This window comes from Fulmarus glacialis, unplaced genomic scaffold, assembly GCF_000690835.1.
Source record: "Fulmarus glacialis isolate BGI_N327 unplaced genomic scaffold, ASM69083v1 scaffold3359, whole genome shotgun sequence".
Classification (NCBI taxonomy): Eukaryota; Metazoa; Chordata; class Aves; order Procellariiformes; family Procellariidae; genus Fulmarus; species Fulmarus glacialis.
Genome location: NW_009232449.1, coordinates 1 through 55,619, shown reverse-complemented (window position 1 = coordinate 55,619; position 55,619 = coordinate 1). Strand labels below are relative to the sequence as shown.

At 41.3% G+C, this 55,619-nt stretch overlaps 1 protein-coding gene across 1 annotated transcript; it reads right to left on the bottom strand.

Annotated features, from left to right (window-relative positions):
* Positions 1-24,590: 24,590 nt before the first annotated feature.
* LOC104081958 (protein kinase C-binding protein NELL1-like) lies at positions 24,591-34,455 on the bottom strand (the record flags this gene model as incomplete). The annotated part of the gene is made up of 4 exons (XM_009584892.1): positions 24,591-25,146; positions 26,408-26,632; positions 28,369-28,545; positions 34,262-34,455. Coding segments are annotated over 4 exons (647 nt in total), but the record flags the coding sequence as incomplete, so codon positions are not given.
* Between the last annotated feature and the right edge of the window lie 21,164 nt (positions 34,456-55,619).

The window sequence follows — 55,619 nt, the reverse complement described above, 5'->3', positions numbered from 1 at the left end:
CTCGGGAACCGGCTCCGCTGGCCCTCCGCTGTGCTCCACGTTTGGGGAATCCTTCCCTTCCCGCTCCTTCCCTTCATCCGCAGCTGGCGGTGGGGGGTGGGCCGCTGCCTGGTTCCCGAGCGCCCCAATTCTGCCTCTTTGCTTTCTCCCTACGGCGTCTTCTCAGGCAGCCGCGGCCCAAAGCCTGCGCCCGCACCCCGCTCTTGCCACCCCTCGGGCAGCCCCAGCCCCGGTGCTTCCTCTCGCCAGCGAGTGCCTCCACTCCTCTTGCATTTCAGAGGGTCACTGGGCCTTTCGTCCAGCTTTCGTTTTCACCAGTTCACGTTACCATCCTCTTTTTGCCTTGGGTTCCCATCCATTATTTGGCTGACTACTTAAAAATGCAGCGCTATTGGTGTCGTGCCCAGGGAAAACGGAACAAACCAACCCCGCTTGGACATGGACTGGTGGCCTGTAGAGAAGCCCGAGAGGAACCCATTTACACAAGAGCAGGCAGATTAACGAAACCCCGGCAAAAGGACAGTGAAGACCTCTTTGCAGCCACAGTGATCGCAGATGACGCTAAATAAAAAGACCTAATTATTATTTCTCCTTCCACGGCCACGTCATCTTCAGAAAGGCCAGGTACTAAACTCTAGCTTAATTTATAAAAACAAGAGTCTCTGCTGAGTGTTCTACAAAGACGTCAAGCAGACTCAGTGCTGGGGACAGTGTCAAACTCATGATTACAAAAATCACAAATTTTACTTTATTCCAGTGTTATTTATTTCAAAAATCACAGACGTTCGCTATCTCTCCAGCTGCTCCCATCAATCACTTTTATTAGGCCTTCCCTTCCACTCATCCAACACTATTTTAAGGCTGCGTGTGTATTTTCAACTGCGTTGAGAGGTGAAAGCAAATGCCTGATATTTTCTTAAAATACTGAGAGCGAGGGCAGGAAAAGTAGATAGGAATTCATTAGTACTAATAATCGTAGGAAGGATGATTTTTCCCAACCATCTCACTCCTTAACCATGCTCTGTTTAACTAACTACGGCTTTCTCGACTTCATCGTCTACTGTGCAAATAAAAATGCAAATACGCATACAGGTGTCGTAGATGGTTTTATTCTAAACAGGGGAAATTATGGCAGATATTTGCAATCTAGGTAACATTACACACACACAGGTCCTGAAAATTTCAACTTAAAATGCACTTACTTTCAGCAGTGTGGGAACCTACGCAAAGCCAACAGAAAATCAAGGCTGTTACAGACTACTGCTAATTTCCTCTGAGTACAAACTTCCCCGTATGTAACCGAGCTCGTATGAAACTGCAATAGCAGCTGCCATCACAGCTCACAGACACACATTTTGTTGCTAGATCTTCTCTGTAGCACAGAATTCAAAACACATTTTTCGAACCGTAAAAAGAAAACCAAACCCTGCTGTGTTGAGATCGCCTTGTCTTTAGCAGATACATTGGAGATGACTCGATTCCAGCGAAACCGTGTGTCACTGCAGGGATGCAGAGCAAACAGAAGTTCTCTTTGACTGCCTCGGGGCAGTAATGGCTGCAGCGATGAGAGTAACGGTCTGTCTGGAAGGATAAAATTGTTCGATCAGTTCAGCAACATTTTTCAGGAGCCTAAAACTCAGAAGCCAGGGAGCAAAAATACTTTTTTTTTTTTTTTCCCCCCCAATCAACCAAAATGTGCTGAGCCTGGCTTGGGTTTTTAAAGAAAGGAGTGAGTTGTCAATACTGAGTCAGCTCAGTACTGCAACCAAGACACTAGGTATGATTCTTCCCACTTCAATTAGCCACAGCATGTTTGGTAATGTCAGCTGAGACACAGCTGGGCCTTCAGCCTACAAAGTGTAAATCCCATGAGGAACCGTTGTTTAAGTTAGTTTAGTGCTGAACTAATTCATTGTAGGCGTAAATAACTAACCAAGTAACGCAATGATTTATATCACATTTAAAACCACAGCAATCCTAACACCTACGGTCATATTGGTCAGCTCAGAGCACCAATTCAGCGATTCTGGATTTGGTACTGTGTTGGCATCCACAGTCACTGGGATAACTTGACTATTGAGATGACGATACTCGCCCACCCACATCCCTTTATGTGGAACCCTACTGCGCAAAGGCAAAGCCTGACATCCCAACAGCTCACAGAAATGGGGTCTTATTGCTCATCCAACAAATAAATCCTACCTTCCGCTTGCCCCCTATTTCATGCGGAGCTTTCTCCTTTCTGCACTGTTCTCCAGCTTCTCTGCTAGCTCCTCCACCTCCCCTTCCACTCTGGGCCAGCTCACGTCCTGCGCTGGGAGCAGGACCAGGTACCGAGACCGCGCCCGAGCACACGGGCTCTGCAGCCCCCTAGACGTGAAGAAAACAGACCCCCAAAGGAGGCAGCCAGCCGCTGGTGCTGTGCTAACGAAGGGCTGTGGCCGATATCATTGTAATGCTTAAATAAAAGCAGAAAAGGTACGCAACCGTGCGCCTGAGGGAAGAGAGTTGCTTTATAGACATAAAGGGAGGGAGGAGATGAATAGGTGAGACAGTCTCTCATTACCAGACATGACTTCACCTAGAGGCCTTCCTCTTGCCTCACAGCAATGACCCTGGCTTGCTTTCACAGCAATTCATGTATTTCAAAGGGCCAACAGCATAAAAGGAATCTAAAATAGGTTAAAGCCCGAAACCAAAGAGCAGCTGTTTCATTAGCAACAAGAGAAGCAGAAGGGGAAAGAATTGTAGGACAGAGCTCCCTAAGTGTGCCAAACGACTTGTATTTTATGTATTTTATGCTATCTTACAGAAGTTCTTCTAATATCTGGACACATTTCAGATGTGCAGTAACCGATATAGCCAGGACCTGCCGCGTGTGTGCTCTTCTCTCCTTATGCTGAGGAAGGTTAGTGGGAATCGGGGTCCTGGGACACGGACACATACAGCAGTTCATATTAGCAGACATCCTTGCAGGTTCATCTTGCACTGGAAGCTTGCAGAAGCTCAGGTGGTGGCAGGAGGTCACCTGTCGGGGAAAGATCCCGGCGGAAGAGAGACAGATCCTGCTGCGAGCTGCACCATTGCTGCGCTCTGACACAACGGCTGGACACGCACTCGGAACTCAGGTTTATAAAGTATCAGTTGCGCAAGGTGGATTCTCTGCGTCCTACACAACCCTGGACATCTGCACTTCTCCTGTAGAGAAGAAATCCTTTCCATGCAGATCAACGTTCACCCTTTATCCAAAGACTCTGCAATTCATCAAAACGCTGATCCCAACCTTGAAAGAGCCTGTACAGACCAAGTTCTTCAGCTATCTTGGAATGACGGCCTGAAAACAGAACGCAAGTGGTGAGCAGAACAAAGCGGGATTCAGTGCGCTCAGTCCAGCCAGGATTCACTGTGTTAGCTGGGAAGAGAGCAAGTGGAAACCCATTCTGCGTGTGTGTGAGTACGCAGATATTCCAGTTTAGAGCAGCTATTGGATTCAATAAGACTGAGTTTAGGGACGACAGCTCTCAGAGCTCATGATTACACCATCATTGGACAGCTGGTATGGACATGCAGGCCAGGAACGAGATTGAAAAAAAATATCGAGCAGAGTTTTAGGCCACTGACAACTATATGGTGTGAGAAGGGATGAAACAAGTTGAAGCTAAACCCTTCAGATTACAGAGCAAGGGAAGGAAGAGATGCACCAACATTCAGGCTACAAGCAAGGCTTGGAAATGAGAAGTTCAATCCTAGTTCTATTAGGCACTCGAATTTATCCAGAATGCCTCATTCCTCAGTCTCCATATAACCCACCTCTAAGGCCAGCTCGCCCTGAGACCGTCATAACGGAGACCACCGCTGGGAGAGCCCGCACTCTTCGGCCAGCTGATCGTTCCGGTGATTTGTGAGGCAGGGTATGGGCAGCCAGCAGCCACCCATGGTTCACGGCCTGCGGTATCATCAAGGAGCTTGGGCAGTTCCCCACGTAGCCAGAGGCTCAGCGAGGTGCTATGTATGAATTCTGCCCACATGGTCCCAAGTCAGATTCAGAAAAACGATGGAGGATGCCCTTACTTGTATCAGTAAGCAGAGAGCACACGCTACGTGTAAGATGATGAAGATGATGATGGTGTGTAAGACGTATCAGTCTTTCATCACCTTTGTACTTTATTCCTATGGATATGCTCTGCTGCCTACGCCTGATCCCAGGCTGGTTCCTGCACATGGACTACCACGGGGGAACTCCTGCTGTTTTCATCGGCTTAGAAACTCTCGGCATGACCCGGCCTTCCCTCCTGCTGCCTCCTCCAGCCCACAGGCAAGCTCTGCGTCCGCTGCAGGAGGCGGAAGGGTGCGTGGGACACGTGGGGGTGTGTTGTTGCAGGTCTTGCAGTGGCTGCACTGTTGAAGTGCAGCTGATATTCTCGCCTCTATACCAGGGAGCCTCTTTGCTTAGTTTCAGCAAAAGGTAAGGAAGATCCCTCGGTAGAGTTTGTTGCATCAGGAGGGGTCAAGACAGAGAGTCATAAGGAAAAGGAGGGCAGGGACAGGGCAAGAGAGCGGGAGGAATTTGTCAACAGAAAAGCAGACGTTTGAGAGGGAAGGCAACTAAAAATCCTTTTCGTTTTCCAACTGGATGGAGGTTGTACAGATGGAGACTGCCTTGCTCCTAGACTAGGACCAACGATACTTTTGACAGTACAAAATGACCGCGGCCAACTCAAGCGTTTGGCTCCCAAAGTCACACCTGAAGAGATGCTGCTGTCTGGGAAAAGCAAAGCAAAAGACAGCTTTCTGCACGGCCTCTCTCTCACTGTTTGCCTCAGCTTTAGCCTTGGAAGATACCCGGTGCTTTAAATACCTTGGCAGGCAGGGGTAGAACTGATCCGAATAAATCAATTAAGAGGTCCACATCTGAGCTACTTGGATTAGACTCTCTTCAAAGTTAATGGACATCACATAATTCATCACGCACTAAAATAGAGAGCTAAAATAGGACAGGTGAGTCATGCCTAAAAATACCTAACCACCTCCATTAACTAATAAGGGAAGCCTGGAGCACCCAGTTCAGCTGCAGATGTATATACACCGCAGGTTTCTGAGGGGGTGAGAAGTGAATCCCACCCCAGGTTCCTGTCAGTCGCTCTCAGCAGCAGGAACGACCCCTTCTTTTCCAACACTGCCTGCAGATCAGCCGGGAGAAATACTCGTGCTGTGCTTTGCTGCCTTCCTCTGGCTGCCTTCCCCCCCAGATACGTGAGTGCAAAGCCCAGGCACATGCCAGTCAAGAGATCCACAGCACAGCTCCTTTCTCTTTTAAGATACGGTTGAGGTATATGCCACTCCTGGAGATCAGAAGTACTGAAAACTGAGGCTTTCAGCCCTGGCTCCGTGTCCATAACACCGCAGAAGAGCTAAGCGCCACGTGTCGGATGAGTGGGATAAATCCTTCCCCGGCCAGCCCCCTCCCGCTGCAGCCGGCGGCCGCCCTGCCGTTAATCAAGGCTCAGCCCCGCAGCCAGCTCCTGGGGCTAACGCTTTAACGGGATCCGGCGAGGCAGGGGAGAGGAGCGGTAGCGAGAGAGATGGTAGCCTTGTAATTGTCTTCAAGGTAGGTGGGGAAGAAGAAGAAAGAGGGTCCCGGTGTGTCAGGCCAGGAGGGTTTAAAAACAAAACTGCCTGGCCGTGGCCTGCAGGGATCGTTATTGGCAGGAAAGTCAGCTTTGGGGCTGAGAATCACATAGCGCTCTTGGAAAGAAAAGCTCTTATAACTGAGAAGAAAAGGCTTTCCCTCGCAGGGCCTGACGGTATCAGTGGGAAGACTTGCATGTATTTGAAAGCTTCAGTTATCCACGTTGTTAGCATCACCTCCCAGAGAAGCTGCGGTGGGGGACAGAATTCGTTACGTGTGGCAGAGCTGCCAGGAAAGGATGGCAAAATGGTTTGGGCAGCACAGCCCAACCCAGAAACCAGCCCTGACTTCTGTGGCAATTCCAAAAGTAACAGTTGGGTTTGGTTTTTTTTTTTTTTCCCCATCAAACCTCCTCCCCGCATCCCCCTAATATCACAGCATATTTCTCACGACCAGCGCTCCTCCATGACTACACTGGTACCCAAGACCTGCTTTCACTACGGCAGACCATGACCTCCAGATCAGGATACACCGAGTGCTATTGGATGAGCCGTCAGTTCACGCTCTGGGTTGCCCAGCCCAAATCCTTTTCCTCAGGCACGAGATGCATGATATTCTTGCTGTGTGCTAAGATTTTATCTTGGGTTACTGTGAGCCGTTAGCTTTCCTTCTCAGCACTCCTAGACAACTGGCTGTCAGGGAACGTGTACGGCTATCGACTGCCTGCCTTCCTGCCCACGGTTCCCTGCTCCCAGCCTGCGGACCATTCCTACCGCCCGACATAACCCTTCGCAGAGCATGTCCCAGCACAGCGCCGAACTCACCGCAATAAACCCCGACGCTGGCCAGCAGTCCTCTGCTAGCACCCAGGAACGAAGGAACAACGCTCGCTGTGTATGCTTCCAAGGAAACTGCGGGCACGATCGCAGATATTTCCACTCTTAAGTACCCGTTTGTACATACAATATAAAGAATTTAGACAAAGCTACTTTGGAGTTATCAATAACTTACCGTCGCAAAACCGGATGCCTTTTGGGTGACTATCCCAATAAGGGCTGTGCAGATTCTCGGTAATTAGCCCTACAAATACCATCATTAAACTTTCAACTAATATAAAGAAAATGTGCAACCGAGCACGCTAATAATAGCACCACCAGTTTCTTATACTGACTGTCTCCATAAAGATATTCTTTATAACACCTTTGGCACAACTGGGACCTTGCATAATTAAATTTGATTTCACTTTCTTACAACTCTAAGCATAACTGGAGATTTCTAATTAGTTACAATTCTTCTTTTCAGAAATGTGTTCTGTTTAGTATAATCTTGTTTTTATCTACCCAAATGCCATATGTATTTATTATTATTATTATCTCCTACTGATACCTTTTTGACCAAGATATGCCTCCCAACCACAACTCTTTGTGTGGCATCTGCTTTGGGTGGTAAAATAATTTACTAAGTGAAAAATTGCAGTTTATGAAGATAAGACAATTTTCCATTCTACTATTTTAAGTAGAGATAAAAATGCAGGCTGATTATCTTCTAAATCTAACATTTCCACACTCCACCCCACCAAAAGCTGCTAATAAAGTGGCCTCAAGAGAACTTCTGTTCTCATTAATGAAACTTCCTCACCTAACTGTGTTTCCCTTCCGCTAGAAGACAGCAGACAAGTAGGCTACAGTTTTCTCTCCGTGGCTACAACGCCTGGCTGGCTGGCAAGCCCCCGAGCACTCCTCATGCCACTCAGTGGGACATGCAAGTATTGCAAGGCCGGTAACATCCACGCCCGAGAAGCCCACCCTGGTATCAGCAGAAGAGATGTATTGGCCTGTGTGGGTGCAACGCTCGGCGAGGTGCTCCCAGACACAACCCACACCCGCGTGCTACCTGTGCTCCTGAAGCCATGTGGTGCCAATTACAAGAGCAACTAGGCAAAAAATACCTCTACTTCCTGCACAATTATGCCTCGAGCTGAAAAAGCCCAGATGCGGTCTCTCACAGAGTTCACTCAAGCAAGAGGCAGAGGTTGAATTACCAGCTAAACTGGAAATAGACAAAAAGCGATGAATTTGAGAACAAAACACCAGAACTTATTTACTTCCCAAGAAATTAACGAACCTCATGAGCTCATAGGTTGCAAAGCAACTTAAATGAACATCTTTCCCTTATAAAATCTGGGGAATTACAGACAGTGGAATTGACTTCATGCTTGTCTTCCCTCTAGTTCACTACAGGTACCAACCTGGTGAAATATAGAAGGGAAATGGCAAGAGAAACCTGTATCAAAATGAAAACAACATTAAACGAAGGAGTTGGAGCAGGTCAGAAGCAGTGCGTAACTTTATATATCATGTAAGTTATTTTGTCATAGAGATGCCTACCATTTCTTTAGTGTTCTATATTCACAGATGTAATTCACAGAATGCCTTTGGAGGTGGATTCTATCACACACGAGGCTTTGCAAAGATCCACCAGCAAGCTAAAAGTAATTTAATGTAGAAAAGTATTTGTACTTACCAAATACACGGCAGAGTCTCAACGCTTTCTAGGTCAACGCTGTATCTGACTTAGTTTGCAGTTTTCTCAACGCCAAGCATTCAGAAATCCTAAATATAACACCAACGTCATGTTACTTAAATATATAATGAGATCATTTTAGGCATACAGGTTGTTCATTCTCCATGCTTTCCACGTTTTTTTTCTGGACGGGAGCATTAGAAATTTACTTGGGGGGTAGGGGCGAAAGAAGCTAAAGTTTTAGGTTACTGTGTTTCAGCTGGGACATCAAGAAGCATACCAAGCCCTTCCCCCAGCATTTTTAGGTTAATGATACAATCACAGCAATTAACGATAATTTGAAAATTACCAATTCAATTGGGTTTTGTAGGCTTAGTCTCAGACTCGGTCTCTTCTGTCAAGAAATATACTTGACAAAATTGGTTTAAACAGTTCAAAAAGTTAATATATCGAAATTTAGTGTCTACCATGATACTTCTGGATGCACACACTTAAAAGACAACCCCGACTGTATGAAAATTATTTTGGTACCAAAAATTACTGGTTTATGGAATATAGTAGAATCCAGCCCACAATTTTTAATATGCTAACTCAAATATGATAGATTAAACAAGAGGTTTCATGTTCGGCATACAAAGCTCTCTATTCTAGGTCACTGGCAGTAACCCTCCATCATAAAGCGGTAATGAGCTTTATAGTTTTATTAAAATATTACTTCTCCTTTTGTGTATTACGGATTACTTCTTATCCTGTTCTCTTTATCTGTTTGTATTTGGCACAGCTATTTCATTATTGATGTAAAGAAGCAATTCAAAATTTAATGATTAATTTTCATGTAAATCTTTCTTGTCTAAATAATTGATGGGAAAGATGAGCATAGGCATTTGGAGTCAGCGGTTGTTATTCCTTCTGCCTTTTCTTATCTCTGTAGTAGTACTCTCTGTTAAGCCCCCTAGAGAACACACCTTTTGGCGGAGATGGCTTGAATTCCCCAGCCTTGTATCATTCCAGATGGGGAATTATCTGAATACAAATCTAGGCTGTATTCTCCAAAATCTGTACATTCATCCTGCCTCCCATATGGTTAAGTACCTGATTTTGCATAAAGTCCTCAATCTTCTGCATCATGAGGAGCCTGGAAAGCCACAGACAGCTGATCCTGCAGCTGGCCCGTTTGTCCAAATGCCTATCTAAAAATGCTCAAATTTAGTAAACTAGGCAGAAGGCCAGGCAGCAAAATGCTATTGCCCCACAGCATAATCCGTGCTTGACAGTCAGGATGGAGTCGTGCTCTGCTCCTCTGCAAGGATCTTCCTCTGCTGGGTTCATGGATGTTATTTCTGGGGATCCCAAACTACTACCATGGCACTGAAAACTACTCCATCTTCATCCAAACTCTTCCAACCTTGCTTGTCATTATTCAGTAATTCATATTTAAATATGTGGCCTAAGCCTGTAAATAAGTCTCTGACGGTCCCTTAAACCCCAAGGGAGAAACTATCCGGATCTACCAGGGCATCTCCCGGGAGAGAAACAGAGTCTCTTCCATGGTTTGAATACATCTTCCATTGTATGATTTTCACAGCAATTAATATATTTAAATAAACTCATAGAATGACCTCCTTTTGTAACGTTTAAGTTTAAAATTTCCTTACAATCTGAAGAAAACACTCTGGACTAGAAAACAGGCTATTCTGAGGAATATAAGTTAGCGGCTTCCTCCTACTCTGCCCTGCTAACATTTTAATATATAAGTATTTTCTTTAAAAGTTAAATAGAATTGTAAGCTGTAACAGGGAATAAATGTTATAAAGATAGAAATCTCTACTGCCATTTATGTGATAAGTTAAAAAAAGTAACCATCTTTTCATGCTTGGGGGTATTTTTCCCTCAGAAGTCACTTTCTAATCTGATTTAAATCCAATTAAGTCTGAACATCTAAAATGAAGAACAAGTCTTTGAATTTACGTATAACTGATTTAACTAATCACTGTCTCACTGCAGAGCTACTAAGCAAACAAACTATGAAAAATAAATGTGAAATTAGATCCAAATCACAGCCAGCCTTGATTTTGTTTTTAAAATAAATAAATAATCATTCTGCACAAAGCACGGGCCCCTGATTGCTACCAGCAAGTCAAAGCTGCAGTTATTAGATTTAAAAACTAATGGTGAAAAATGGTTTTATAGTTCAAAAAAGACACCGCGTTTTTTTACCTTCGCATTTAGGACAGAAAGCACTTGTGTTCCTTGACAAACCCTCCTCCAGACAGACTGGGGACACCGCAGCAACTGGGGAAGCCCCCGCTGCTTCAGCAGCTCTACCCCGATTTCGGCCGGCCACGCATTTAAGCATCTGGCTTCTGCAATTTCTTACACCGTCTTTAACCAACCGTGCTGGGACCTTGCCGGCCGGTTGCTCCCAGCCTGGGAGGTGTCCCGCCATCCCTCATACTCTCCTTATCTGATGGGCATCCACATGCCCCGCAGCCTCCCCGACCCCCGCACCAATATCACCCGACACCCGAGCAATACGTCTCGTCGCCGAGCCGTCTCCTGAACAGGCTGCAAGCGCTGCAGAGGCGTTCGGTGGGGAGGAGAGCTGAAGGACAGGAGGGAAACACCACCCCTTCATCTTTCTGATGCTCTCTTACTTTCTGTTCTCCCTCATTTGCCAGCACTGACACTGAATGCGAATCAGATCGGGCTTTAGCCAGCCTCAGGCTGCCACGTCCAGGTATCCCTTTACTTTACTCTGACCTCCTCGTATACCAAGCAACTTTGGTAACCCGTGGATATTTCAGAAGCATATCTGAGACCTGGAAATCTCAGTTCCTGCCACGTCTTATCTATAAGTTGAAGAAAGAGTGTGTTACTGTCATCACTGTAGCACGCTGCATGTTACAGAATATCGTAACTGTACAACTTACGGGATAATGGAATAACTTGTAAAGCTCCCTGTCATAAAATATCTTCCGTTAAAGTCGCTGCCTGCTTCATATGTGGAAACCGCTATCTCATCAGCGAGATGACACTGGAATACCGCCAGACAGCGTGTGGCTCAACGCCTGATAAAGCAGCTTCCTCACTGTGCCTCACGAGCTCCGTAGCTGCAGGCCGAGCTCCTCCCGAACTGGTCAGGACCAATTACCTCGTGCATCCAGCTTCCTCCAAGCAATCTCGCTGACATTTTTCCTTCCCCTCTCCCAGGTGTGCTCCCATACATTGGAACTGGGCTCCTGGAGATTGCAGCTGGAAAAGCACTATGCTCATTCCTGAAATACCCATCGGCTGCCTATCACACTTCATATCCAGCTGCAAATGCCGCTTGCAACAGCTCAGAAACCCTGCAGCTATTCAGCCTGGGCAGTAAAAGCGAAGATGGCAAGGCCAAAACGACAGCTCTTAACTCATTGCCTCATTCTTTTCCATGAAATAAAGTTTTTTCCACTCCTCTTTTGAACTACGTAACAGACTACAAAGCTTTCAAGGGGCAAAAAGTGGGAAATCTCACATACGTGTCTTGGAGATGTGTCTTAGGTGTGCATACAGGGCAAGAAACTGCGATTATTTCTTAAAACCCCGGCACAATTCTGTGCATCCAGCTTGGTGCTGTGGCAACAGGCAGCAGTCAGCTTGTGCTGTGATTTGCCACGTGATTTTTCTCAAGGTTTAAGGGAAAGGATTACTCAGCTAGAGGTCATCTCAATTTTTTTATGATACTTGTTTTGATAATCCAAAATTTACCACAGGTTAAAAAAACCAACTTCAATACTTTTTCAGCCACTTGAAAATTCTCCCATTCAGTCCGTAACATATAAATGTTCCAATTTCTCATCTTGTTTGCAATCCTTACCTAATAACCCTTGGCACTGAAGAAGATTAAGCAACAGGATGATTTTTACAAATCATATCATACTCGCCAGGCATTAACTGAATGTCATTGAAGGTTGAAGTTGGGGGGGGCGGGGGGAAAAGCATCTGAGTTGGAATTGCAAGTATTTCTCTTCCTCCGTAAACAGCACGGAGGAGCCCACAGGCAACAGCAGAAATGCAAGAGGCTGATATGCAAACAAACCCCAGGTTAGCTCCCAAAGTTTGTCAGAGCTGGTTTTCAGTCCTGGACCGCTCCATCACAGGAATCAGCCAGCCATATGAAATTGGATTCCTAAATTGCCATGGTGCACTGCAAGCTGCTCCAGTATTGCCGTTTTACCTGCTATCTTTAGGTATGTTACATTCCAGCTAGCCCAGGTGTCACGAGGGAACACATTTCTGTCCTTCTTTCCTTTAAGGTTGATATATTGGGACTTTTTTTCCTGGGGTAATTTTCTCCCCTAAATATTGACCGCCAGGAAATTGAAAGAAAAACATACCGTCGAGAGATTTGAACCATTTCCTCTCTGTTCTGGAAAAAGGTGAGTTCGTTAAAAGGTAATAAAAAGCGATGGAATTGTAGGAAAGCAAAATTAGCTATGATATATTTTAAAGCACTTCTGATATATTTATTAAAAGTCAAGATGTGCTTCAAAAGAAATCCCAGTGCACTTGCAAAAAATTGCATGGCTTAAAAAAGATGCACTTGAGAAATGAATCAACTTTTTTTTTTTTTAAATTGCATTGGGATTTATCAGTGTGGTACCCGTAGTAGGGAAGGTTTTGCTGCAGCATTCTAATTAGCACAACCAGATCTTCTATAAACTTGAGCACTCCAGATTTACAACAATAGGGAGAGATGGGTTTATGCACAAACCATTTTTACAGTATTTATTATGGAATAGTTTTCCCCTCGCCTGCCTATACTGCAGTCACTGTAGGAAATGCAAAGAAAGGAAAATAGGATGGACATTGCTGATGGCAACGCACCTTACTGATGAGGCGGCAGTCATTCCCTTCTCCTGCATAATTGGATTTAGGTATGTCACCATTTTAAATATAGCATAAGCAGTCAATTAAGTTCTATTTCCCACTTATAAGCCCATAAACGGAATAAAGGAAGCCAATGGCGGGGGGAGGAGGGGCAGGGGAGCGAGGCAGGGAGGGAGGAAGGCACAACTGAGGAATCGCTTGAGCCTGCATTTGATTAAGAAAAACAAGGTATGGCAATTCATACACACGCAAACATGCTTCTATTATTCAAGGCTCAGCAAATCTCCCAGAGGACAGTTTAATAGCCACTATCTACCTTGACCAGATGAAGTCCCTTTTCTTAATCCCCAGTCCTCTCGAACTTCAATCCACTGCTATTTAAATTTGTCATAAAATCTTTTATTTGCTCTTGCCATGTTATTACCCAATCGGTAAGGATATTATGTCCTAATAACTTGTACGTGTTCACTTTGGTACGTGAGTAGAGGATAGGTTACTGTGCCTTCCTTAGCTAGCTGTGAATAAAAACACCATATTTAAAAACAGAGAAGAAATCGTACAGCAAGCTCGAAAGACGCTGGTCCTCATCCTAGATTAGTACCGTGAAAAGACAGATACTCCCTTCTTTTGCAAAAACAATTTTTTTTCTCTTCTCCCCATTATTTACTCAGTGCCACATTAACCCTTTCTGTACCAGGCAGAACAAGCCACGCACCTCTCGGACCCAGGAGCCACATCTGGGGATGCTTCAGGGGCTCCGCAGGCTGGGGTGGTGGGGAGAGCCGGGCAGAGGAACTGACGGACCCCGTTCTCTGGCCACCGAACCACCACCAGCTACCAGACCACGCTGCTCCCCAGCCCGTACCGCAGCCCCCAGGAACGTGCTTTGGGGTAACGCCGTGCAACAAGTCAACAGGCTGGGATCAGCATTCAGCAAGTTTAAGAGACTAACCTGCAAAAGAGGCAATGATCAAAAACTGAATTAAATTGATAGCGAAAAACCTATTAGCGTTCCCACGTCTGCTGCAGTTTGGGTGCGTAACTCACGGCAGGTGTACGTCACTGACTTGCAAAAAGTCTGTTTTCTTAGAAGAACAACAACAGCTTGAGAGAAAACAACCTTGTCAAGAGAGAACGGTCTCCCTTCCCCCAGCCTGAACTAAGCAGCTATAAAAAGTTACCAGAATACAAGAGGCAAAATATTTACTGCATGTTTATTTAAACATGCTACACAGTCACCTTGAATTATAATATCACTCCTGCTTCTAGCCGCATTTTTAACCTTCTAGAATCTTCTTCTCTCCAAGCCAAGAGAATAAATTAGGCAGGGAAACAATACTGATCCTAACACTTCACTGTATGCTCAGCGGCTGCTAAAAATCCTGTGACCTCTTTAGTTCTGCTAAAATAGAACATATTTAGTATTTTGCTAAACAAACTGTATGTATTGAAAGCAAATGGTAAGACAACAGGGCTCTGACTATGTTTGGTATTAGGAGAACTGTGAACTTTTGATTTGGAGATTTTTTGACAGAGGAAGAAGTTATAAATATCAGCGAGTGTTCTGCAGTGCTTCACTGATGTTCCCCTGTGCAATTTGTTTACTGCTTCAAGATATTAGACAGCCATATATTTTACTTTCCCTGCTAGTAGCCAATTTGCAAGGAAGTAAGTAATATAAAAATGGCTATTTACTCTGTAACAAGCAGTACAGTACATTATCACTCGACATTGATGTTGTTAGAGGATAGCAAATCAATAATCAGTTCTTATTCAGTAACTTTGTAAACCATCTGCTTCTATCATTGCAAAGCATGCTCTGCTGCAGCAAAAGCCTTTACTGCCATACTAACCGTTTCCTTTACAAAGTCTAAGACAAAGTCGTATCAAAACCTTATTTGCCTTACCATTTAAATAAGTGAAATGGTTAGGTTACACAAAAATTCCCCAGAAAGAGATACATTGTACCTCCCTGTGAAAGCTCACCCTCATCAGAAAATATTTTGTTTACCTTTCAAACTCAGAGTTTGTGATGATATGATATATTACATTATTAGATCCTACATGGTAATTTTATTATTACCATTTATCATCTGATTGGAGCGGACCCAAGACGTGCAGCTGAGAGCACCGCGTGCCGACCTCGCTCCAACGAGTTCCCTCTCTGCCCAGAGGTGACTGCTCAGCTCACCCGCGTGCCTCAACTGGGGCAACCTTGTAGAGGCCCTGAAAGGTATCTACTGCTCTTCACTAACCATCTAGGACTCATTTTAAGGTACCGTTTCGTTAAATATCTAACATCTGAGAACAACTTGGGAAGAACTAGACAGTCACTGTAAAGTCTCAGGCATCCCATAGAATATTTAAGACGTTTTCTACCAGGGATGAATGTGGGGATGTGAGATGGGGAGGGCAGAACCGCAAGCAGAACTTAATTTGGAGGTTTACAAAGCTCAAAGCCTCCAGTAATCACTTTTAAGCTGCCAATAGAGTCATCATTTTCCTCAGCGAGTTGACTGCTCATTAGAAAGAAGTGAGCAATGTAGAGACTTGGAATCCCAGTCCTGCTCGATTTTACTCACAGCCCTTTGCTTCAACAATAAATCCTGCCTCTACAACTCCAGCCAGGCAGCTCGGAAATGCCACGCTGCCGGCCGTCTGCTCTGCCTTCCCGTCCCCCTGCCGCAGCACCAGCCCCACTCTCACCGCACTCATCCCAGGCAACTAAACCTCAGACTCCGTTCATCTTATAAAACCGACAGTTTTTTCCCTTCTGTAAGTAATTCTGCCCACACATCTACATTAAAAGCCAGCAACCCCTTGTTCCAGCCTCCTGCTCCCACCATGCACGGTGCAGCCGTGGAGGAGCAGAGGGCATCCACGGGCCGTGCCCACCCCCAGCGCACCCTGCCCACCGCGGGGAAGCCGCAGCCCCAAGACCCACGCTCCTGCTCTTGGATCTTCTCCCAGTGGCCAGGGTCAGCGGCCACTTGCCACAACCCAGCCACCAGGTGTTGTCAGGATTGATTTTTAAATCAAACCACAGCATAGAAGGCTGAAGCAGTTTCAAGCCTCGAGTGTCCGTGTCCTAAAGACAAAGAAAAAAAAAAAAATCTAATCATCTTTTAGTGTATTGACTCCTTTGGACTACTTTTTTTGGTTTCCTTGGCTTAGGAGTCTTTCCTATAAATCACTTCCACATTAGTGTCACCAGCTTCATGAATTCATTTGTCTTCGCTAAAAGCATCATTGCCTGTGTTTATATTACCTGGCTCTTCAACCCAAGAGTTTCTCTTGCACACTCCTCTTCTAATTTAAACTGCCCAATGACATCACATTTCCAGCATTAAGTAATATTAGTTTGATTTGCTTGATTTCAGCTCCACTTTCCTCTCACGCAGAAAGCCAAGAGAATGTTTGTCACTTAGAATATTCAGGGACGTCCCATTACATATTTGATAATGGCTTTCCAGTTTGTGAACTGTTACCTCTTCTTTGCGTCTGGTGCTAGCCTGAGCTTAATAAACCAGTTATTTTTGCTATAGGCAGTACTCTCATGTCATAAAAAAAATGCAGAAATCTCATTCTGGAGTTACTGCTCTCTTTGACATAATGCTTTATTTCCCTTTTGGTTCTCTCCCTTCCATTTGCAAGCTTTGACATAATGATTTCTTTTGCCTCAACTACTGAACATCACCCCATACATAGAGAAAATTCCATTAACCAGGCAGGATCTTTTTTACTACGCTACTCTGCAATTCTTTTGTCCACCTCTGAACTATCCTCATTCAATCTCCCAACCCTCTTCTTATTTTTAAGCTATCACAAATCATTTAGCTGGTTTAAATTAAGATGTAATAATCACACAAGCCAATCACACATGGTGGCTTTTTAAATTTAATGTTTTGCTGATCCATTTATTTCACTTTGATTACATGTGCTGAAAGATACTTTTTGGATAGGCTGTATTTTCTGAGTTGAAAATGTTTCTGCTTGCACTTTTATGATATGCCATGGTGCACAGTTAGACCACACCATGACTTACTGGCATGGTGCTACATGACTAGTTTTTCTGCATTAAAGCTAGCACTATGAATTTGGCACTGCTACTATACTGTGGCATTCCCATTATGAACTAAAATTGCTAAATGTATACACTTCTGTATTCGTCTGCTCAGTAAGAAAGATTTACTGTGTTTCTCCTTAGGTTCTCCCTCTTATTTACTGGGGGCTTGGGGGGAGGGTCTTCGCTCACAGGGTTTTTTTTTTCCTGCTTACACTTAGGCACAAGAGTTGGTCACCTTTTGGCGTAAATTCGGAGTAAAAACACTGAAAGGAAAGTAGGTCAAGCACAAGCACCGTGTTTCACTCTTTTCCAAACACAGACCCGTCTCCAGCATCAGCTGCCTCCCATAAAGGGAGTTAGATACCTCTAGCCCATTATTTTCCGTGAAGGCTCAGATGCACATTCAGTCTTGGCACATTGAGCTTGGCCTGTACCAGAAGCATCCATCTTTTAGACCAGTGACTGAAGCTGCCCGAAGGCTACGTTCCTCAGAGGGCAGCTGGGCTCGCGGGCCCCCGCCTCAGCCTGCCCCCGACGCCTGGGGCTCTCTGCGGCCTACGCTGCCGGCGCGCAGGGAAAGGCGCACGCCGCACGTCCGCTTGTTCTCCTGGCCTATCCCCTCGCTACGGAACTCTCAGCTACTCGGGCGTCGGCCTTTCTAGTGGCCTCTGTGGCCCAGGGCTGGCTGGAGTCTTACCAACGGTCATAATGCAAGTTCAGCACTGAAACCCCCAGATCACGCAAAAATGTCCATTTTCAAAACACGTACTTTTCTAAAGCTTCTCTCTTACTTTTAGCACAGCTGGGGTGAAATTTTTGAACATGTGGGACTGACATTTCTCATTGCTACCCTTGCAGTGGATCAACTCACCTCAAATAGATGGCATACATTTATTTTCACTTGAAATAGTATTACTTACACTAGACAAGCTTGCCCTGTAAGTAATATCTCAAACATGGACAAGTGACACAGAATGAGATGGCTACTCAGAGGTGAAAAGGTCATCAGGGATAATTTCTTTTTTTCCCCAATTGTAGAGGATATATATGTGCACACCATAATCCCATATAGCTTACAATAATGCTTTAATTCGGGAAGAGAAATAGCTTTGAACTTTCATGCTGAGCAACACTTGGACAATGAAAACCTTCAGCTTAATGCCTCTGAACTTTGCAGCATACAGAACCGCGGCCAACGTTCGTGATTTACACCGACCTGCATATCCCTAAAATACTTTCTAGTGATGCCTGAAGTCTTGTTAAGGGTTGATGTGAGACTGCTATCAATTACAGGCTCACCTATCCTCCCTTCTATGGGTCCATCGACTTGGCTTCAGATACAGCCGTGTTCTTGGTTTACCAAATGCATTTTCAGAGACTGCTGAGGTAGTTCTGAGAACTCCAGGCAGAAAGAACATGGAACAGACCACACTCAAGGGACAGTCTGGAGTCATTCTTTCAGATGGCAGAGATATAGTTCCCTTGTTCCCCGAGAGAGTAAATATTTAAGTGAGAGGTCTTAAAAAAAAAAAATAAAGGGCGCTACGCCTGCAAGTTAGGTAAGTGATTTGGTCAGGCTTCCTTTAATAATAACGTGGTTTTTGAGACAGAGGTCCAGACTACACATTAATTATAGCTATGACCAGTATAAAAAAAAGTGACATTTGAATGAAAAAAAAAAACCAGTTACGGTTCCAAATTTCCTTTTACCATAGGCATGAAAGCAAATATTTCTTTTGCTTAGTTTTCACGTTACCTGTTCAGATTGTAGGACTGTAGTGATGGGAAGGCCCGAAAGATCAGCAAAAGAATCAACAAAAATGAAGAATAAACTGTAAAGAAGAGTCACTTTTTGTTTTAAGTAGAATTAAAATACTTCAAATACTAGAATTAAAATTCAAAAGACAATTTCGTAATACCTGTTGACATCACTAAGTAGCCCATTAAGGTAAGGATTGCTTCATTATGCTTCCATCCTTTCCATCCAGTCCTAGACCCTCCATCCAGTCCTGGGAAGCTCCTCCTTACCCGTCCCACATGCTAAGAAAAGCAGATCATTCCTGGCATTTCCGACATTTCCAAGGCACCAGCAGAAGACACCTTCCAAAGACTTTTCCCTGATTTTGCTGGAGGGCAGGGGAGAGGGGGAGGAATCAAGCTTATTGCTCTGCTTCACCCATTAAGAAGAGACAACATGTGATTGCTGCTAACGGCTTTACGAGGGCCTCCTCCAGACCCTCCAGCTCACCCATCACCGCGGCGCTTCCCTCCCTGGTCCCGGCACATCGCGCCCACAGCACCTACCTCCTCCCACCACCGCGCTTGCAGGCAGTGGTAGCTCATGTGTAAGAGAAGAGCCAAAGCGGCAGTTAAATAGCATTTTGTCTCAGCAGTCCAAACGCTCTCCAAAGACTTGCTATGCTGTGCCGGTAGAAAAAAAGAAAAATACAGCAAAAGCGCATTGCCCAGGACCGCACAAGAGAGATTTGCTTCTCATTTTGAGAAAGCGGTGGTGTTTCTGTGGTAGTTTCATACTATTTTTGCATGAAAACCTGTTCATTGGGACGACTTCATGCAGGAGTTACCCAGTTGTCAAAGCTGTCTTCTACCCTGCAAATCACAGAATAAATGTGCGTGGCTAAGGAGTGAACTAATCAGCTAATGTTTTAATACAAATGTGAGTAAACGGCCAAACCTGTGGTCAGGCAGAAAAATCACCTCTACAGCTGCAAATATACTTTTAAAATACATATTTGGTTTTTCTTAACCCTTATCTTGAACAGGTAAGAGTTACCCTTAAAGTTAGTGCTTACCTGAACATACTTTAGTGATTCTCTGATTCTAATGTCACAGACATTGAGGAAAGAAATGCCTACTTTGAGTCCAGAAGCACAACAGTAGCAAAGCCCGCACATTCTAAGCACCCGGATGAGAATTTTGCATAATATTCAGGTAGGAAAACAAATCTGCGTATTTAATACTGAAGTGAAAGGGAATCCATCAAAACTAATACAAAGCAGCACTGGATTAAATCAAATACTTTTGCAGTTCCTGTGACAGAAAAAGCAGATTTAGAGTTAATCAAACAGCAGTCAATCAACTGCATTGTTAGAAAACAGGATTTTTCAACTCTGGTTTAATGTCATGGTAAGCTCCCGGTCTCTGCTTTGTGTTTGGGTGATGGCATGATCTGCTGCAGAACCTCTAAGCTTCTGTTCACTGAAGTGCCAGGTGGATCCACATGCGTACACCTATAGCCACATAGGCATTCAATAATATAGAGCTTTGGGATAGGTAAATATGTTAATGGTGTACGGATGACATGACTAGTCGTCTGAAAGAAACTACAGAACAGAGAATGGCAACCAAAAGCCACTATCAGAGGGTTTGTGCACCTATTGCTATACCCAGGGTAAATACCATCCCAACCCAGTAAAACCTCCGGCTGTAACCACAGGTGAGCCGGCTGGGCGGCTCCGTGCCTTTTCCCAAGGTGGTTTCTCCCCATCAGGATAGAGCACATACAAGAAAGAAGCTTGAACTGCTCCACATCCTGTTGCAGCTACATCGACCTCAAAGAGAACATGATCAGGCTTGCTTCCAAACACCGCTCAACTGCAATCAAACCACTTAAATAAGACAATCTCATGTACAAATTTAGGAAGAAAAAGAATTCAAGTGTGAGGTACTGCTCCCAGCCAGAAATCCACTCATCAGAATTCAGTGCATCCCTCGCATTGCGCAGCTGAAGTAGCAGGAAAGAATTTAAATGACACATACATGGGTTTGGGTGCCTTTTTTTTTTTTTTGACTGGCCCATGGTTTTTTTTTGACTGGCCATGATTTTTTACACTATGCGCCCATGTGTTGTGAATCTCCTGGTTAAAAAAACCTGAATTTGACCTTTTTTATTAGCTTATTGATATACCCCCTTCTCAGGTATACCTAAGCCTACTTATGCAGGACTGTTCACTGGCAGCTAGTAACAAGAAATAATCCTGTTAGCACCTGCAAGTAGTATTTGCAGATTAAAAGCAATACCAGCACTTCACTAACACCCCTCTGAGGTCAATGACCAGATGAAACAGAATTATTGCTGATTTCTACCAGTAAGAGGGAAGAACTGAATATGAAGCATTCAGACACCCCAGGTTGGAATTTTTTTTTTTTTTTAATTTTTTTTTTTAACTTACACCACCACGAGTCTTCCTTACACCAGTCTAAATTTTGATGAGCGCCAAAGATCTGCCTTAAGAGAAAGAGTAGCTTGTTGGCAGGTACATATTTCTGATGGCAGAATACATTCCTCAAACAATTATGTCTTATCACAACACTACTTCAAATTTTACATCAAACTGTATCATGGGGCCCTTTTAAAATCCCCTCGTTAATGATGATTATGTAAGTACCACTAGATGTGAGACATTCCCATATTGCTTGTAGGAGTTATGATTTAATTCTATTACAACCTACTCCACCATTGTGTAATCACTCCTGACACTACCTTTTGTTTTGTAAAACATTATTGTCTGCCACAGAAAAAAAACAGACGGTATTTTGTTTGTCATTGCAATCTGATTGGAAAGGTGTTATTAACGGAAAGGTGTTATTAATTAAATGTTGTACGCAGTTATACTTGAAAACTCACTGACAGCTCTGGGGACAAGATATATTACTGGAAGACAGTTGTTATTTAGGTCTCTGAGGCAACACAGAGACACTAATAAATCTCCCACACACTCCTATGAATTAGGCAGATATTATTCAGCGTTTGTGGGGAATAGTTTGGATTTTCTTCGGCCTTTAATAGTGACTAGCGTGGCTTCAGCGTGGTCCATGACTCTAGGAGCCACTATAACGGAACGCTTGGACTTGCTTTATCTCAGTAGGCGAGTTTGCAGATACACAGGGAGCAGAACTGAGAAGTCGCTGCCCTCACAAGACACGAGACGATGTTTTGGTTCAGTACCTCAGCTAAGCTTTTTGCCAAAAGGAGGAGGCAAAGATGTTTTACCAGAGCCGGAATTTTCATTTTCTGTTTCTCACTCATTTATTTTTTGTCATCAGAAGTGTTACATGCAGAGAAAATATTCCTTTAGAGGATAAGTAAGTAGAAACAGCCACAAAATTCCAATTGCCTATAGTGAGAGTTTTGACCAAGTCCCTTAACTAGCGGCAAGTTTCCTTTCACAGAAGTTACACTGGTAGCGCTCCTCACGTCGATACTATTGTTCTTCTCTTCTGAGCAGAGAGAAGGTCCATCTCACAAACAAAGAGGAGATTTTTCAGGAATTATTATAATAAGCTTGATTTTTTTTTTCACCCAGCATTTTCACTGTAGTGCCCATAGGTTTATAGGGAATAGGGAATTTCATCAAGAAAGAGGTTTTGAAAGTCCTTACCTTGGTCACAGAGGAACATAGTGAATTAAATTTTCCTCCTCAACGCGCTCTTTGAGCTGGGGCTGTGGCTTCTGAGTACTCTGAAGGTAAATGTGATGTGACTAGTGCTCAAATTGCTTCATAAGGAAAAGTTCATCACAGGCAGGGTAACTGCTTAAAATGCAACATAAACAAACAGGTCTGTGTCAATATTTTGACTTCGTGTAAACAATTCAAGCTGTATCACTCTGGAGATAATGACACATAATGCTGTATAAAATGCTCTGAAAAGGTTTTACTGAATTAATCTGCATTTGAGTTCTGGAAGAAAATTGGTCTGTGCAGTGGAAAAACGTGAACTCCTGTGCTCCTGTTGAATATGATCGTAACGAGGTCTGGAGCTTCCAGAAAGCTTCCTGGGAAAGGGCTTCGCTACTACAAGGTAAATAGGAAAAGAATGATTTTCAGACCCTGCACTGTCTTTAATCCCACTCTCAGAGCTTCAGAAATTGGTGTGTACGACAGACTGGAATGATTTTGTCTGAGTAACTATAAACGAAGTATTTCTTACAACTCCGACGCTGCATCTCTGGGCAAATGCTCTTTCTCCTTTTAGCAACATCACGAGTTCAAGTCTGGAAAGGACAGTGATTAGTGTTTTAAAACTCTGCTAATAAAACTAAGGGAAAGCAATCTGTACATAGGAGTTTATTTAGATGCCCACAAGTTTTAAATCATTCCCCTTTATATCTCAGCCCACTGGATATCTCATCCAACTGAATTACCATTGGGTTTTACAATGTGATATACAAAATGAGCTGACATGATTTACAAACATCGTTTGAGTATCATATAAAACACAACTGTTTCCCTTATTATACAATTATTAGGGCAATGCAAATATAGTCAATACATTAGTAGCTGAAAATGATGGGGCATTTTAAGAAAATAAATTCAACTTTACCACACAAACCTGTTAGAGAAAACAAATCCTGTTTAAAAAATGGGAATAAAGTAGTCTGAATGATTGCAAGTAATTTTTATATTGTTTTGCCACTGTCCCCTTATAAGAAACATAATAGTACTTCATTTAAAAGACGACTAATTTTTTCACTGTATAGTCACACTTCATTCTTATTAATCAGTTTCACATTTTCTGCATGAAAGTATGAAAAACTCACAAATGTAGACTTTCCAAACTGTAGCCACTATACTTATTTCTGCACTCTTTTCCATATACTCAGTGTGTTTAATTAAATTAACAAAAAGCAAAAAACACTACACAAATGAGCAGAACAAAACACAACAGCACGTTAAAAAGGTGACATTTAAGCTGCAGATGCCGTCGTCGTAGAAATATATTCTTGTTCTAATGCCACAAACTTTCTAGCCTCATGAAAAAAATAGACATTAGCTGAAGAGAATCTAAACTCTAACCTCGATACAGGGCTAAGAGTTTTAATTTGTATTTCTGTCTAAACTTAGGTACTAAACAACACTGTGTGCGTGGTAAATTTAAAACTAATTTTTTTTGAATGTTATAAAATATGAAAAGAGAAAATCTCTTTCTGAGCTGTTAATTGGGTAATGAAAGTTACCAAGTGTTAAGGTCTCCTGTCCCGCATGTCGCTGGTACAGGTGCTTCTGCACTTTGTCATTATGGTGGCAGTAACTGAGAATGGCAGACATCATTATTACTGTAAATACAAAAAAGGAAAAATTCTGAATTCATCAATGATGTTATAATTGAAAGCAAATTCTAACCTAGTCAAGTTAAATTATATCATCTTAAGGCTCTCTGACTGTTTTATCACTGCACAACCCAGAGGGATTGTACCCTTTTCCAGCACTTGCAGTTTCTTTTGCAAAACAGAATACTGATAATAACCGGTGATTCTTTCCTGAATATGTGTTGAACTGGCGGTGGAATGTGGTTTTAGTTCCATTTCTCACTATAGGAGTCTTGCTGCTGCTCCGTGTGTCTGGAGAAGAAAGTGCTTTTTTTTTGCCATTTCATTAAGTTCATGGCATTTAATTTTATAGATTTTTAAGACAGACTTATTTTGATTACTTCCATTCTGTCCAATCAAATATACCTTTGAATGTTTTAAAACGTTGGACAGCTGTGAAATATAAGTACTATGCAATTTGACTGTACATACATACATATTTTCATAAATACATCTGACAGGGACCTTGGAACTAAGTATGTGATATCATGGGACAAAATCACAACAGGCTGTCTTATTTGTAAAATCTAGATCCAAAGTAAGAAGAGCTGAATTCTATCATGTGGTCAATACACAAATTAAACCAAAAAATACAGCATTAGTTTATCCGTGAAATAATTTAAACGTTATTTGCAAATGTCTCGACAGGAAAAGTGTGTAATTTACAACACTGAAAACTTTTAACAACCATCGACTTATATGCGCTGCACTGTAAGTCACCCAGACAAGGCTAGCAAGGATGAGCATAGTGATAGGTCCCAAAGGCAACTCCCAAACATCTTCCTCATGCGGAGACTTTGGTAATTGTCTGTTGTATAAAATGCCAACGCATACGACTTCATTTCAGGTGTTAACTTCGTCAGTTTTCCTCCCTCGGCACAGTCCGGCCTGACTAGGTCAGTTATTGTTGAGACACTCTAAATCCACCGAGCAGCAGACGTTCCCATTCTGCACAGACAAACAAGCAGGTGTCAATCACCTCCGCAGAACAAGTTACAAAGAGCAAAGGGGCTGGTGGCACGCAGAGATAGATGCATCTCTGACACATCTACCGCATACAAAAATCTGCTTAAGCCATCATCCCAAGGTGTCCTCATCGGTCCCAACCGTGGTGGCTTTTTGAGGCAGTTGGCTTTGCCAAACAGCACTGAACTGGCCTGAACCACACACGAACTACAAACCTGGATGTGAAAGACTCAGTGGTCCCTATAATAAAATACAGCACAGCAGTGGCAACAAAGATGATTTGATTTGTTTTCTCCCGTGCAAGAAAGATAATGGAGAGAGTTTTGACATGATCCATGCAGGGAAGCTTTCTGCTTGTCTGAAATAAGCAGATAGTTCAGATTCTTGATTCATGGCAGATATGTATGGGGTGGGGTGGGGGGACACACAGCTTTGGAGTTTAATCCATTGTTAAACACCTTTCTGCAACATCCAGTCATTTACAAAACTATCTTATGTACTAAAAGCTACAGCAACCACCAGAACCCCAAAGGAGCAATTTTTTTCCTTTTTAAATCCAACACAAACCAATAGCAAAAACTCTGAGGAATGGCAGAAAAGCCACCTTCAATAATTTAAAGCCCTGGAGCAACAGCTTGGTTTCCCACAGTGAACAGAAGAACATTTTATATATCCCAAGCCAACATTTTCATAATTCTGATATCAGCGCAGTGGGGTCATCACTGCATGGAACAGGGGAGACTGCAGTCCTGCATTAGGGCCATTGGATCAATTACATCTTGATGAGATCGGGGAACAGAAACTGTGACATTCCCTTCCCACTTCTGTTGTGGGACTGCCTCCAGAGTGAGCTGGAAAGCATTGTGTACGTGCTGGTGAAACTTCTATTAGTGTTTTTGCCTCTGCTTACCAGCTCCAAAACACATTTTCACAAACATCCACATTAGGCAATTATTAAAATACTAGCCTAGAATCATACTGAGAATGCCTGAAGGGCTCTCTGACAGAACATCTGAAAGTTGCACTAGGATATCGCATATCGGCGCTCAACATTTTCAACAAGCACAGAATTGGTTTTTTTCCGCCCTGCAAAACACAGAAGGCGTGGGTTTTCTGTAGGCTTCTGCTCTCGGGTCTCATTTACTTCCCCGAGATCTGAATGTGAGCTCCCAAGGGCAGAAAGTGACCCCGATTTTATGCAGCAACATCCATTTCCATTACCATTCTACCTTGCCCATCGTACCTTGCATTTGCAGGTTGTACAAGGAGATCCCACCATTGTCCATACAGCGCCGCTAAGTCTTGTAATTCCATAACCATCGAGACAGGTTTTCCTGATGTCGTAGGTGATGTTGTCAGCCAGACAGGGGTCACTGACACAGTGGGGACAGCACTCTCCTTCCGAGATGGCTGTGTACTCGCAGTTTAGATTCGGGCACAGAAGAGGCCAACAATCCACCTCTCCCTCCTGTAAAAATTGAAGCAAAGCTCATTGCATTTGTTGCCATTTATTAGCTACCATGAAACTTTGCATCCTGTTGAATGGCAAAGTTTTATTTTCCCAAAATTGAAATAAACTTAATGGATCAGCTCTCAGTTTGGTTGATCATATAAATGCATGTTTCAATACTGAGCTGAAGTTTCCTAAATGTAGCAGAATATCATTTGGTTGTTTCTTGACTAAACACCACCACTGTCATCATCATTAGAGCAGAACTTGTGTTCTTTCAGATTTTTAAAGGCAGCATTAAATTATTGGGTTCCAATATTTTCCATAAACTATAATTTTTGCAGTGATCGCCTTGCTCATGCCCTCTTTCTATGTCTGGTCACATAAACATCTCCGCAGGATCACAGCAACTGTTTACATAGAAAATTAACACTGCAGGTAGATGTAGGTTGCAGAAGCATTGAACGTCGATCTAACTAGCAACAGACAAAACTGATTTTACTGTCAACTCCTAAAGGAATTGTTAGAGCAATACCAGTTATGTTCCACTGAGTCACTTTATTATTAAACTTTGTAAAAAAAGCAGTCTAGTGGACAGAAACTTGGAGAAGAGGGAATCATCAGGTCACTTCTGTAGAGTATTGCTGTAGGATCCATGTGTCTAAACTTAACCTGCAAAGGGCTCCAATAACTTGCGTTACGCTACTCTGTAAGCACTTCAGACGTTGAGAACATCATGCACTGCACAGAACCTTACATGTAGCACTGACTTAGAGCATCGCTGTCTTTTAGCTCCATATGTTTGTTAACCCAATCATAAAATTAGGCAAAGAATTGCTGACCACAAACTCGGCATCCCTTGTAAAACACGTCACATCCAATATTTGCCATTGCTGCCAGCTGCAAATGTTTCTTGCTGTTCTTTTGCAAACATTCAAAAAAAAAAAAAATCTTAGGAGAATATAAAATACAATACTCACTGCTGTATATTATGGATAATTATCTCTTAATAGTAACTTAGCTTTGAATGTAATTTGTTTCCTGATGCTCAGACACCTCTTGATTAATATCATATATAAAGACAATGTTATACAGACAGCTATAAATGGAAAACTGATAATTTAATGAAGTTCATTGCTGCACTAATTAGTATATCTGTGCAAAAATTAAAGCTTTAGGGAAATAATCTACAGTGCCTAACGAGAAAAGAAATGTTCTTTATTTTGCATGTTTGTCTAGTACATTTCAGTTTTCTTTATCCTTCTTTTTTTGGTTAATTTTTGCTAATTCACCATGTGGCACTGGCACTCCATTTTTCCAGCATTTGCTGAACGGAAAAAAAAGAATTGCATTGTCCATTTTGGTAAGACAGGCACACCAGCTGATATAATTAAAAGCTGAAACTCCTCCAACCAAATCCACCGCATGTGAAAAAAATTTTAAAAAGTCGTTTGAAGATCAGACGACCTTATAAATAAGTTCTCAAAAGTAGTCTAATGCTAAAGTTGATACAGTGACAAGGCTTCCAAGCTTTTGTCAGGCTTTTCATTTTGTTCATTAGACCTACTTATTCAGCAGTAAGAGGAAAACTGACGGTGTAGCTTTCAGTTCTCCGGTGCTCTGTAAGTGCTTTATCATCATTCCCAGTCTGAAAAGCCGGTGAAGAGAGAGCCAAGAGCCTGCTTCCAGGTATGCTTTGCTAAAAACCATAATCCTTATTATTCTTACTCCCTTCCGAAACGCTTTACCCATACCAGGCAACGGCACTGCTGACAGCTGTAGGTCCAGTTGTCCCCGCTGCGGTACAGCCTGTGCCCAGTTTGGTCGAGGCACTGGCTGGTGACACGGGTGTCGCACTCAGGGCAGCAGAAGAGATCAGCGCTGGGGTTCTCGCAGTCGCAGGCTGTCCTCCGGCAGAAAATCCTCCCGTCCTGCAAGGATACATTGCCCCGCCGTCAACCACAGACTGCCAGACAGCAACCCGCATAAGGTCACAGGGTGACCTTATATCAAAGGGCACGCCTTTGGCATAGCAGGAAATACTAAGTTCTTAACGTATTCGACGTTACCGCCAACAAGGACGGGATCCTGCCAGTTGCGAGTAATACCTCAAATACCAGTATTGTCCCAATTTCTATCAGTGCATGGATCCAATACTGTCTGAATCTGAGAATACTGTTTTCCTGTCTCCAGCTAATTGAATTTAAAAGAAATCACCATCTCAGAAGAAATATAGTGAAGCAATTTCATATCTCATTGGTTACATCAGCAAACTCTTCAAGCAGTTGCCGCTCTAATACATACAATATTTGTTTAGCACTATTTTGACTGACTGTATCACCGTGAAGAAAATAACTTGAATAAATAAACTGAAGTTACGAAGGTGGTCCCTTTAACTCCATAGGAGAACAATATAGCAAAATCACAGTGGCACTAATCATTGTTTACTCTGAATTCACCACTGGTTCTGTTCCACATCTGGACCTACAGTACACCACCTTAAAGCTAAATGGACTTACCATCATCCATTATAATTCTGTTCACGTATTAAAGAGAGCCTGTATTCCACAGGCTCTTCAAAATATGATTTTGCTAAATATTTGCCTACAGTATTGGATGGCCCATTTTGTTAAAGACCATTAAACAGAAATGTTTGAGATAAACAGAAGAATTGCTTCTGCATGTAAAGAGAAAAGGATATATTCTCTTTGCATCAGAGAAAAACAAATTGATTCTAATTCTAGTTATGAAAATTGGACAGACTATCGTGTTTGAAATTATGCCCCTTACTGTAGATGAGCCAACATACTGATACGCCACGCATAGTCTGGGAACGGAAATCACAGTTAACAATGAGGAAATTATTGAAAAGTTTTGACATGAACTTCTTTTGCATTCAATGCTAGTTCTTGGATTAGTCCTTATTCAAGCAAAGCGTCCCCTGCAGCCAATTTGAAGGTAGAGTTGTGAGAGGAATGAAGCTATATTCTGCTTTGGATCACAACCGTACAATTCCTAAAACAACTCCACTCATTTCGTTGAAGTTTTTCCATATTCTCATCAGAATCTTGTTCTAGTCTATAAACCTGTATCTAATGTAAGAAGGAAAAGTTTTTTTCATTGCCACCAAATAAAGGGATACCTATCAAAGCAAGGGAATTTCTTTCCTCTTGATCCTTTTAAAAAGTGATTACTGAAGAGTGACAGCAGCCCAGAATGTCTTTGCCACAGGCAGACAATATAGCCATAACCACAGCATGTAGCATGGGAGGTTGTTTTATTTATGTTTTGAATATAGCCATAACCACAGCATGTAGCATGGAGGTTGTTTTATTTATGTTTTGATGTAGGAATCTCTGTTTGGCTCCTGTTTTTAAGCAAAGCCAGTCCTGGCCACAACACAACATATACAAAATCAGCATCAGGGAATTGCAATACCCACGTCAGTCAGCATCGCTGCTGCATTTCAACACGGTTTTGAATTGATTAGAATATTACTTTCTGTTGTAAGAACAACTAAAATGATTTCTTATACCTAACAAGGAAAGCTGAAAACAGAATTGTGTAGAAAACATGCTAGGTTAACATGGACCTGAACTGCTTTTGCCAACCACAGGGCATAGGACTAGATCGCCCTACAGTCTTTACTCAGTTTTGTATCAAATTAAGATAACTAAGGATTCTTGCTTCGTTTGCTGCTTTAGCTGTGGCAGAAAGAATAAACAAGCTTGATTTCCTTACTCAGCAGTGTGAGTACATCTTAAGGTAAGGAAGACTGGCAGTGGCCCGTTTCCCTAGCCACAGGTCCAGCCAGGTCCAGATGCAATGCTGGGAATAAACCCTTTCCACACAAAAAAAAAAACCCAAAGAAATCATCCTCCTCCTTCAGCAACTGGTGAAAGAAGTGAGCCGAAAGCCTTCCCTGACAGAGAATTATGGCTACATCTTGCAGGTGGGAAAGCACAACCATCTTCCACCCCTTGCTGAGGGCAGACACCAAGCGGCAGCTCAGCACAAAAGCTCGGCCAGGCTGGCTAGCTCCAGGTCCTGGGGTTGCGCCAGGCATCCGGGCAACCCAACGCCCTCGACAATGGCAGTCTCTCTCCTTTCCATAATGGAGTGCTGATTAATAATGGCTAACAATAACCTGTCTGCTTCGTTCCAATTCAGTTTCCAAGCTTTCAAGATTAGTTTTCAAATTCGCCTTTCAGCTAGGGACAGTGCTGGTAGTTCTGTGCTTCTCTGAGCTCCTGTGCTGTTACCTCTGGGGAGCAGCTAACCTTTTACGTTGCCTTCACTCTCTGTATTTCAGAACACTGACAAAGCCTGATGATTTTGCTAGAGACCTTTTGGTAATCATAATACACTGCCACTCTCTTTATTCTTTAAGCATCTGTGTTTTATCTACAACCTCATTAGTTCCATGCCTTTCAAAAAACACTTTTATCCCTATACTGAAGTGACACAAAGCTGCTTAAGCTACATCATCTCACTTGCACCTTTGCAGCTCTGTAGTAGCATTGAGAAATTGAGAAATACATAGAAAGCAACTTAGTTTCTTTCAGTAGGGAATAACGTCTAGCATCTTATTAGTACCTCTCCCTCTCCGCCTTCCTCACTGAATCAGTTCTCCATGCTTCATAAGCATCACCGGTACGAACACAAAATTGTTCTTACCAAAGGAAAAACTGACACACGAGGGAATCGCTGTAAAGGGCGACTCCAGTTTCCACAGAGCCCCAAAGCCAATTCGGACAGAAATCACACCCTGCAGAAACCAAACCACCAAACCGTTCTCACCATCAGGAACATGCTTCACCTTGGCACGTCCCCCTCTTCCCAGTGCTGTGCTTATCCCCCAGGCTTTTTTCATGCAGGGAATGGAGGGCTGTCTTAATAAGAGGCCAGACTCAAAAGCCCAGATATAGGAGACTGTACAGCCAGGCTTAGTTTTTTTCATGGGAGAGAGAAGCAGCTCCCCACTCCCCATCAAATTTCTACCGGTCTTGTGTATTAAATCCACAAGAGTTCAGGAAGATGCCTGTAGAAGACACATCAAATATACTTAAGGTACTGTATTAATTTATAGTTTTGAGAATTTGTTTTTGTAAACTTTATATTTACTCAGATGAACGAAGATGGTTTGAAAAGACTGGGTCTGATGAAACACTGAAATAATCCCCTGTGCTTCAATATGGACACTTTGCTTCATTATATAACTGAAGTAATATAATTTCTCACATTCCATAGTATCCTACTCCACAAATAATCTTACTTAATGAACTTCAAAGTGAAGTAAGATATTTAATCTCCTTTGCACCAGATTTTAAGATAAAATATTTTCAAGATGAGATCTATTTACATCCTGCCTGGGATATGAGAGAGGAGGAGCTCTCCTTGTTTTCCCTGTTCTATAGACAAGAATTTGGCTCTTGAAATAAGGCAGCTACTGGAGTGAAATTAAATGCAAGTGTTAATTCACAGAGGAAAAAACTGGAAGTGAGGAAGATATAAAGGAAGAGTCATAGCAACAGACAGTGCCAGGCTTAGTTTAAAATATCTGTGTACTAGTTAATCATTTTGTGTATTTTCATATACTAATAAGAACATTCAACATAAGAAATAACTGCAATGAGAAATGGCAAATAAAACAAATTACAAGCAATCTAAAATGGGAATACTAATAGTTATAATTCTGCAAAAGCAGACCAGATGTCTTCACATATATTAAACTGTTTATTCTATTGACTGGAAATCCTTTCATAAGCCAGCCAGTTCCCCAAGATTACAATAAAAGCTTGATATATATTCAGTGGTGTTGTACGCTTCGGCTTCTGAAGGGAGGAGTTTTAGGCAGCTTGACGCTACTTGAAGTAAAAAATATAGCAACTAACAAGAACATATTCCCTTTTGAGCCCAAAACAGCGGTGTACTTTGCGGGTTCAAAGTCTTGATTTTCCCTTCTGCTCTACTATTGCAATACAGAAATGATGAGGCTTTCAGCTTCTTGCAATTAATTTCAAAACAACTCTTCCCCCTTGTCCCCCCCAAACCCTTTAATGCTTCTCTGGCTCATCAGCATGAAGACATGGGGACTGATAGGCCACTTCTCATGCTCTACGTTCAGCTTTTCACAGTGGCCAAAATCTCATTTTACTTAGACTTATGCCAGGGCCAATAGTGTTCTGCTGTGTCTAAGGACAGCTTTACCAGACCTATGAACACATCAGGTCAAAGTGGCCATAAAAGACTAACCTTTTCTCAGATTGGTGCATTTCTAAAATTCTTCTAATTTCAATGAAAGCACTCCTCTTTTAACTAGTGAAAATGAAGACAGCAGAGTCAAATGTTCTTTTAACTTGGTTACCACACTCAGAAATTAACTGATAATTTCGGGGGGCGAGGTGGGGGGAGACAAAAAACTGATGTGTTAACTCTAAAGTAGATCTACTTATACTACGCCTGGCTTCTCCAAAAGTGCAGAGCTCAAGTGGGAGAGCTGCCAACACAGCCAAGCTGGGATGAGGAGGTGTTCTGGTTTCAGCTGGGATAGGGTTAATTTTCTTCCTAGTAGCTGGTATAGTGCTGTGTTTTGGATTTAGTATGAGAAGAATGTTGGTAACACGCTGATGTTTTCAGTTGTTGCTAAGTATCTTGTCAAGGACAACTACCCTCTGCTACCAAGCTAGACTGGGAGGAGGGAACGCAGCCAGGACAGCTAGCCCAGCTGGCCAACGGGGTATTCCACACCATGTGACGTCATGCTCAGTATATGAATGGTAGGCATGTTCCAGGAAGTAGCGATCACTACTTGGTTATAGGTCAGCGCAGGTGGTGAGCAATTGCATTGTGCATCACTCATTTTGTATATTCTATCATTATCATAATTATTTTCCCTTTTTTGTTGTATTAAGCTGTCTTTATCTCAACCCACAAGTTTTTCTCACTCTTACCCTTCTGATTCTCTCCCCGTCCCGCTGGGGAGGTGTGGGGGGGGTGGGGAGTGAGCAAGCGGCTGGGGGGGGGGAGTGAGCGAGCAGCTGTGTGGTGTTTGGCTGCCTGTCGGGTTAAACCACAACAGGAGGAGAAAGCTGGCCTTCACCCTTCTTCACTTGAAGAAATAAAGTGCCTGCTGCCAGGTCCTCTAAACTTGGACTCATGCTCAGGCCTTCCTTCTCACCCAGTTAATTCACGTGTATTCCAAGTAAAGGGAAACACCACCAACAGGAAGATGGTTAAGTACAGTACTTGTCCCGAGAGATGCATATTCATGTGAAACAGAAATTGAAAACGGTTTTCAACACTTCCAGTGTGCGTGCTGATCGCCTGCACATTCCGTTAAAGGGTGATGCAAGACCCTCAATCAAGGCACATTACGAGTGGCCCACGGGGTCACGTGGTAGAAGCTCAGCAGGATTAGCCATTATTCCGCTGTGTCTGTAGTTGTGCAAAATAAGAAAAAAGGCGACTTCCCAGAAGAATTTCCCCATCACAGCCTCCATGCCCACAGAAGAGCTTACCTTTTGCCTCAGCGCCTCGGGCTTAGGCTAGTATTTTTGCCAACACCAGTGGCAGTGCAATATTGGGTTTCTGACATGAGCCCAGAGAATTAAAAGACTCCTGAAATCCAGACCAGCTGGATCTCACCTTGCAGGAACAAACGGAGCATCTGTCCTCCCTCAGGGTCCACACCTGCCCATTCCGCTTGAAGCCGCCTTCATGGGGACAGTCTCCAGTGCAAGATGGTCCGGACGGACAAAGGCAATCAAACCCTCCTGCCAGGTTCACACAGGCTGAATCGTTCCAACAGGTGTGGGTCTTTAAGGCACACTCATCGATATCTGCAAAACAGCAGATTTATAATGCTTTGGACATTTTTTTCACAGGACAAATTTTATTTCTGTATTAAGTAATTACTGCTTATCTGCCTTGCTGGTGGAAGAGGGAGCCTTCCTCCTGATATTTTCCATACTGACTTGCTAGACATTAAACACTGATTTTTTCAGGTTATTCTTCAATCTTTGTTTTGATTCCACCAAGAATTCTTAAACTATCTCCAGCAAGCTTAATTCTAAATACTGAGACTGACATACCTAATGGAACTGTATATCAATGATGAACTTGAACCTTCAGACAAGGGTGTATAGTGACTTCCCAGTGACTGGAAACCAGCAAACAATCAGAGTGACTTTCCGTCAATTAGACCACTCTGTTCTAGATTTTACACCAAAATAGAAGTGCGCTATTCTTCATAAGTTCCCATACTAAAAGCAGCCAATTGCATCCTTTTCCCATTGCTGGAAAGTATAAGTGAATTGAAAAAAAAGAAAAAAAAAAGAAAAAAAAAGAAAAGGAAATAAAGAAAGAAATCAGAGGCACCTTATACAGGAAAAAAGTCTTAGAATAAAGCTATGCCGGAAAAGTACGATTTAGCAATGACACAAAAAAATAAGTAACAAAAGAAAATCATTATACACTAGAGAAAAGTGAAGTACAGTATCCCACTAAAATTGCTTTTGGAGGGTAAAATATAATTATGCAATATGAATTTATCTAGGGACTCTCTTTCTTACAGCAAAAGCCATGAGGTTTTTAAGCACATTGTGAAACACAGGTATTTCTTTCAGAAAATAACTTTGGACTGTTCTTAATATATTGACAGATTGTCCAGACAAAATACGAGTAAACTGGTGGGTCCCTCTTGTTCCAACATGAACAATGAAAACTGTAAGCAACAGCGGGAGGAAGGATGGAGAAGAAAATCCTTTAGAAGTATGTGATGGTTTCTATGATGAAAATTCCTGAACACTATTATATTCATTCAGAAATTACAAGGAAGAATCCTCACACTTACCATTGAAAATTATCTAATTGCTAGTGTGAAATTTACACCTGTTCAATATTAATCAAGAGTACTTTTAATTCCTTTCTAAAACAACAAATTTAAAAATTCAATAGAATTTACAAAGAAAATTACCTAAAGTCTAATTTAGGTGGGATGTGGCTAGTTGCCCTACTTCTTGGATGACTGCCATGAGTTCACAAGTCATCTCCTCAGAAAATCAGAACTTTAAAAGATGTTAAAAATTCTCTCAATCTGCTGAAGGAAACTCTCTACAACAATCAAACCACTAAATTCCCTCTGACCTGGTTAGTAAAATTCCTGATTTCCATTCATAAATAGTCCAGGAACAAGTGGAAATGCGGTAGTGCCCTTGGATTTGATCAAATGCAAAATCAGCCTGTGCAACTGAGGCAGGGGCCTGGGCCGCCAGAAAATGGCTGCTCCTCTTTCTGCTCCTAGACCCAAAGGGAAGCTGGAGGCACTCACACTGCAAAAGGGCTTCACTCCCGGGCTAACCTGTGGGCCAGTCCTTTGTCAGAGATGTTCCCAGTGGCCGGATAGCACGATTCAATTGCTCAGATTTCCCTAAAAATGGTGTATTTTGCTGCCCTGACAGTCGTAATTGCCAAAAAATAACATTATTGCTCTAATGCATAGCTTAGCACTACTGAGTACTTGAAAGGTCCACTATCAGTGGTGTAAAAGGCGTTGCACTAAGAGAAATTAAAACTTGTATTTCGTTGTTTAACAAGTGCCAGAGTACCACAGGAGGTAAAAACCATGAAGAGTGACATGAAGAGAGCTACGAATGAACTGGTATGAAATCAATTATACCCAAACAGCTACTGTAAGGCTTAAAATATTCTTAAAAACATGTTATGTTCCTTTCAATAGACTTTGACTTGTATTTTATGTTGAAGACAAAGGTATAAATGAAACTTTCACTTTGTCTTTGGCGATTTCGCCAAGCATGGTCAATATTCTCTTCCCGACCATATTAAGGGCTCCTTGAATAGCATATATATAGGATGTAGCAGGATCACAGTGCAGATTAGAAGGGTAGCTTTCACAGTTCAAAACTAAAAGGATTTCACAGATTAATGTAAAGCCATACTGCCTACAGAGTTCCATGTAATTGCTTTACTTATGACACAGAAATCTAATTCTGTTTCCATGTAATTTAACAGATTTATGGAAAGCCAGATGTTAGCAATTATAGAAACTAACATTATTCATATTCTCAGTAGCACAGACCTGTTCACACTGCACAAAGCCAACTTTAACTGTTATACACATCCAAAAGGAAAGAACATCCTATTTACGGACTGCTACTGCTGTTCTCCGTTTAGCACACATAAAAAGGATGCTCCCATTAAGAGCAGCCCAAACTGGTAAGTGGGACATTCTTGACAAAGAAACCAATCAAGCAAAACTGAGTAACACAGCGTGAACATCAATTCCTAATTGCTTCTCAGTTTGCTCACTTTTTTTTCGTTCTTTATGCAAATGATGGTTTCTTATTATTTTATGGCATTTATTATTTAAAAGTTTTAGTCATTAATCAAATATAAAAGGCTTGGACACTGCACTCATTTCCAGCTGAACTTTTAATAGAGCTAATTTTCTGAGAACATCCTTTTGGCAGTTTTTTCTTGTTGCTGATTGCATTTCTAAAAGTCAGAACAAACAGCCAATGTTCCCAGTAACTTGAGGAAAAGAAGTTATAAGCGTAACGTGTTTTTGTCCCTTTCACTCTTTCAGCCTCAAACCAGATTGGAGGGTAGGAGGTGGGAAAGGAAAAAAATCCCAGACAAATGCTCCCATATTGTTAGCTCAAGAAGATATTTCAGTTTAATGGAGATCAAATGGACTCGCTTATATTGACATGAGATCAGCATGTAGATAGCTATGCAAAACACAGAAGAAAGTACTCATATTCAGTGTGAAATTTCTCTTAACAACAGGAATCAACGTGTCTACTTAGGTGTTGAAAAATTAGCCTAGTTTAAAATTCTGAACATGTCCAAAACAATCTTCTAATGAATATGAAAATTGTGCGATAAGACTCTTGCATATAGATTATTTTTATATTATTCAAACCCTTGCTCAGCAAAAATTCCCCACACTCCCCTCAGGTTTCGTTTGCTTTTCCACAACTGTTCTCAGAAGATGTGGGCCCAAAACTGGAACATTTAACGATGGGGAAGGTTAAAACTGTACACAAATCTTATTTCCCATTATAACACTAGGTAGGAAGAAGATGAAATATTCATTTTATAAATCAAGCAACTTTTAAGAACAATGGACAAGTACATATGTGAAACAGCAAGGTTTTCCCTATATTCAACATAAGAACAAGATGTCTGTCTTGACTTTTGGGAGGATTAGTTCTTTCATGCATCCTGTCAATCTGTAAGAACAATCTCATTTTCACGCCTGAAATAGGACTTTGCAATCTTATTCATTACATTGAAATGATCTCTGGCATAAGTTACTAATTAACCCAAGTAAAAGCGGCAGAGCTTTACTTCCCCACTCCCCGCAGTTCCTTTTCAAGGAAAAGAGAGGATATAGTGGAAATGACCGTAATCAGAAACTTGCTTGTAATGCTAGCCTTATGATATTTTCTATCAACAACATATAGCCAACAGCAAAGTGACTGCTGCCAAGACTTGCCACCTCAAACGTTGCACAGGACTATCATAAAACTGATCAAGATCTTCACTCTTCAAACACTCCCGATTTGTGCTTCTTTAAACAAATGTATGGCAACAAGCACCTGATCATGTGTTTTAGCTCCAATGCAACTAGTCACGTTTTGTGGATGGGAAAAGAAAGAAAACAAACCACCCAAGACATGCTCATTTCCCAATATACTCTCAAAGTACATAAAGATAGCTTGGTAACGCGGGCAGCCAAGAAAGCAGAATCAAAATGGAATATAATAATCCCCTGAGATGCAATTTCCTTTTCCATCCTTTTTGGCTGTAACGAGAAGTAATTTGCCTCAGATATTATGAGAGGTCCCATGGCCACTGTATTTGAATGGGGTAGAAGACAAGCATGACTGTACATATCAACACAAGTTCATTAACTTGGTTTCACTGAAATTTTAAACCAATCCCTAGCTACTTCATTTCTTAGCTTTCCAGGCTATTCAGGTTTCAATAGTATGACTTTTCTATAGCACCTTAATAAATGTGTGCAAGCAAGTCATGCAGCGTGGTGCTCTGTAATATCATGATAAGCTGCTGCAGAAGAAAGAACCCTACTAATGTGCTAATTTTAACTGTTACGGTACATTAAACCATTACAGTATAATGTTAACGTGAAAAATGTATGCTGGGCTCCCAAGCCAATGTATGTACAAGTTAACTAAACACTGTTTTGACATATCGTTTTTCACAGGCCACTTGTCACTTAATGTATCTGCCTTCTTTCCAAATCAAAGTGATTTGGACTCATCCTTGGGAAAAAAAAAAAAAAAACCACTAAACATTCATTTTTAGTTAAAAAATATTTTATGATAGCACTTTTATTCTATAGAGACATAACAGTCTATTAAAGAACACCACATAGTAAATTAGATTCTGAATACAGGACTTACTAATGCTTTCTAGAAATATAGAACTGACTAAACACAATTACCTTGAAGACATGTGACGCAACTTTCTCTCAGAATACAAGAATCAGAATTTACTAAATGGAAAGCAAGATAATTTTTGTTTTGCAGGATAAAATCCACAGACACAGACTCTGATATCATGAGCTTTAAGAAACTGTACGAGCAGAACAGAAGAAAGTCGTAAAACAGGAGGTTCTAGAGTGTAGCACTTCTCTAACGATAGATAGAAAAGCAATTCTCAGGCATATGGGAAGATTTTCAAAGGATGGGTCTAGCTTTTTGTTCGACACAGAAAGGAGGCAAAATAAACAAAGAACAAACCTCCTTTTCTCTTACTTTCTAATCTAGCTAACAGACAACACTGCAGCGTACTATGGAGTATATGAAAGCTTCAGGAACTGATTTTAAACCCATTCAGACTTGATCCTCAAGCATTGCTGCACCCAACTTTTGTGGGAGCCTAACACATGCAGAGTTTTCTCTCACAAGCTGCTGACTCCTACCTTTTTCCAGCTTTCACTTCCCCACAGCTACTCTAACCCTGCAGTGAGGTCTAGCTACGCAGCCTTTCAGGATGAAATACGTGGTGAATCCTGTGGCTTTTTGGTAGAAGGAAGATCCGTGTCAAGCTTCCCTACAGAATTTGCACTGATTCTTAAAGAAAATAAAAAAATAACCAACAACTGACAGGGACTGCTGCCTTGGTTGTTCTTCCTTCTGTGCTTGCAAGTCACAGTGTAGAGACTCAGAAACACAAAACGTCACGAAAAAAATGGAAATCAGGAATTCTGCACTCCAGGGTCTGAACAGCTCTCTACAGACCGGAAGCATCTCACTTAGAGAGATGGAGATTAAAAAGTATAACTTAATTTGTTTTTATCTTTCTGCTGTAAATAGGAGCGAGCTTTGTGGGATATTATTAACTTCCCAGAATACAGCATTTCTTTGCCAGTTTTTCCCTTCTTCTGGTTCTGATAATCTTAAAGGTTATCAGTGAAAATTCAGTGGTGAGGGTTTGTTCAATGATTACCTTATGAGGCAGCAGCATTTGGCAACAGGTACGTAGTGCAGGGAAAAAACAATGTATGGCAGTTGCTTCAATGTGGTGCCAGTAGATAGTTGTTAATACTGGGATATGTATCATATGACAACTCATAGTTCTCTAGAAAGTATTTTTGTTTGTTTACCTTAAAGCGCAGCAAAGCTCCTAATAAAAAAGGAAAAAAATCCAACGTAGCAACTATAGCCTACATGTTTTAATTGCCAAGCAAACTTAGTATAGCAATTGTCTTTTGTCTGCAAGCAGTATTCTTCACAACATACTGTGAAAGGCCAGTGCCTCGCAAAAACACTACCGCTGGAAATTAAATGACGTTCTCTTAATTTGAGCCTGCTCACCATCACCTTCTGAAGCTGACATCTTTTATAAAAGCATGACCATGGAAATATATTCCCTTTTCAAAGCTGCCTTCGGTTGATATTTTGAGCAATAAAAGAATTTTCCCAAGCTTGAAGTGGCCTGGCTAAGTCATACATCCTTATTACCCAACCTCTGGTGCAATATTATGACCTTCCCCGCCACATCCATTGATTTACACATTTGTCCCTTGCCAGGTGACAAACTCCACTGTTTTCTCACAGTCAATGAGAACAAAGCTTTTAGAAGCACTGAGGTATCACGACACTTCCCAAATAGATGTTATTTTTTTAAATGTTCTGCTCGCACTGCAGAGACACTGCAAGCAATGACTCAGCTCCAAGATCACCTACACATGAAGGGAGGGAAAGGGGGTTAATAAATAGACAGACAAATGCACCCAGCAAAAGCAACCGGCTGCCGGGGCTTCGGGCAGTCTGTCAGAGCCCAGTGCTCCCTCCCACTGCCTTATGATTTTCATATGCTGTTATTATTATTATTTTGTGGGGGAGGGATTAATCTTTTTTTACTTATGTTCTTAGCCTATTTATTGTTCTCCAAGTTTTGTCCTTCAGGGATGAAGAAGAAACATGCTGAAGGGCAATGGCCCAAATCCACCTCAGGTACTCACTAGGATTTCAGTATACGGTCTGTAAAATATGCCAGGACAAAATGCTGTTGCTAAGCAGATGAACCCCCTTTTATCTGAAGTAGAGCGAATGATTTTGGCCCTGACTCTAAATACTCCACCATGCAAATAAGCTCTGTAACGTGATGAACGTCAGTGTTGAAGAAACCGAGTTTTAGCTTGAATGCGTAGTGTTATCTATCTGTCATTTTAACCAATTCTTAGTTGCACTTTAAAATAAACATCGTGGTTTGAAATTTCTTTGTCAATATGGGTTAGCAGAATCTTTCAATTAATTTTTAATTGGTTAACCAGTATAATTAAATAAACTAAACTGGTTTATTCTCTTCCTCACTGGTACCCTACAGCAGATGGTTCAGAAAAGCTATTTAGTTAAAATAACCCCACTAATTTCACATTCCGTTTACAACTTGCGTATGGCAAGAGGAGCCCCTCACCTTACGAACTTCCAGCATGCTGCGCAGGTCAAAACGAGGGCAGTTTGTCTTCAGGAAAACTCATCCCTTCAATCTCCACAGAATACAGAACATTTGGGGCTCTTTTTTGCTGTGAGGGAGCCAAGTGCCCTTCCTTTTAACAGCGATGCAATGCAAGCAATACTGACCTTATCAGCAACTGAGCCTAGCTCCGGGCCGTTCAAAACCACAGTCTCGTCTACGCACCGGGCTTCTCCTGAGACCGGCCTGAGCCTTAGACCTTCTTCGTCCCAAAACAGCTACAGGTCAGGCTGACAAGGGATGGGGTTCCCCATGCAAGCACTACATCAGGAGTGCCACAAATGCCCCCTACCCCCCATTGCCTCAGGGCTTTTTGAAGGTTACGTCATGTTGCTTTGACTCCTCACAAAGCAAGTATTTTCAACGTGGCTCTCTCCGTCATTCCTTTTACAGTATTTAAATAAACCAGAGGAGAACTCTTAATATTTGGGAATCTGTTTAGAAATATATGTCTTTCATGTGGTGTTTTATTTACTAAGTCACAAAATGCTGTAAAATTTGCCTTTTTTTTTTTTTCCACACAGCCACCCCAATGAAGGTCACTGCTGTGATTTTATTGAGCTCCCCGTCAGCTTATGACAACATGTAAAAAGCTCATATAGCTGGACAATCTACAAAATATTGGTTTTGAAAATAATTATTGTTCCTCTGCATTTTTAAATCACAATGCTATCTTATGCCAAGGATTTCTAATAACCAAAATTCGTAAAAGATGGGAATGTTTGTTACAAGTTACAAGTAAATTTACATGTTTTTATTACAAAATCTTATTTTAACTTTTCCTTTAATTGTATACGTTAAATCTTAGAAAGAGCCCTTTGCAACTATGGACGTGATAAATGAAATTTACAGTGTTAAAAAAAAAAGTCTTTCACAGAAGAAGCAGAAAAACTTTTATAGAAAATCCGTAGAACTGAGTAGAGATGAAGTAACCGAAATTCCAAAGAAAGGACATAGAACTATGAGAAACTGATCTGTATCTCTACAGAAGTCAAAATGGGATCCTTTCTAAGTAGTTTTAAACTCATCTGATAAAACAGCATATAGAAATTATGTATAAGGCTTCTAAGAGGAAGTAAAAAGGTGGAAAAATCATCAGGCAGAGATAAGCCACAATTACCACCTTCCCTACAATTTTATTACCGCTTACTCGCTGTAGTGGGACACAAAGTCTTTCGGCCGGTCAAGGGCACCCAGATTGCAAGAACCAGCACTAATTGTGCACACGCTAATCGTGTGTCGCCACATCCTCATGGAGCCTCGTTCTTTGTCCTCCCATAGAAACAACTGACAAACTCTTCTGCACCCTTTAAAAATTCCTCTCCGGTCGTGCTCTTGGGGCTTTATTCTGCAAATATGGTGCATACAGTGATTGATGCTATTTGCATAATTCTAAAAATAAAATGATGAAGATGCCAAACAAAGCAAAACAAACAAATCAAAGCAACACAGACATACCCCAAATGTGTTCTCATATCGCTCTGCTGAAATCTGAAAATGGAAAACCAACTCTCCTCCTTTTGTAACCTGTTATGCTCCCCAGAAAGCCTACTTTCACTTCAGGTTTTACAGCAGTTTTTATTATGATAAATGGCAAAGCGCAGTAAGTCACGCTTCGGATCTCTGCCTGCCTCCCTCCTGTAATCACCATTCCAAAATGGGACGCGTCTTGAACTAGCACCCACGCTGCGTGGCTGGGGATGCTGACAAACACAGCCACGCTCGCTTGCACTCTCATTTTAGCCTTCAACACAGTAACTGCTCAGGACAGTGTCTCAATAGTCACTTTATAACACCATGCAGAAGGAGGAAAAAAATAAAGCGCTATGCTGATCATTGCTTACCAACACAGGACTCCCCGGAAAGAGAATAGCTTCCATTGTCATGGAAACCGCTTCTGCACTCACAGTGGTACCACCCTGGGAGGTTAACACAGCGTGAATGGTTGTGACACTCAATGATCCCCTCTGCACACTCATCAATATCTGCCTCAGAGAAAAACACAAGCCAGCCAGGAAATTAATTTCCTTTGACACCAATGCTTTAGGTTTGTTGTTTTTTTTTTTTTTTTTGGTTGGTTGGGGGTTTTTTTTATGTTGGTGGTGGTTGGTTTTTGGTTTTTTGTTTGTTTTTTTAAATTTTGCTTTAATAGATGGATCAAGGTTTACTACGGTTCCAAACAACAGACACTAAAAATACGAGTCACATACAACAATAAAAAAGAACAATAATACATCACGGAATTTGAAACATGTAAGACATTCATTTACACCACAATTTGTTTAAAACGCCAAGCAAACATGCAGACTTTTTTGTTCTTCGGGGGGTTTTTTAACTCCGAAGTTACATTTGTCTGTGCATATGAAGCATTGCAGAGCATTTCTCCACTGAAAAGGCAGCTTCAGCAATATTCCTGCTTTACAAACTGCATGTCCCAGGACACCTTGGAAAGAAAAAGCATCTTCTTCAGGATTTGCATCTCTAGTGTTCAGCTGTGATGTTGGCAGCTATTACCGCTTAAGGTGCTCAGAGCGCTTTGCAAACAATAGTTAATCTCTTTTGCTTATACGATCAAAATGAACACCTACTAGATGTACGACACTGTGTGACAAACAGCAAAAGCAGTCCACGTTTCAGCTGCAATAAAACATTTAGCTGGAAAAGAGTGAAGCAAATGACAGCAAGCCTGTAGCAATGGAAACATATAGCAAGATGAATACCCTGCTAAGTTTCAGTAAATGTGCTGGTTTTATAAAGGGTTTTTTTAAATTTCTGTAACATGGTTAATAGAGACCTCATAATTGCTAGTACCCTTGGTTAATCACGGCTGGCACCTGGCTGCTTCTCCCCTTTGAGCACTTTTCAGCACATTTTGTAGGGTTGTAATTAAAATTAGCAAATTAATTATATGTTAACCTTGCAGTAATTTAAGAAACGATTATATTTTCATTCCTCTGTTTAGCTCAAGCTTTTTTTTTTTTTTTTAATCTTAGTTTTCAGCTGGGTACCTTATCAATTAGAATGAATCTCGAATTATTCACAAATATTAGTCATTTTCACCCACTGAGATTTTTTTCTTGGCACATTTAAAATATGCATAAAATTGTGTACACCAAACACACAAATCTGGGGAAAATAGGTTCTGAAACTGCATTTAGTTCTGCAAGCATCAAAGTACAAATGTCTCATGAACCTGACGCAAGACTGAGTTAAGGTTATTAAGCAACCACAGAGTGTAGCTTTTATCTCCATTTACAAAGTACATACACCAATATGGTTTCATGGACTGCAGTGGAGTCATGTTGATGTACGTTGAAAGTGATGTGAATGAAGCATCCTTCAATACAATTCCATTTTCTTACATCTTACAAGCAATACCATAGAAAAGTTTGATTTTTCCTCATTTAAGTAACAGTATTTACTGTTGTTGAAATATGGCTGAGAAACCTAAACAAATGCCTTTTCCCAGTTTTGTGTTCACCCTCACTCAAGAATGAAGCAAGTTATCTATGTAACAGGGTTATAACCACTATTTATTTCTAGCTTTATTCGGCTTCCATCTAACAATAAAGTTAATTGTTTTATGCTTTAAAATCCGTCACTGCTGCCATCTTTTCTGTACTTTTTATTTTGTAGAAGCTAATTTTAGTGTTAAAACACTGCACAAATCTAGCTGTCCATCAACGATGAGTGCTGCTTGCAAACTCAGACACTTTCAATTCATTACAGCAAATGGAATTTATAACCATGATCTTTTCACATGTCATGGCTGATGGAACAAGTTTAATCCTATTTGGGAAGTGAATGACTTTGCTATTGCAGGTCAATTGCAAATGAATCCTTCTTCTTGCTTTCTTCTCTTTCCCAGTGTTGAATCAGAGAATGTTCTTGTTTAAAGATTGCTTCCTCGGGTCAGTCCTGCACCGGACCTCTATCCATTCAATTTTACATTTTTAATTTACAAAATCAATAGAGTTTTCCTAAAGTTCATTTCTAAACTTAAGTCCTTTTGAAAATGTGTTTGATTTAGGCTCATGGTGTAGGACACTAATTGACTGGTAGATTACTTTTCAGAAAGCCTGCCTGCCAGGATACCAAAACTAAGCAGCAGTTTACTTAACGGAAGAAGAAGAGCATCAGTGTATGAGTCTCTCTAGATTATGTCAGAAAAGTAAAATAATAAATAGAACTATTTCAAGACCAGATGACTTTATTGTGGCAGTACCATACCTGTCTATAGCTTTTGTCCACGGATGTTTAGGGAGACACAAACCAGTTTCTTAAATCAGCAGAGCTGGGAAAACGGGACTCGCTTTCCGTTGTATAGGTTCTTCCTTTACTTCCTTGATCTCCTTAAACCAGTGGAGTTACACCAGCACTGCCCTACCCGTGCCAGGGGCAGAGGGCAAGGGAAAAGGAGATGCTGTGGGGGCTGCTTTGGGAAAATCTGCCACGAAAGACACCATTGATGCAGAAGCAACTAATAAAAAAATCTTTCAAGCTCTGCTCCCTACCACTACCTCTCCTCTCCCGGCTTCCAGCTTACGGGACGTGCTCTGCTCCGCTCCTCTCCAGGTTAAACTCAGCACTCCTCCTTGCTGCTCAGCCCAGCCTTCTCCTGCATGCCTGTGTGCTGGAGATGGGCTGGGCTGATGGTGCAGGGAGGGGAACGGGGAAGCAACCCTTCCCCTGCTTCGGCAGCAAGTTAGTATTCTTCTGGCAACACGTCATTAGCATTTTTGCGGTATAAACAGGGAAAACCATTAGCGGCTTCTCCACTTGTCTAATACGTTGCAGTTTCTTACTCCCATGCTTAAAATGATGTTCGTAAAGAGCAAAAGGGGAGAAAATATTATGATTAGGCCTGTAAGCTTCTCCTGTGGTCTTGTGCATTATTTGTAGCAGATATATAAACATATCTCTGCAGGTATAGGAAAATATTATGGATTTGTTTTAGAAATTCAGAATGATTTAAGATGCTCGTAGTACCAAGAGACAACTGCAAATAACAGCTTTATAAAATGGTGTATCATATCCCGTGACATTACTTAGTTCACCTAATAGATCATTTCCATCTGGACATACTATGGCTTTTGAAAACACCTTTTTGAGGACTTTTTCTGCATAGGAAGATGTTGCTATACATAATGGCCAGTTCAGGGAATTAGAATCAATCCCCCTTTCTTCATCTTTGCTTTTCCACCTGTAGATCCTAGCACTATATTTGCATACTTGCCTCAGGATGAGTATCTTTCTGTCAAAGTCTGGTTTTGGGTTTTGCTATAGAATTTGAGCTATACATGCACTATTTGTGTGTGTGTCTGTGTGTATGTTTTGTGGGTGCAGATGCTCACCGGAATATGCTAGATACACTTTCTTCATAAAGTTACATTAAGCTGAAATGAAAGTGTCTACCTCTGAGCTGAGAGTGAAAACAGTACAAAAATTATAATCATTCTTCAGATGAGCACAGAAAAACCTGTTCAGAAATTCTGTAATGACACAGGCCAGAGGAAACAACGGGTGGCCATTTTCTGGCTGTGTTCCCACGCTTTAGGTCTTGCCTGCCCTCAGTGCTCCCGGCAGCAGAGCGAGCACACGGCTCCCGCGGCTCCAGGCTCTGCCCTCTCGCACGTCGCAGCGTCCCGCCATGGGTGGAGGAGCCCGAGTCTTTACATGCACATCTTCGCCTTGTCATCCCACACGGCTAAGCCACGCTCGCAAGAGTCAGTGAAAACGCATTCACCGACTCAGAAATTTGTACGGCCTTTCTGTATATCCGCATTAATAGCTAGATAGAGGGCTTGTGAGAAAGGGCAAATTTAGTATTTCCTTGGGAACCGAAAATTTCCCATAACCTTCATTTGCTTCTGTAGTCTTCGGCTAAATATCTGCACTACCTTTGCATTAAGTGTAATATTTTTCATTTCTAGCTGTAATTCAGCATAAGACATCGCTGCTCTTACCCCCGTGGAACTATTTTTGCAGTTTTTTCATTCAAGCTTTCTTACAGCGTCCATGTAAAAGGAGAACCCGCACAGACCGTTCCATTGCCTGCTTTTACCCCACTCGGTTATTTAACTGTCATTAGTACAGAATTGTTAATGGATCTGGCAAAACTCCACTATAACGGCTTTGCAAAAGCTCAAAAATGGCACATTTTTGTATTGTAGAATAAAGGCACCAGTTGGTTTTGAATAAGCTCTTGCAGGATGTTAATCTTGTCCTTTAAGGACAGGTCTGTAATTTTTACTTTTATCATCCCAGCTTCTCGCATTATTCATAAAGGTATTTATGCAGACAAGATAAATAGCATAATTTACCTCAAAATAAAACTCAATGGCTTCAGAACCCAGTGAAAAAGTAAAATTAAAATAATTCAATCTTTTCTAATGCCTCATCACATTTAAGTCACTGCGTGATAATACTGAAAGGAAAACTGTTCAGTGTCATGTAATAGCTAGCAATCTACAGTTTCGATGAGACAGAAGAGTTTTTTTTATAAAAGTGTCTGTTCATCAAACTCTTACTGTGCTCTTTTTCATGCAAAAACCCCGTAAGATCCTTATCTTTAGCTCCCTGTTGATCAGGAGACCTAAAAGCAGGAAAAGCATGTACTAACAAGAAAGGATCACGCAGGTCTCAGGCTTCCTGAATTAAAATCGTACCCAGAGTATTACAGCTTTGTTTTCCACTGTAGAGTATTTTTCTTCAACATAAAAACACCAGAAAAATTCACCCAGCCAACTGAGGCATAAGTTCTACGTAAAATACAGCCTCTTCTCATCTCCTACTCTCGCATGAGCCTCTCCTCCACGAGACAGAGATAGCAAGAAAGGGATGTCACTGACAGCACTATGCAAACAGCTTCCCCGCTGTAAAGGAGTCATTCCACTACTTCAAATAAACCTTGAAAGCAAAGACAACGACTTTGGATGAGCAGAGATGAAAAATTCTCTCTCTAAAAAAAAAAAAAACAACCTCCCACCTGCCTACCTTTCTGCCAAATTCAGTTGATGTAAGCAAATAATAATTCTACTTTTTTCTAAGTTTTTTTACATAAACTTATATAGAGGCTGAATTTTAGCTGTTATCATTAACTCTTATATTGGCTATACTATTAACTCTCTACATTAGCTTTGACAGTTCGCTACAGTTATCAAGAAGGGCCTGCACTTATTTTTAAACATACGCAATACAAAGCAGACATACATCGACAACAGCCACCCTTAAAGTCTGCTAGATTTTCCCAGTGCAAAGTAGAAGAGGCTACAACACTCCGACCTCGTCACAGGTTTACAACCTAGCGTGCCTGGAATACCAACAGTACAGCAATGGTACAACAATTTAGCTATTAAGCAAATGGTAACTTAGAAGAACACAGATAACTGTAAAATTTAGTTATATTTGAATAATGACTCATGGCTATCACTCAATCTCCTGGGGCCAGCTCCTTCTTAAGACTACAGAGATACTAAAAACCAGAAAGGACAGGAAAGACATCTGTCTGAGCCCTATCTCTTGACATTTTTAATCACCAGTTTCTTGTCTCATAGCTTTAAGTGCCTCAGGCAATACAGATTCCCCCTCCCTCTGACTGAAGCCAGTAGCAGGCTTTGGAATAGTTGCTCAGGAAATTTTTCCTTGACATTTAGCCTCTTTTTTAATTACTTTCGGTTTAACTCATTAGGAGATTTTGGGCAAACAAATCAGCACCAAATAACGTACTTCCCTCTCCTCAGCAGTCATGGCTGTTTTTACAGACTGATTTTAATTGCAGTATATTTATATTGGCCTTTGCAGTTCCTTCTCAAGCAGGAATAGTTTTGCCTGAATAAATGGTACAGGCTTTGCTCCATTTTTCTATTTTAAGGAGACAGCAGTAAACCATAAAACTTTAAATTTGTTGAGACAATGAATACAACTCAAATTCATGAATAATCAAACCCACGCAACAGTTTAATGGTACTAAATGGCTTTCAGAGGTGAAAGGTGTGCCCACCACTCATTATAATTAAAGAACAGCTGTAATACGCTTTATTGTATAATTCTGGATTGGTGTTATCAAGATTTTTAATCATCTGAAACTCATGTGCAAATTTAGAATGATGAGTTTAACAATAATAAATGGAATTAAATTGGTATCAGAATAATAACACTGACTAGTTGTACCAGCAATTTTTAAGATTAATTCTTTTATTATGTAACATGTAATTTACTGAAATTCATTTTTAATACACACTCCAAGATGATGTCTTTATCAGTTCAGTGCACGTCTGTCTCACACCCTCATATTCATCTATTTGTATGCTAAATATGCAGCATGCTTGGAGTATGCAACCTAAAGGTCCTGGATGGTCCAAATAAATGTCACTTCACAACACTGGAGCTGGAACAAAAGGTTTTTATTCTCATATTTCAAGATTGCTGGGTGATGTAGGAAATAAGAATTGCAGACAGACTGCTCAGTGGAAAGTATGGCAGGAATATACTAGGCAGGGTGAAGAACTATTTCATATTTAGTATTGCACTTGAGTTTCCATTACAAACAGGATTTTAATTATCACTCTACAAGGCAGAAACAGACTGACTTCACAATTAGTGGGTTAAGTTTCAAACTGAGGCAGAGACCTTCTGTCAAATTTGAGGCCTATGGTCAACATGTCTTTCAAATTACATCATCCTGAAAACAGCGGGGCTATTAGCCCAACGTTTATTGCATTTGGGCTCTTCCCATGTCTTGTAAGGATACTGCCATCACGCTTAATGTAGCTGGCTTGGAGGGAGGTACGGGGAACACATAGTTCAAAAGACCCTGCTTGCAAACTCCAACCATTGCTGGACCGATGCCTCACAACTTCAGGACAAAAGTTTAGCTCACTGCCTACTAGCGCCTTGGACCTGCTGGCAATACCCTGCAGTCCTCCAGGAATGCTCCTCTCATACTCTCATGCCATCATGCCTTTGTCAGGACCCTGAATTTATTCTTTTTCTACCTACTTAGGTAGAAATAGTGTGTGATCTCCATGCTAAGGTTACCCATGTGACTCAATCTGGTAGCATTTCTGTACAGAAACTCAACTTCAGACCACTAGTATAGTGGTATTTATTTGTTTATAACATTTTCTACAGTAGAATAGAGAGATATCATGTGCGATTTACAGGTGAGATAACTAAGGCAGAGAGGTACAGTGAATTGTCCAAAGTCACCTAAACCAATGTGTGAGAAGCTCCTCAATTTTGTAATTCCAGCCCACTGTCCTGTCATTTAGGTCACCATTTCTCTATCCCCTATAAAGATGTTCTCAAATAACCAGATAGAGGCAACTATCATTCCCCTCATAATTCATGAACATGGGCTTCATTTTTGAAGAATGTTCAGCATCTTCATCCCTGATTACTAATTCAATTAAATTGTGATACTGGAGTTATATCTGCATATATTATACATGAGCAGCTATTCAGAATATTAGATACACATACTAGAATAAAATGAGAGAACAAGATCTACAGGAGAGGTCTATTGTATCAATAGACTGTAATCAATGAAGCCCTCAGCACGCAGAGGTGTACTTTTACACAGCTAGGGTTATGTAGATTTAGGAAAAAAAGTTCAAATCCATCCTTAAGAGCACAGTATTTTTACGCACAAAGCTGCTTTAAGCCAGTTCAAGGCGTAACTGCTGTAAATTCAGATTCGTTTAATTTACGATGACTGGTAAGATTATACTAAAAACATTACAGATTGCAGAGTTACATTTCAGAAAATCTGCGTGGCAAAATACATTAAATACTTGATAAAAAGATTGATATATCAACCAGAATAAAAAAAATATTTTTGACAATTGATTTTGGCATGCTGCAATTAAAGAGTTTCACATTCTTTGCCAAGATCACGAAATTTGAGAAGAATTACCTAATGGGGATATATGTGGGCACCAAGTTGAACATGAACCAGCAAGGTGATCCTGCTGCAAAGAAGGCAAATGGTACCTTCAGCTGCATTAGACGACGTATTGCCAGCAGGTCGAGGGAAGTGACCCTTCCCCTCTACACGGCGCTGGTGAGGTCACACCTGGAGTGCCGGTTTTGGCCTCCCCAGTACAAGCGAGACATGATCATACTGGAGAGAGTTCAACAAAGGGCCATAAAGATGATTAAGGGGCTAGAGCATGTCACATACGAGGAAAGGCTGAGAGAGCTGGGACTGGTTAGCCTGGAGAAGAGAAGGCTCAGCGCGGATATTACCGATGGCATATGAATACCCAAAGGGAGGGTGCAAAGAGGACGGGGCCAGGCTGTTTTCAGCGGTGCCCAGTGACAGGGCCAGAGGCAATGGACACAATCTGAAACACAGGAGGTTCCCTCTGAACATCAGGAAACACTTTTTAACCGTAAGAGTGACTGAGCACAAGTTGCCCAGAGAAGTTGTGGAGCCTCCATCCTTGGAGATACTCAAAAGCTGTCTGGACATGGTTCTGGGCAACTGGCGCTAGATGGCCTTGCCTGAGGAGCGGGGTTGGACAAGATGATGTCCAGAGATCCCTTCCAACCTCAACCATTCCCTCATTCTGTGATTCTGTCTCAGAAGGAATGCTTACTCCAAAGAAAACTGCTGAAGTAAACTGGACGCAGGCTGCAAATTGGTTCATCAGAGCTACAAAAGATGAACGTAATCTCTTATAAAACAGGACACTGACAAATAGCATTCTCTGCTCAACGTACCGACTGTCTGCGATCCAGTGCACTGCACAAAAAGAATCGTTTAAATGACACTGGCTCTATGTGTAAAAGCTTCATTGATGAGCCTTAGCGTTATTATCCAATGCTAGCAGACTACTTCATGCACAGTCTTTAGGTACAATGCATAACCAATATATCACTCTAGCACTTGAAATGCTAAAGTTCAACATCAAAAAGTCATAGAAATAGCCTATTATCTTATCTAGCACATGCTGTGACAGAGAATAAATGCTCCCTACCATATATTCTTCCGTGATTTGCCTCAACCAATTTTAAAATGATTCACATGATGAGTCCTCCTCCACTTCATTGGGAAGATTATATTGCAGCCCAATAGTCCACAATGTTAGGAAGTTCTTTTGATTACTTTGAGCCCCTTCCATAATAGAATACGGTTCAGACAAAATAACACTTGTCAAAACAATTTCACTGCTAACAGGAAACAGCAGCTGATGAGAAAATGATAAAAAGCACATTTTCTTCAGTGTGGCTGGGGTGGGGGAGTGTCAGCCGTTCTCCTTAAAATTCCTGTGTATACCGCTGTGCTGAAGGGCACAAGAAGCAAAGCCAAATTGCAGGTTTAGATTATAATAGTGTGCACGCCCCATAGCATCCCTGAGAGTCTAATAATAATGGGAAATATTCTCAATTAATTTTTTGAAATCTTGAAATGATTAGCAGCTTCAGAAAAACATTTTCATTCATACAGTAATAAACTCTCCCAAGGAAGCAAATCCCCAAACAAGCAGTGTAAAAAGAGCTCTTGAGATCACAAGCGGAATAATGTAAAGCTCTCTGCATCCTTAATTAGGGAAGAAAATGGTTCAAGAAGTGCTGATCAATACAGTGAAAATGATAAAAATGCATACTTTTGGAGAATGTATGAACACAGTTTCATAAAAAGGCTGAAATTTGTGGTAGGTCTTCCACACAGCGCACTAGATTGCAACTGCTCTCATTCAGTGGAAGATCCCCATCCATCTTGGAATATATATATTTATTTCTGATAAGAAGAAGGGTACACAAAAAGGCCCTACACAAAAGATAGCAAATAACAAAAGACTGGAAGGGTTGTTTAAGAAAAGAAATCAAGACTCCTGCATCACTTAGCCCACCTCCTTTTGTTCCTAATACAAGTAAAAACCATTCTCTATTTTGGTCTGCTTGAACTTCCTCCAGTCCCACCACCTTCCATCTACTCCCTGCCCCCCCCGTGCAGTTAAATTTACCCAGGTTCCAAATTCCGTCATGCCATGCGCACGGTCATAAAAAGCAGTTTGCTGTTGTCATTTCCCACGCAGAATCCAGGAAGTTTGAGAAACATGAAAAAAGTGCGTTTTCCCAGTTAACTTGGGCAGTACCACATTTCATTCCACTAAATAATCAGAGCCAAAATGTTGCAAAAAAATCTAGTAAAATTTGCTAAACACACACAATAGTCTAGACATCTCACTGACACATTCAGGATGAAGGCGAGGATTCATCCCACCTGACTAGAGATGCTCGACTGAGCCGACATACACACTTTCAAAAAGTAATACTGACTGCTTAATAGCTTCTGTGGTTTTTTTATCAACTCGAAACAGAATTCATTTTAATGTTAAACTTATTTGTTCTATGTAAACACATTTAAAAATTGTAAACACTTATATGAACTTTCAATCAAGCTAAAAAAATTCCCCCATGGAAAAATCAAAATTCTTGGTTTCCATTACAAAAAAATTTCAAACAATCTTGAAACCCATCTTGAAATAAACTTTCCATTTTACATGCAGTTCTAAATATAACTGAAGAGAATAAAGTATACTGGCAGGTATGAAAGCACAATGTTGCATCCAGTGAAATCTTCCAGGTGAAAAACTCAACAAATACTCAGAATTAAAAACTTCAGTCATTACTGTTACCCCTTCTTTTTAAATACTGCAATGAGTATTTCCAAATAAATAAGAAGTGACTGTTTCCTTAGCATAAAATATGCGCTTTGAAAGCACACGCTCTCTCTTTCATTTTTTAATTACAGACTGAATTTTTAACTTCACTAAACCATTAGTTGCAGACTTTGATCAGACCCCGGTTTTCCCAGCCTGGGTGCTGCTTCAGACATCAATAATTCCAATTAAACCAACTCTAAGATATGACTACATCATTTCACTAAGTAATTAAAAAATGTGCAACTGAAATAAGTAGAAAATCCTGAAAGAAAAGCCAGGGGACTCATCAAATGTTAATAATAATAAACACATTGCACTTCTAGACCATCTTTCATCCTGTGATCTCAAAATACTTCCTAAGTATTATGTAATATTACAATACTTTGTAAAAAAGTAAAAATACAAAAAAAACTTTGTTTATTTGATTATCTGAAAGGGGGTTGATCATTCAGGATGAAGATACAGTCACCACTGCTTATTGCATGAATCAGACTTCTACTCGTTAAAAAAACTACATTTATCCAAATGTAGTGGGGGTTTGTGCCCCCCACTTCATTGAATTAAGTAAGTTTTATTATATGTAAGTTGAATATAATTGCTTTTCAACAGCATTGCCAAAGTTAGGAGTTTCTTGTAATAGTTGATTTTATTCTTTGAATACCACAATGTAACTTACTCTCTTAAAATGCACTAACCTATACCACTGTTCTGAAAAAATATATATGCAAAAGCTGGCATATAAAACTAGATTTTATTAGGCTAGAAGGATCATTTTGAACTTTGTTGAATCTCAAACTGCTACATGATCTAAATATTAGTGCTTGGGGTTTCTGGGCAGTTCCAAAGACTCAATGAATCTAGCTAGAGGAGTAAATTGAGGATTAGAAGCAACAGCTACCTGAGGTTTACCACTGGTGCTATTACCCATGTTCGATCTTGAAAAATTTCTCTGCACTTCTGTTTATTTGCAAGCAAAAATTTTTGATACTAGAGAAACCTTTAGTAGCTCTTCAGTATATACTTCAGATAGTATGTAGATTAATGAATGAATGAACATACAATATGTTACCATTTTACAGAGTTCTTATATACGCATATAAGTGTATGCAGAATCTCTGTTTCAGAGCTTCATTATCAGTGAAATTTTGATCTATGGCACACAGGATACCAGAACAACAAGAATCCAAAAAAGTGAGCATCTCTGAAAAAAAGCTGTCCTATATGTATTTATGCATTTAGGAGGAAGACTACTTAGGGCGGGGGGTGCACGCTGGTTTAGGCTGGGGTAGAGTTAATTT